Raw genomic sequence first — 72,089 nt, 5'->3', positions numbered from 1 at the left:
TGAATGACTGGTAATCTCTGAGTTTTTCATGTCCTGTGAAAGTGAGCTGCATGCTGCAGATGCATTTTTTTCTGCTAGGATCTTGCTAAAAAAGTGATCTAGCCATAGTAAAGGCTTCATTGCTGTTGTTTGTTTGACAAGGTATGAAATAATTAAAAAACATTACCTGCAGTATAGCAACTTGAAGCTTTTCAAATTTGGATGTAGGGTAGCCTGTTCTGTAACACAGGAAGCTAGTTTGTTATTTGTAGTATTGTGTAGTCATGTTCACTACAGGATGAGAAGGAACTGAATCAGTAGATTTTGTTCAGTGATATATATATATATATATATATATATATATATATATATATATATATATATATATATATATATATATATATATATATATATATATATATATATATATATATATAGGGTCTATATTACATGATCAAAGTTTTAACTTCGAATCAGTAAACATCGAACACTACTGATCGAAGTAGTAAAATATTGAATCATCATGAAAACATTTTTTAAAACAAAAAAAAATAAAACAAAAGGGTGTAGGCAGGGGGGCAAGCCCCCCTACACCCCCCGCTACTAAAATATACCAAATCCGAGACCGCACTTCGATGCAATACAGTGCGGAAATGGAAGATTTCCATTTTCTACACTGTAGCGCGATCTTGGAGTTGGTATATTTAAGTAACAGGGGATGTGGAGGGCTTGCCCCCCCTGACTACTCCCTTTTTTTTTTTTGTTTTAAAAAATGTTTTAATGATGATTCCATGTTTTACTACTTCGATCAGTAGTGTTTGATGTTTACTGATTCAAAGTAGTAAAACTTCGATTATCTAATATAGACCCAATATATATATATATATATATATATATATATACACACACACACACACACACACACACACACACACACACACACACACACATACGGTTTCACTTCATAAACACGAATTGCTGAAATATCGAATTTCAGAAACTCATGTCCATGAAGTCAAAACTTCAAAATAACGAAAGTGCATAAGTTTGAATAGGACTATGCCGAATTCGTGCTTTTGCATGTACATTATGTTGCGGAAGTGTTTGGCTGGGATGGTGTCTGCAGTTTAAGGTGAGTGAGTGTGCATGAGTGCTTTTCTAACTTGTAAGAGTGGGTTTGGGGTAGGGAGGTGGAAGTATGTTTGTGTGTGTTGGCTGTGTGTGATTATTTTTTTCTTTACTGTTTGTGCGATCTCGGAGTTAGTATATATAAGTAGGGGAATGTGGAGGGTGCAGGGGAACTTGCCCCCTTGCATTAGTGTAGTGTAGGTGTGTGTATGTGTGGTGTTTTGTTGTATTTAATTGTTTTGTGGTGTGGATGTTATGGTTTGTGTGTTGTGTGCTGTGTTGTGCATGTTTGATGTTTTGGTTTCGTGATTGGGAAGTGTCGGTGTTGTAATGGTTTCGGCTTTCTACTTTCGAAATCTGAAATTCGATATTTCAGCATTTTGGTAATATGAAGTAAAACTATGTATGTATATAGATATATATATATATATATATATATATATATATGTGTGTGTGTGTGTATGGGTCCACTTTGCAATCTCAAAATACTGAAATATTGAATTTCAGTATTTCGAGATGAACATAACAAAAGTTCAGTTATTTGAAACTGCAAATTCCCGAATGTTAGGTTTTTGAATTTGCTGTAGTAGTGGTGTGGTATGTAGCCACTAGTGTGCTGTCTCTTCAAGGGATAGTGTATTCTAGGGTTTAGACGTGGTGGCCATTGTGTGCTTATGTCCAGAAATAGGTAAGTATGTAATTTTTATGGGTTTTAGTGTTTCATTTCTGAACCTTTATGGAAGTGTTTGGAGTCAGTTGGTTTAGGCAGGTGAGAGTGTGTGTGTGTAAGTGTTGATGTTTGTACATGTGTAGAGTGTATTTTTCATGGGTGTACATGTGAAAGTGTGCAGTGGACTGTAGGGCACGCAGCAGTAGGTTTGCTATGTTGCTTGTGGTAGTGCAACCTTGAAGTTGGTATATATAAGTAGCCTGGGTGTGGGCAGCACAGGGGGGTTTGCCCCCCTGCTTATACGTTAATGTGTTGGGTTTTGTGGTGTGTGTGTTCTGTAGGTTGTTTTTGTTGTAGGGTGGATTGTCATGTGTCTGTTTTTGTTTGTGTGTTGGAGTGTGTGTTGAAAAATGGAACATTGCATACTGAAACTTCGGTATTATGAAGTTTCAGTATTTTCGCGTTCTTTTTTTACTTTTTCATTGTAGTCGGTTTTTGACTTTCTCATCTCAAAATATCGAAAGTCGATATTTCAGTATTTCAGGATTTGAAAGTGGACCTAGTTTTATAAGTATACATGATCTTTGTGTTTTGCCAGGTTCATATAGTCCTGCCTGCTCATTTAATTAAAATCTTTATTGTAAGGAAGCAGAAGTCTTCAGTGTTTTGCAGAAAAAAGGACTGTGTTATGAGTTGTCAGTAGTTTTTTTTAGAAAAATCTTACTTACAAAGGTCAAGCAAGGCATCACCAGTGTACTATAAGAGATGAGCTCCTTTCAACATGGAAAGTTGTTGTTGTTGTGTCTTTCGGCTTTTCCCGGTTAGGGGTCGCCACAGCGGAACTCCAGTCAGCTAATGATTGGCAGTAGATTTTTACGTGCCGAGTTGCCAGCTCTGACACACAACCTTCAACGACGGTACGCCCATTCATGCATGTCTCCACACAGAAAATGCTCTAGCTAAGAATTGAAACGGACAACGTCTTACTGTGAGGCGACAACGCTACCGCAGCACCACCACCGCAGTCTCCTTTCAACATGGAATACTCCTATGAAATCATGTTCTAATATCTTGGTTCTGTGCTTGAATTCTGTCACCTTTTTGTGTGAGGTCATGTCTATGATGCATGTTTTCACTCTGTCCTTACATTGTAATCCCCTTGCTATAGTTATGCAAAGTGCCAAATATTGTATCATTGTGAAATATCTGCTTATTTAAAAGTCTATTCATTGAGAGCAGAGATTTCTGTTGTGGCTAGAGTTTCTCTAAATAGAGTGTAATTCATAAGTTTATTTAAAATGTTTATATCAAATGTAAGCTAATAAATATAGCTATTATATTATTCTATTTTTAAAATAATATATACAATAGTCTAAATTCCTCATACCTCAAGTTCAGAAGGCTGGAGGGGGCCAGGGCAGAGAGGCCTGCCAAAATGGTTGAAACTGGACAGTGGAATTGCTAAAGCCAGTTCAGAAGGCTGGAGGGGACCAGGGCAAAAAGACCTGACAAAATGGTTGAAACTGGACACTGGAATCCTGCCTTGATGTTTTTGTTGATAAACAATGCATACTCCTAATTTTCTTCTATCCATCCATGCTTACAAGTTGAATCTGAGTCATACCACGTCCCATGAAAATCTGCCCCTATCAACAGAATTTACTATGCAAAGAGGACCAGAAGTAGATTGCCAAGTCTTTCTTCCATATAACACACACACACACACACACACACACACACACACACACACACACACACACACACACACACACACACACACACACACACATCTGCCTACTGCATATCTTTGGGATGAAAGCAGAAAAGCAGAATACCCAGAGAAACTCCATGAGTGGACATGTAGATTCTGTACAGAAGGGAACTCAGCCAAGACTTGAACCAGAGAACTTCTTGCTGTGAGATGACAGTGCTGCTCACTGCACCACTATACCACCCCTTAATCTCCTTACAGGTATAAACCTCACAGTGCTTTTATCATACTTCATACAAAAAGTGTTTTTTAAACGTGAAATAATATAAATCTCTTTCAAACTGTTTACTAGAAAGCTGAAACTGAAATTTCATAAGTCTATGATTCAAATTGTTCTTTTTTTATCACATAAAATGACTATTTATCAGGGTACTGGAATTTTACATTTGAAAGCACATAAGACCAGGACCAATAGTGATAACTGAAACGTTTCCTAGCTAACAGTGGGTACTATTAATCTATCTGTCTGTATCTATCGACAAATGTTAAGCAGAATACATAGACATAACTTATGCATTTTGGGAAACAACTTTCAACCCCCTAAAGTGACTCTTTAGTGCATCAGGAGTTCATTGTGAGCAGTGCTGCTTTTAGCACAGGATACAGTAATTGAAGAAACTGTTTGGTCTGAAAATCTATAGTCAAACATTTTCAACATATAAGGGTATAGTTTGACACATCTTTCCAAAATGCTATACTGAGTCAAAACAACATGTGCTGTAAATGGAACAAATAGCTTCAGTGTGAGATCATTCTTTTGTTGAAGTGCCAGAAAATTACCAGAATGGAGCATCAAAAGCAGAAATGCTCTTCACAAGTGGTCATCAATACAGACAGAACAAAGACGATGACTGCTGCTGAGAAAAACAGAAAAATGCTGTCATTTTTTTCTCAGTTTATTCAGTTGTGCCCTAAATCTCTATAGTTGGTGTGACATCACTGAACAAATAAGATAAAGCTGTAAAAGACATTCTGCACTGTTCATCAAAGTTGATTTGTGATAGTTATTTTTCTTGGAAACCAAATTTCTAGCCAAATGTTTGCTCATAATACTCATCTGTGTTCTGGCATTGTGCTTTGGGATACAAGTGAACTTAATTTTATTTATGTGGTTTTCCGTATTAATAAACATTTAGGACTGGAAAGCAAAATGCAGCCGCCTTCTTCACCCAGCACAGCAGGGGATGCTAAGAACTGATAGCACATGAATTGTATTTCTTAGTTTCTCTTATTACCTCTGGATTTAAAATTACTTGATAGCATGAATTAGTTATATTATTGCAGATAACAAGAAGAGATACTGAACTGAAAAGACCATTTTCCATGTATTGCACGGACATACAGATGTGCATTTTTAGCATTGGCAAAAAGTGAAATATATTAATTTGTTTTAATTTTAAATATTAATGAAGTATAAGCAACAATCTTTGTCTATGTAGTGCATGGAATGTGGTGATAATGCTCTGATATCTGTCTGGAAAAAGACAAATCAGTTAAGCACTACTATAGTGTGAGCCCCAGTCTTAACAAATGTGAAGCATCTCCTGCTTAATTTGTTAAGGCCATGTCTCATGCTAGACAGTCAAATCTGCTAGTACAGACCAGCAAACAACAGCAGTAGAATAAAAACTGATTTGTCTCTGCCTGCTGTCTGTGCTTGTAATGTGTCCCTGAAGTATAAACTTAAAAAGCTGATAGAATGGTTTATCTCTATAATATCAAAAGCACATCCTCGAATGTGTACATACATAAACCGTTTTCTCAAATACTGTCCTACCGACTTGTCTAAATGTCAAACAAAACAGCAAATGTTGACATTTCTGACCACTCCACACCTGAAACAAGTGCTACCATGCATCAAAAAGGGGGCGAGATTTTGTTATTCAGAATATCGGCATTCACGGTTTTGAGAAGTTGCAATTTGGAGTTCGCAGAAGCTGTTTTGTGGATGTGGTTATAGAAATTATGAAGATAAACTAATAGAATAACAGGATATGTGTTAAGCTGCATTTTCTGAAGGCTATGAAGTCTAAAACTCAAATGTATGTCATTATTTAGTGACATTAGTTTTCAGTTTTCAGTGATTTGTCAGAAAAGCACAGATTTTTATGATGAGTGGAACAAAAACGAGGCAAAAATTTGGACAGTTGAGAGGCATGGCAAAGTGAGTGTAAATAAGACATTTATTTAAAATGTCTTTCTGACAACACTCTCTAAGTGCTTTACAGCTTTGAAAGCTGGTAAAACACTTAGCATTTTTTCTCTCTTGAGGTAAATTTCTTGGTTTCCATATCTCAAACACATAATAAGCTGTTTGTAATCAGTGACCTGCTCATAATTCCCTGTATTGTAGCATACGCAAAAATAAATGTATTCTAAGAGAGGGGTTTAATACCCAGATAGAGAATGTACTAGCATGATGGTACTGGAATAAAAATGAAGTATAAAAAGGCAAAAATAAATATACATGCTTGTATGTACATTGTTATAAAAAGGAATTCCCAGTGCCTCACAGCTGACATTAATTATTCATGGAAGATCTGATGTCACATTCTGATAAACGTTTAAATAATACAAAGTGATCTGATAACTTAATGTCATGACAGTAACATTCTTTGACTTTAATCTGGTGGCCGTGCACTCTCTTGTGATCGTCATTTCTTTGAAGACTATCAATAAGTCTGTGAGTTGTCTTTCCAGTAGAACAACATTACTTGTTTCTGATTGGTGGAAATCACAAGCATGATCTGGCTATTGGCTAACTTTTGAATCAGGAGGCAGACTGCATGAGGTGTCCCTGTAGAATTATGCTTAAGTCTAACCATATAGCTTGTATCCCTCAGCTTGAAGTCAACTTTATGTTCCATGTAGGAAATTTCAAATAGGTTTAAAAGAAAATAGCATAAAGTTTGGCAGATGTCTTTTTTTCTTGCAGATACATGAGGCCAAGTTAATAAAATGGACTTCTCATGTTTGAAGCTACACTGGCTTAAGGCTGAACTGAAAAGTGCCTTTAATGTTTGCCCTTATTGGCTTTCCACAACTACCCGCATGTAAGGATTTTTTTTTTGGTAATCCCATGCATGAGAATATGAAAACTGATGATGGACAGACCTGACTTGTTCATTGCAAGGAAGTGTTTTAAGAGGGGACAATTTATTTATTTATTTATTTTTATTCCATTTTAAATAGCTACAGGTACATGTTTTCTCAAGCAAAAAGAAGACAAACTACAAAAGAGAACTTCAAGTGACTTAACACAATAAAAGTAAGTTACTTCTCAGAGCTTTTTCATAAGAGGCTTTCACAAAATGAGACTGCCCAGATAATAAGGCATAGAAAAGAGATAGTGAAGGCAGACTCAGAATAACTTTTGTAGAGAGACAGATGTCTGTGGAAGTCCCTAGCCTGTCAAAATTAGACAGAGAGAGATACTTATAGTCATTATATAAGTGTGTAATGTGCATTGTGACTTGGAATACTACCAGATGACTCTGACCTTCTCAATATGAGCTCACAGCAGAAGAAGTAAATAGCTACAATTAATAATTAAGTTATTGTCCTTAGTATTTCTTTCAATAACATATTAAAGCCATTGGTTTTAAGTCATTAGTAGAACAGGTGGATACTCGGACCAGATGAGAAGCACCAAAAAGAGGTATAACTATGGTGGGGTGAAGGGGGGACACTATCTTTGGGTACAAGGTATTGAGGGCATAATCTTCAAATGTTGAACGGGTGATATTTCAGTACCAGTATTCAGAAATGAATACTGATACTGTATTTGCAGTAATGGCTGATACACTTCAGTGCTTCATGTGTGGTGTTCAGCTATAGAAAGCCACTTGTTACATTTGTAGCAAGCAACTCACTACAGTTTTTAAAGAGGATATGAGGTGTTTTGGTTTTCAACTTGGCTAGGACATTTTTTGGTAATCAACTTGGAAAAGACCTTTTAGAGTTGAGAAGGGTGCTGATCAAGATACTGAACAGGGCAACAGACCTAACTATTGCTCTGGCAACAAGATATAATACACTAAATATTAATATGAATGCCAAGAGAAATAAAAATATGACATATGCAAATTCAGGAGTGATATGTAAAAAATGGAATTGTTTTAGACCAGACAAGGAAGCAAGAAGAGAGATGAGTAATTGTTAAAATAATGAAGGAAAAGAAGTAGAAAATAAAAAACGATGAAATGTGTCTAGCACTGGGAAAGATTGATTTATTTTATTTATTTACATTTGTTAACCGGGTAGTGTCCGACTGGGCCAGTAGCCCATTTTCAGCGAAGACCGGGGAGAAAAGCTCCAGTAACAGAAAAACAATTAGTGACAACCAATATATAAAGTAACAACTACAATATAAAGTAGACATGATAAACATATGCTAACAAAAGTAACTAACAAAATTATTTATATATCAAACATAGAGCATAGCATAACATAATACAGAGGTATTGATAATGGAGTACTAATCAAAACCTATCAGAGAGCAAACCAATCAGTTCAAAAAACATTGGAGATAAGCATTTTCTGTTTAAAGTTGTTAAAGACATTTGTGAAGTACTAGGAGAGATGAATTATCCTGGAGAATTACAGGGACAGAGACAGGTGTAGGCAAAATGCCACAAAACAAATAAATAAATCCGTCATTTTATTTTGTAAAAGTATTTAAAGCATAAAACAAATGACAATCCAGAGCACAATTAGACCATTGAGCCAAGCCAAAGAAGCAAAGCAGGAGATACTGTACATCATACAACTAGGTTAACAAAGCAGGCAGTGATGAAACTGAAAGAGCGAGGGACACACGATTCTGCACCTTAAATAATGAAGTAATTTTGAAAAACCCAGTGGTCAAAGTCAAAATACAAAAGCAAGAGATAAAAAGCTCGTAGAAGCATGGGCCTCAGTAATTACAGCATCAGAACATTGCAGTATGGAAAGGCAAAGCAAAGGATATCTGGCACTATATCCTCTGCATACAGATCCACCAACTCAACCCATATTAAAATGCTATTTTACAGAAGAAAGAGAAAGGAAAGATATTTATCATAAAAGTATTTCTGCTGTTTCATAATGCTGAAGAATTATTTCATTGAGGTACAGATATAGGGCAATTCCTTTGAAACTGAATAGAATGGGCAGAGGATACATAGTGTCACAAATAAATAAAAAATACTTTGTGATAGTGTAAAATTAATGATCAAGTTAAGATGCATATATGTTCGAAGGTGCCACCAGTAACACAGGCATATGCAGAAGGATAGAAGTACAACAGGAAAAGCTGAAAAAAATGAACATTACTGGAAATATGGCTTCACCCAATGGATTTTATCCAAAATAATGCCACTATAGCAGCCTAAAGGTCCATGTGAAGATAGAATATGTATGGATGTGAGGATAGATAATTAATTACAATGGTAGATGCGATATAAAAGAATTATATTTATGGTCAGCTGTGCTGTAGAAATGTTTTCGCTTGTATTGCAACAAGTAATACTAGGACCATGAGTACAGATATTAGTGAGAACATTGCAAACCATGACAGAAATGAAAAAGAACATAAAGAGAAATAGGTTAAATAGGTTAAGAGAAAAGGCATGGCTTTGAGAAAAGTGCTGAAAAGATTTCTACATTTATAAATTACAGGCCATCAAAGTCTGAAATGGTCAAAGCAATAGATGTTTTGACAACTCAGACTAATGAGAAGGTATCAGATGTTTTTTGGGTAAAGTAAATTATAGTTCCAGACTTGAAGACTATAAGCATAATTCTAGAGCCATTGCAGATGCTAATTTTATTTTTATTTTATTTTATTTTTATTTATTGATTACTAATGAAAAGATTATTCCATTTGTTGAGGCAGAAATGTACAGGAAGTTTTATAAATAGTGATAAAGAGATTGAACTAAGGCATAATGCTGTCTTATGATAGCAATAAACAGTCCTACATTATTAGAAATAGATGCAGGTGTTGTAGGACTTGATGCACCCTTATACCTAATGTAAGATGGAAATCATAGCATTATAAGCTATGTAAGCAGACCCCAATCTGATGTTGCAAAGGTCGGCCTGAAAAGAAGGCATTAGTCATTGTATGGGCATGCAAACATTTTTAAATATATGTTTCGAAAGGAGTTTACATTAATCACGAGACAAAATCAGAAACCATATTCAACAACCCAAGTAATAGCCTCCCTTCAAAAAGGAGTGATTGTCTTAATACTTCTGCATAGGATTGCAATAAAGAAAGTGAAGCAATACCATGGTAATTATTCATTAAGAGATCCTACAAATTTGACAGATATGTGAGAGAAATATTATACTTGATAATAATTAAGTGAATAAGATTTCTTAACAAACTGTTCTTACAACTTTGGAAAGCACAGTTGTTGTGTAATTAAATTTACCATAACAGTTGCTTTTCAAATGGTCACTTCCGAAGTAGCTTTATGTGTGGTTAAGGATATAACAGCTGGCCAGTTTCCATAGCTTAATGGTACCTCCCATGTGCCCAAAATGTTACTCAGCTTGATCTGAGTTGACTAAAAAGGCAAGTTTGGATGCCAAACCTTTCAGAGCTTTCATGCCAACAGAGAGAGGGAGGAAGGGAGGAAAGGAGGCTGAAGCTCTGACAAGAACAATGCTAGGAAAATAAAAATAAAAAAGGTCTTCAACCTCGCAACAGAAATAACAAATTAAGATGGATGGAGAGACAGAGCAGCTACTGCAGCAGTGATCATTCTGTCATCTACTGTTATGGTAAGTTTACTTACATAACTGCACTATGTTCAAACTAATTTTTATGTTACTCTTATTATTGCTTGAATTTTATTCTTTTGTCATTTTCTATAGCAACTATTTAGTATTGCAATGATTTTTTTTGTAAACATAACTTCCTTGTTGTTATTGTGCATTGGAGCTTTTCTCCCCCCGGGCCTCCACTGAAAATGGGCTCATTTTAGGCCAGTGGACTTTTCTGATAAACAAATGTCAATACATAAAATAAAATAAATGTTCATCATTTGATCAGTACAACAGCAGCCTTTGCTATATGGGTAGATTACCAAAGTTTAGGCTGACTGGGAGGAGGAAGGATGAGAGTCCAGGAACCTCAGGAGAATGGTCCTAATAAAGCCTGTCCTGGACCTGGAGAAGGAATCTAGTTTGTAGTTCTTTACAAGTGCATGCACAGAAGACCAAGTTGTTGGTTCTAGAATACTTGTAGAATTCATCCCTTTCTAAAAAGTCATGGATGAAGCCTGGGCCCTGGTAGAATGAGCTGTAACCCTGTCTGGAAATGTTTTATTGTGGTGGATGTAACAAAAGGTAATGGCATGGGACAACCACTTACAAACAGTCTAGTTTGACACAAATTTTCTTTTTTTACCATCATTTGAAATGAACAACTGATCAAAGTTCCTAAAAAATTTATTCTGTCAAGATAGTACATGAGTTGTCTCTGGACATCCAGGGTATAGAGTATCTTTCTTCTCTAATTTATAGGTTCTGGAAAGAAGACAGGAAGATTGATATCTTAGCTTATGCTAAACTCAGGTACTACTTTATGCATCAATAATTTGGTCTTAAAGAAACCCTGTCTTTGTGGAAGATGACATAAGGCTGACCAACCATAAGAGTTTTCTACTCAGATACTCTTCTTTTAGGCATCAAAGCAATTAGTAAGACTGTTTCAAATGGAGCAAGAGTTTGCTTACCAACACAAAAAGTAAGATCCAAAGGAGGAGCCACCTGTTTTCTCAGAGTTTTTGTATGCAATACAGTTAGAATCCAATTTCCTGGTATAACATCATAGTATTTAATGGTTTTGGACTTACACTCCCTGTAGTGCCCAGTAGTGCTTGATGATTGGCTTTATATGGAGAGCTTTGCTGGGTTTGTGATGTAATTTCTTCAGTGGTTTGCAGCTGGATGTAAGTTCAGCTGAAGAAATCGATACTGTTCCTTATGTACATGTGCAAGCATGTGTGTGTGTGTGTGTGTTTATAATGTAATACATAAATCAAGCTGACTGAAATTTAGGATAATTTTCCTGCATAATCAGTGATCATCTGAAGCTCAGCATTCCAAATTTAAGTCATCCACCTATCTAACCTTTCATCTCTCCTTTTGCTAAACCTCTTGTCCTGGTGATGATTATAGTGATGGGACATTAATCAGGGGAGATAATGCTTTCCTATTTCCAGTCACATTCCCCCCTCAAACTGTGACATATAATCTCTTCACATTCCTTACAACTGCTTTGAGTCACCCAAACAGTTGGTCCAGCATTGTATACTCCCATAAGATGTAACAAGATGTATCCACACTAATCACCTAAAGTACTTCAACTAACTCCTCTCAACACTGAGAAGTCATCCTACATGGTTATCAAACTCCATAATCTGTCATGAGACTGAGACCAGCACAATATTGATATCTCTTCTTCACAGTTTCTTTACTACCTAAGATCATGATCTGTTGGCATCCAAGGATATGTGGGAAGACACTAAACAAAAGATAATACAAAAAACGAGGAATTGGAAGCTCTGTTATATATCTAGGGATAGCAAGATACAATCAGTTAAAAAGCTTTTAGTCCCTTTAGTTTTATACACAGGTCAGGCAGATTTTTATCAACCAGAGAAAAAGTTCTGGATAACAATAAAGAGCTGAAGGATTTTATCTGAGAGGGGAAAATGGCAAAAGTCAAGTGGGATAAGCTGATTCTTCCAATTGAACAAGATAGTTTGGCATTACCAGATTTGAAGGGGTATTTCAGAGCTACACAGTTAAGGCTCCAATACATAGCACAAGCAGAAGCCTATAATTCAATGTGGAAAGGGATGACAATGAAATGGAGGGAAGTTTAAGAAACAAGGAGAGACTGGGATTTTGGGTGCATATCCTTAATGAGAATAACAATATATATATATATATTTTATTTAACATTTGTTAACTGGGAAAGTCTGACTTGGAATGAAGTCAATTTTCAGTTGAGGCCCAGGGAGAAATGCTCCAAACACTTGTCTTTGTAACATGGGAGAAAATTGGAGCACCCAGAGGAAACCCCCAAGAACACCGTGCGGACATGCAGACTCCACACAAAAAGCACCCCAGCTGAGAATCAAACCAGAGAACCTCTTGCTGTGAGGTGACAACACTACCACTGCACCACTGCGCCGTCTGTCCAATAACCATGCAGAATATTATATTTATAAAGTAGCAGAAAATATTCTAAGAACTAAGCCGGAGATTCTGCTGATAGGAGTGACTGCAACTAGGGATACAGACAATAGGCAAGAAGGGGATGGACTTCATTGGAGAAAACTGGTAAAAGAACCAAGGTATTGGGAGCAAATAATTAGAGAGGGAAAAGTAATAGAATGGGAATAGGCGAAGAATGTATTTGGACTGCAGGACAGAGATTGCCTTCCCTATCATGGATTCATATCACAGTATAGGCAAAGAGAAAGAAATAGGGGGATCCTAAGTGAAAGACCAGCACTGGTAGAGTTTTTAGTAGAGTCTAGAGCAGAATATGCTGTTAAAAAAGGAATAATTAGTAGACCATACAAAATATTGCATGGTAATTATAAGAATCAGTCAGAGGAAGTTAGAAAGGATTGGGAGGAGTGACTGGAAAAGCAATTCAGAAAGAAACAATGGAGGATATATGTATGTCTCCTTCAAATATGCAACAAAGTCTAGAATATTTAGGACCTTTGCTTGGAAGTATTTACATAGGTATTTTTATACCCCAAGTAGACTCCAAATATTTTTCTCAGGTAGACAGCAAATGTTAGAGGTGTGATGGGGAAGAAAGACGTAACTGGGGACATATTGTTTTTGAGTTTAATGAGCTGGCAGACTTTAAAGATTCCCTATAGACTGCTCTGTCAGAGATACTGAGTGAGCAAATTGGTGTAACTAAGAAAATAATTTTTTGAGCTATGACACAGGATTAGAATTGACTAGACTTAGCAAGGCTTTGCTGAGTCTAATTATGGTTGCTACCAGGAAAAGCATTTACTAGAAAATGGAAATCAAAGTCAAAATCAACTTTACCAGAAGTAGCGAGTATAGTAACAGCGATAAAACAACTGGAAATGGGATCTTTAGAAAAGGACAGGAGCAAATTACATTGGGAAAAATGGGAATTGATGGAACAATATATACAGAAGAAGAGCAAGGTTTAAAAGAAAGTAGAATTTGAATGAGCTATTTAAAGTTTGACTGACAATGACTGGATAGATTATAAGTGATGTATAATATTTGCAACTACAATTGTGACGTATAATGTTTGTTTGGCAGTATGGTTTGTTTTCATTTATATAAATGTATGATTGCCTATGTCATATGTGATAATTTACTAAAGATGTTTCTTGTTTAAAAAAAGATCATTATCTGTCCACTAAGAGAAATTTGCACATAACTATAGACATCAAACCTGCCAGACAATGCACTTATCAAAAACTGCAAGTGAAATACATTTAGAAAACATTTTGCAGATGGTTAAGCTTATCTGCAGCCTTATATATAGTGACTCCATGGTCAGTTAACCAAGAGAGAAAAGCCCTAAAAGGGGTGAAGAAAAGACTAAGCCGTTATTCTCCATAATGTAAAATAATTCTTGAAATTGCATTGTGGACTAAAGTTGAGGATGGAGAAATAGTTGTAACTGTAAACTGAAGCCTGTTGTTGTATGAATCAGCTTTTACTTCATTTCTGAAGTCCATTAAAATGCCCACAGTACTGCCATGACTGCACCAATTCACTGATCAAACTCATGATCACTTTAAACCTCACTTGTGACCAAGACCCTGAGAGACTTAGACTCCTTGACTTGGGTAACCACTCCCACCTGCAGATAGCAAGCCACTCCAGAAAGAGCCATGACTTCTGGTTTGGAGGCGCTTATTTTATCACATCTGCTTCACATTTAGTAGTAAGCCCTTCAAGTGCATACAGGATATCACTCTCAAACGATGCTAAGAAAATAGCATAATCAGTAAATAAATGGCAATGTGCACTGCTCACATCCTTAGACTGCATGCCCTTCAAACTCTGACAGAGCTTTAATATTTTCACCATAAAAACAATGAGCAGAAGAAAAGACAATGCAGCAATGTTAGATTCCAATACATTCGACTTAACACACATAATGCAGCATATATCTCATTCCTCATATACAAGATCTGAATGGTAATGTGGCAGCAAGCCAGCGACATCTATTGATAGCAAATCTCCCAATACATATTCTGGTGTATGTAGTCATATGTTTTCTCTAGATCACAAAGCATAAAGACCACATTGGCAACTGTACATGACCCCTCCAGTATCTAAAAAAACACAAAGAGGTGAGCCTTATTCCTTGAATATGAAAGCATCTGCATTGTCCTTACTAAATCAGAGGCACAGTTATTAGACTACGTGCCCTTTCCAATACACTGACATTGTCTTTCCCTTTGAGTCTGGTGTGCATGATACCCTACACTAAAGCATACCCTACTCTTTCCATATTTAAAATGGAATTACCAGCAGCAGCTTTTGTCAGTCCTATGTACAACAGTGAAAAGACATGCCCCAACAATATCAAATGCTTTCGCTTCACTGTTTTAGGCCAGATATAATCTTCTCCTGCAGTCTTGCCTCCTCACTGCTTAATTGTTAGTGACTATATTTACAGAACTGTGATCGGTGATACCACTTGCTCTGTGCATTACGTCCTCATCACAGGACATGTCTACTTTCTTTGAGTTCTTTGTATTGTTTCTTCCTTTCTGACAGTGTCCTCTGTTGGGTTTATATTTTTTTACACCTGCAAAGAGCAGCCTGGTCAATAGTCCTCCTTCTCTTCCTGGGGCACTGACCATTTAAAAAACATATTCTCAGTAACATCATCAAACTTCTCCTACCCCCAGCCTTTGCTTCACTAATTTTTACAGCTGCGTCCACCCTGGTCTGACAGTATATATCAGATTTGGAGACCTCCCATTTGTATTGCATGGAAGATCTCATTAAACTGACAGTTTCAGTGACTTCTGATGTGTACCTGCAGGTTCTAGGTTTATTACTATGAAAAATATTTACTACATTTGGCCACAACTTCTTTGTCTCACACTTGGATATTGAGATTGTGAAGGGGGTTCATTCAGACTACATCTATATAACATCTTCCATGAACAATTCCTGGGCATGACATTTAAACATATTCCATACAAAAATATAAACCAAGCATTCACAGAAAGCATGTGGTTTATAACTTACCTCATATGAGCAAAATAGCCTGCATGAAATGTTGAGGTTGATGGCCTGAATTACATTTATTTCTACTACAGATATGCAGTGGTGGATTATATTAGGGGTATTTTGGGTTGCTGTCCTGGGCCCATCAAGGGGTCCCATCAGGCTTGATAATAAATCGAGGGCAAACATTAAAAAAAAAACTGTCCCTCTTTGCTTGGATGCTAGATCCTCTCTCCTGTTTGTTCAGATTCTACTTGATTACCTGGGTCTGCTCATTTTTGCTATCATTGTCTCAAAATGCTTTCATTCAGATTTTTTTGTGACTCTTCATACTGCTGCTGATAATTAATTTTTACCTGACAAAGATGTATGTTTATTTGCAGAAGACCTGCTTTACATGGACTTTGTATGTTTGATTTATTTTTATTCAACAAGGATGATTTTTGTTTATAGAAGTAAAATCCAAGAACTTCACAGGGAATGAATGGAACCAGCAAGCAAAAAAAGTGCTAAGAAAAATCAAATAGGCTAACTCCAAACACAGGCAAGCAGAGCAGCAGCAACAATTGTACCGTTCCAAATAGGCAGTAAAGGAACAAGTAAACCAAAATCCAAACACAGAGAGCTGGGAACTGTATGGAGAATGAACTTAATGAATGAATGAATTAATTAAGTAATTCATTTATTCATGTATTTATTATATTAAAATTACTTTGTTTATAGAAGACCCACTTTTCATGAACTTTGTATGTCTGATTTATTTTTATTCAACTAGGGTATTGACTCTACAAGAATCTGTCTGTGTACAGAACAGAAGGTTTGCTTTTACAAGGAGCCAATGAATCTCTCAAGAAGCTCCTAAAATCCAGAGATTCCAATTCAGAAAATGCACTTTTTGTCAAACACACAAAGGGGCAATCTAGGAGCATTGTCTGGTTAATGATTTGCTCAAAGTCACACAGCAAGCAATGAAGACAGAAAAAAAAGTCAGACTCTGAGCTGCTGAATACATGAAACAGCTCATTCAGAGCGTACAACCTTAATGATCTGCACTAACTGCCAGGCGCTCATTTTTTGATAAATCACTGATAATTAAATTCAGTCAATAATCCCAGTCATTAGAGTTGCATAGTTTTATTGCTCAGAAAATACATACAATTGTAAAACCTGTCCTGTCATTTTGTAAAAGTCAATTAGACTATTCTGCCTCTTGTGTCTCCAGTTTTGCAAAAACATTTCTGATTTTGTCTCATTTTTATGTCCTGCCTCTCATTAACTGGTTTGGCAGTTTGCATATAGGGCTAATACTCTGAGCTGATTGAGTTGCTTTCTCTGAGCAGGGTACAAGGTTTGATTCCTTCCACCTTCATTTGCCTATTGTGTGTCTTTAAGCAAGTCCTATAACCACACAGTGCTCCCAAGGTTGGCCCTGTAAAGAGACACTTTGCTCAGTAGGTTTACCTGGTTAAAATAGTAAAATTAAACTTACACATACACACACACACACACACACACACACGCACACATTTTTTCTGGTAAAACTGTGGATTACAGTCAATAATGCCAGTCATTAGAGTTCCATAACTCTGAGAATTAGATAAGAACTCTCATCCATCATTGAATAACGATACTGTATACTTAAACTCTTAACCAGATTGTTTTTTTTTCTTCTGAAAAGAGGGCTTTATTTATTTTTGTTAAGTTTTGCTAAGTTAACAGTGCTAGGATCTGACATTTGAAGAGTTATCCTTATTCCTAATGTGTTAGTTCTTATTGCTCAGACAATGCATGTCCATGCAATACCTGTTGTTCTGTTAACTTTATAAGTGAATTTGAATTGTCTGGTACTTAAGGCCCTGAGTTGTTAACAAACTGCTTCCTGTTGTCAAAAGTGTGGGGCTTTAATCCTTCCACCTCCATTTGCCTACAGTGTGACTTTGAGCAAATCACTCAGATAGTGCTCTTGGGTCCTCCCTGAAAAGGAGCAATTTGCCCATTGGGTTTACCTAGTTAACAAATACATAAAAGAAAATATTCAAAATTTTTGTTCCTTTGGGGAACTTTCATTACTCCATTATTTATGGCTTTGTCCAGAATTTATGAACAAAGAAGATGAGATATATTTTGGCCTGTTCAATTTGTGGCTTTCAGGTAAATTGCTGTGGAGTGAAATCACAAAATAATGGCAGTCATGTGAGTTTAAGACTATGTATCCTACAGAAAATGCATGCTAAAGCAAAGTTTATTATTCTAGCAATTTTCTAATTTTACAAGACAGATATTAAAAATGTCTTCTTCCTGATTTTGGGTCTTGTCAAGAATTCTTGAGCTAAGAGGTTGGGTGGGCTTAAGGAGTGCAGTTGAATGCACTGTATGGTTGTCACAACAGTGAGCTTAAATGTACTTCTTGGTCGTTATTTATGTATTAGTTCATTCATTTGATCTCTAGCAGTCATCTGAGGAGCTGTGTGTGTGTGTGTGTGTGTGTGTGTGTGTGTGTGTGTGTGTGTGTGTGTGTGTGTGTGTGTGTGTGTGTGTGTTTATGCATCCCAGAGCAGTTAATAAGACATATTCTTTGGGTACAAGCCTTGGTTTCCTTGCTTTGTTGACTGTCACAGTGTATTTATTATTTAGCTATGAGTAACTTGAACAGCATAAAGTCTGTGAGCTTGATGTTATGTTAAATATAAATGCATTTTTAATGTAGCTTGTTTTTTTGTACTAAGTAGTCTGTGAAATGCATTATGTTGGCCTACCCTGTTTGTCTGGTTCTTAGTGATGCAGAGTAAGACTATGTGCTAATAATGAGCTGCCCCCTGTTGGACAGGCTTTGATTCTCTGGGCTTTAGTCTGTGTACTGAGTAACTTTGGCCAAACCATCTCACCAGACAAAGCTCTTGGACTGCCCAATAAAACAAACACTTGTGTCTAGTGAGCAGCCAAAGATGTTAGCAAATGCATTATACATTTGTTTTTTGAATTATTGCTTTTAGGCTTTTATTAGGCTGAGTGAGCATGGCCTGCCCTTGTGGAATCCAACTGAGATAGGTCCATTATTTGGAAGTTCCCTATGTCATAATTAAATAATTCTGTGATAAGTCTTTCCATGGCTTATCACAGAATTATTTAATTAATTATCAACTCATCCCTTAAATCACCAAATCTGCACATTTTAGCTCTATTTCTCAAGTGAGTTGTATATGCTGCAAATGTTTCACCAGGCTTTTGATCTCTTGTGTAAAATAAGTGCCTTTCCATTGAAATATTCATTTGGAGGTTACACGTTTCTCTAAATTTACGTTTTAAGCAGTTGGCTCAGCCAGTACCACCATATGAAGGTTTCACTCTCTCCTGCAAATACAGCAGCTGCATACAGAAATGGACACTCTCTTTCTATGGCTTCTGAACCAGCTAAATTAAGCAGAATAAATGCCTTTGTATGGTCATCTTTATCAGAAAATGCAGCTTGTATGAGACTATCATACTCTTGCTCAAGCACTCTCCATTTCCCTGCAATATTATTATCAAATACAAGTGGACCTGGTTTTTGAAATCCTTCAGCTATGCCAACAAAGTATGCCAACAAAGTATGCATAAACACACTGAAAGTATGGCCCTTGTAATTATATATGAACATGCTCAAACAGCCAGTACTTGTAATAACACTCAAATGCACAATAACCTCTTTGAAATACTGTACTTTGTGAAATATGCTTTGAAATGACTGTATTTTGTGAAAGAACTGTACTGTAATACTGTACAAATTTGCAAATGCTCTGTATAGATTGGATATCTCAAATAGCTTTAATTAATGCGAAAAAGTAGCTCATAGCAAAAAAATGTAGTTATTTCCTTACTTTATACATTTTATGTGATTCAGACTTTATTTCAAACATTTTCGTAGCGATTTTGAATATTTTTTATCAATATGCCGCAATTTTGGACATTAGTTCTTTGTTTTATATTCTTTGAGTAAGAAATTATTTTAGCAAGTTTTGGTACCTGAAATTTGTTTCTGACCTGTTTTGCGAGTTATCCATTGCTTTATATTCCTCCACCATTAACTGACTGCCTTCTGGTCCTGAATCTGGATCCCATTCTGACACCATGTCATTCATGTTGGTTTACAATTGAAGATGAACAGGTGGGGTAGTTTGTTTATATGCTTTATTACATAGAAACACATCAGGATGGATAGCAGCAGTACAGAATATAAACAAACTGATTGACAGACTACACAGATATACATGCTTACATCTCAAAAACTTACTACAAAATGTCAGTCAGGCTGACACGTGCTCATTATTTATGCACATGTGCAAGCCCATGGAAAGCTTCTTAAAGGTATACATACATATTGATCTACAGTGCAGCTCCAGGTTATTATCCTGCTTAACAGATCAAGAGGTGTAGTTTTGTTTTATGAACATAGAGGTGCTGCCACTTTTAGTGTGTAGTAGGCATTGACACTTTGCACTGATGGAGTACTCTAAATAATCTTTAATCCATTCTGAATGAGGAAACATATCAGAGCATTCTAAGGTGCCTGTAGGGAATGTATTTTTTTTATTTAGGCTCTTAGCACTGAACATTACTACCTTCATGTTTTCTAGATTTTGTTTTCTATGTTGGAAGCTTTTGTAGAGGCACTAAGAAGAGGATAAGGTTTTTGTCAGTATAAAAAAAGCCTTCAGGGGACAGGTGCAGGCAATCCCTGGCAAAGCAGTTTGGACTATCTACTATGTTTCCCCAGGCAGATATATATTGTACCTCCTTCAAATGTAGGGACTACAACTTCTGTAAGCATTTCTTGAGTGCCTTCAGCTGCTGTAAGCATTCCATGTACAGACTCCAGCTTCTTTAAGCATTCAAAGCAGTGATTTCAGATTCTGTAAGTATTCAGTATAGTGAAACCAGCTTCTGTAAGCTTTCCAAGCAGTGACTTCATTTTCTGCATGCATTCCAAGCAGTGACTTCATATTCTGTAAGCGTTCCATGGAGTGATAGCAGATTCCATAAGTATTCCATTTAATGACATCAACTTCTGCAAGCATTCCAAGCAGTGATTTCACATTCCAGAAATATTGTATGCTGTGACTTGAGCTTCCTTAAGTATTCAAAGTAGTGGCATTATTTTCTGTAAGCATTGCACATAGAGACATTAACTTCTGTATGCATTCCATATAGTGACTTCACATTCCATAAAGATTCCAAAGAATTGCATCAGCTTCTGTATGCATTCCATGTAGTGGCATCAGATTCCATAAGCATTCCATGTAGTGACATCAGCTTTTGTAAGGATTCTGTACTGTGACTTCAGCTTCTTTACCCATTCCATGCAGAAACATGAACTTCTGAAAGCATTCCATGTACAGATTCATAGTTTCACAGGTTCATAGGTGTATACTAGGCTAATGACTACTGGGGCCTTTATAAGCCTAGCCATAATACCCAAATGTATCCCACAGGTTATTGTGCCATAGAAGTTATTTAAAGGGGTGCAAGTTAGATAAAGCACCCTCTGTCCATCAGAGACATAGGTGTCTGATCAAGGGTGAATTTCTAATTTCCCATCCACTGGTCCAGGTTGCACTTGAATAGGGTTAGGGAAGGGCTCTGCTTCACCTATATGGAAAGCCTATTTCAGAGGATAGGGATTCCCTGAAATACATACATGTCCCTCCAATATGTCCTGTTTAAGTAGCAAGCAAAGTTTAAGTCCTTAGATCTAGTATTTCTGGTATTGTCTGTTGTGCAGACATGCAAAAGGCCCATCAGACTGGGATCCAAGGATGTCGTATATGCCATAAATTGCATCTCAGCAGTCTTTAAGAAACAGAATACAGAGATAGGGCTTTGAAGTGATCTGCATAGGACATTATGTTTATGTCCGTCATTGTTTTTGTGAGGAAAGATTATGGATGTTCCACTTTCCATAACTTTTCATAACTTCCCATCAGCATTCTATGTGGTGACATCAGCTTCCGTAAACCTGCCATCTAATGAAAAGTGTAGCTGGCTCAACCAGCACCCTGTGCCAGTACCATGAACCAGTGCCCTGCCCCCTTAGTTCTTTAAGTGAAGAACAAAAAAAAATGTATATAATATATTAATCTGATTACTACATTGTAATGACTGGCTTATTACAGACCCCCCCCACAAACAGTTTATACTGTGCCTGCATGGAAGAACTAGGCATGCATGTTTTATTAAAAAAAATCTTATGGACTGTAGCAAGCTGTTTGCTACAGTTTATACCCTGCCTGCACACGGCACTAGGCACTCATGTTTTACTTAAAAAAAAAAATTCTGTTTATAAACTGTAGTAAACTGTCTGCTACAAATGTAGCAAACAGTTGCTACAGTTTATACCCTGTCTGCATGGAGAGCTACAAAGCTCAGATTTTAGTTTAAAAAAAAGTGATTTTTTTTTTTTTACTTTTAAACTGTAGCAAACTGCTTGCTGCAATGTAGCAATCAGTTGCTATAGTTTATACCACAGACAGAGTCCTACAAGTGCTCAGATTTGAATGAAAAGACAGCATTTCATTAGAGATCTGGATTGGCTAATCGCTCCCTCCCCCAACACTTTGTGTGCTAGGCAAGTGCCACTCTCAACCCACCCGAGCTATGCTACTGCATTTAGTGACTTCAAATTCCACAAGCATTCCAAGCAGTGCCATAAAAGCTAAAATTCCAGGGTGCCATGAATTTCTGAGTGGCCCCTTTAATTTATTATTTCCAGAGTTCAGTTCAACATTCACTGCACCAATGTTATCAGCATGATGATGATGTTACAGCCATGACTTGCCATGTGCAACTGTTTAACTTACCTTTGGCATCATGTGGTTAGGAAATGTTAAACTCCACTTCATTTATAGCATAAAAGCTGCACAATTGACTGATTTATGGTATTAATAGTTTGGCAATAAGGTAATAGGAAAAATGTGCATGGAAATGAAATGCTGCCAGAGTATTTTTCTCTATTGTATGTACAGTAGCATACCTCTCAACCTCTTAGCAAAAGAATTCTGAACAAAGTAAAACATAATCAGGAGAACAAAGGTGCAAAATGAAGGACAGACAAAGGTGTAAAATGAAGGTCAGATATTAAGTACTGCTTCTATAGATTATAAAATTGCTAGAATAACAGGTCTGCATTAGCATGTGTTTTCTGAATGATATGATGTCGGAAACATAAATGACTGTCATTATTTACTGACTGCAGTCCTCAATGTTTTTCCAGAAAACCACAACATTTTTGATGAGCAGAGTAAGTTGTTGCTGTTGTTTATCTTTCGGCTTTTCCTGGTTAGGGGTTGCCACAGTGGAAATCCGGTCCGCTAATGATTGGCAGTGGGTTTTTTTTTATGGTGTCAAGTTGCCAGCCCAATGCCCAACCTTCAACAAAGGCCTACCCATTCAACGCATGTCTTTCAAATGCCCACTCGACCGTGGGGAGGACATGCAGACTCCACACAGAAGGCTCTCCCAACCCAAGCCGAGAATCGAATGGGAGAACCTTTTGCTGTGAGGCAACAATGCTACCACTGCACCACCATGGAAGATATGATGAGCAGAGCAAGTATGAGGCAAAAATGTGGGTATTCTGTAAAATACTGGGATTTGAGAGGTATGTTAATCATAATATAATATGGCTCAGTTAGTGGCTTGAGGAGCAGCAGAAAAAATAATATGCCTAAAAGCAAAGGAATTCTGAAAAATGTATTTCTTTGTGTGTGTTTATGTATGTATGTGTGTGTGTGTGTGTGTGTGTGTGTGTGTGTGTGTGTGTGTGTGTGTGTGTGTGTGTGTGTTAACTGCTCAGAGTCATACAGTAGGCAAACTGAGACTTCAGAATCAAACCTAAAAGTACATGAAGGCAAGTAAATAATTTTCATAAGAAAAGCTCATGGTTTAATTTTCTTTACCACAACTGTACTTCTCAGCAGTCCTTGATCTGGCAGAATGTCTAGCATTTTACTTTACTTTTTGCTCCATTTCTCATAAAAGTTTAAAATGTGTGTCTTTGTAGCATCATTGCAGATTACAGTCATTTAAAATGACTGACATGTTCATTTTCTTTTGTGTTTGTATGTGTGTGTATGTGTAGTCTCCTGAAAATCAGTTGAGGGTAGGGGTCAGAAGTTGAGGAGCAGAGGGCAGGGGCCCATGGGGTGAAAACAGCCCAGGGCTCAATGTGTATTTAATCAGCCCATGCATGTAGGGACTATGGATTTTATAAGCATTTCATGAAGTGGCTTTAGATTCCATAAGCATTTCAAATGCTGATATCAGCTTCTGCATGCATTCCATGTAGTAAGTTTAACTTCTGTAAGCATTCTAAGCATTGACCTCAGATTCCTTAAGCATTCTATGTGTGCCTTCAGCTTCTGTAACCATTCCATGTAGTGACTTTAGATTCTGTGGGCAATCCATGCTGTGACATCAGTTTCTGTGATCACTCCATGTAATGACTTCAGCTGTGAGGTAGTAACATCAGCTTCTGTAAGCATTCCACATAGTGATTTCATGTCCCATAAGCACTCTAAGGAGTGACATGAACTTCTGCAAGCCTTACATATAGTGATGTCATATTTTATATAAGCATTCCAATTTCCACATAGTGATATCAGTTTCTGTAAGCATTCCATGCAAGTGATTTCAGATTCCATAAGTATTCCATGTGACATCAGCTTCTGTAAGCATTCTGTGTAGTGATGTCAGCTTTCTAAGCATTCCATGTAGTGACTTCAGCTTCTGAAAGCATTCTATGAAGTGATTTTGGATTCCATAAGCATTTCATGTAGTGACATTAGTGTCTGTAAACATTACATGCAGCGACTTTAAGTTCCTTAAGCACTCCATGGAGTGATATCAGCTTCTGTAAGCCTTAGAAAGTAGTGGCTTCAAATTCAGTAAGAATTCTATGCAGTGACTTTATTTTTCTTAAGGTTTCCAAACAGTGATTTCAGATTTTTTGTGCATTCCATGTCATGACATCAGCTTTTATAGTATTCTGTTTAGTAACTTCAGGTCATGTAAACATTCCATGTAGCTTTTGTAAGTATTCTTTAAAGTGACTTTAGCTTCAATAATCATTCCATGAAGTGACTTTGGAAGCAATATGCATTTCATGTAGTGACATCAGCTTTTGTAAGCATTTCATGTAGTGATTTCAGGTTCCATAAGCACTCCATGGAATGACATCAGCATCTGTAAGCCTTCCATGTAGTGACTTCAAATTCCATAAGCATTCCATATAGTGACTTTATTTTCTTTAAGGATTCCAGACAGTGACTTCAGGTTTTTTGTGATTTCTCTGTAGTGACATTAGCTTTTGTAAGTATTCTATTTAGTGACTTCAGCTTCTGTAAATATTCCATGTAGTGACATAAGGGCCTGTTGACAGGCAAAGGTCAGCATGAAGCAAAAGAAAGAAGGATTTTGATACATTTACTTGTGTTTTATCTGCTACATAACACTGGCTGAGGAGGTCAGGTGGTCCATTACCTTGTCTAGGTTTATAATGATTCGACTTTGACTCTGCCAAGTTACTTCATCAGTCAGTACTCCTGGGCTGCTCCTGAAAAGGGATGCTCTTGTCCAATGGGGTCTCCCAGGCTGTTAAAAAATGCATTACATATTTGCCTTTTGAATTCCTGAACCTTTCGCATACATGCTAATTAGAACTTCACTATATACTATTTAAGTAAGAATTATAGCACATATCTTGTAGTTTAATGGGCTTTCAGATACATTTTCACTTAATGTGAATTTCAAGGGAAGAGAATTTTATTGTTTCTCCTGCTGTCTGTTTTCAATGTGAGAGTCTTTTGTTTTCTTTTAAAAAATAGCTGTCAGTGTTCCTTCTGTAAAATATGAAATACAAGTTTTAAATGAATCCAAATCTCTGTGATAATTGTAAAAGTAAAGAAGAATGGTTGTTATGGTTGTAGAACAGAGAGTATGTGCTGTATCCTTAAAAAGCGTTTCAAGGACTAAACATGCATATAAATACTGAGCACGTGCAAATTTCAGTGCCATTTTAAGAGTGCAGCCAGAGAATGAGCATGTATGACTGTAATAGCTAGTTTGTATACAATAAAAACGAAACCACCAGTCTGACCGAATAATGAAGGAAACCACCAGCAACTAGTGAAAAACATAGTTTAATATCACTTTCGTCTCAAAAGACTTCTTCAGAATGAAATAAAATACACACAGCAGCATCCCCTTATATATCAAATCAAAATAATTACCTAATAAAACAATCAATTACTTAAAGTGCACTAACAAAAGGAATACAGCCATTTAAAGGCACACATCTAATAACATAACATAGACAGTTCATTTTAAAGTCTTCAGTCTTCTATTCTTCAGAAAATATTAAATATTCACTGAGTCATTAATACCATTTTTTGTCAGCTCCTAACCTGAGCTGCCACATAGTTTCTCTTTGTTCCAGTTGGTACTTATAGGACCCCCCCTTATATTTCTAACTACATGTTCCAAAACAACAAACAGAAACTTTTAAAACCACTACATGTGATTTAATGTTTAAATAGAACATTATTGATATTCTTAGTTCTAATACAATAATAGTGCTCTTTAATTCTTTTACTAAGTGGTCGTGTGGCCATACCTGCATAAAATTCATTGCACACAGAACAAACAGCAAGATAGTCCATGCCTCTAGTATTGCAATTGTATACACCATCAATGGAAAGTGTCCTGTTCAAACAGGGTAGATCAATATACGGTCCCTCTAAAATAAAACTACATGAAGAACAAAAACCACCTTTATACAAAATTAGGTACTTTTCCGTTAAAGCCCTACCACTTTGCGCTGCTGTGAAGTGAAGCCGTACCTCGCACTGTTACATTTCCAAGGATTCATACACTGTTGAATAATTGAATAGAAATTGAATGTTGGTGAGTGTAAGCATTTTGGTAATGTCTACTCTGTCATATATGTCAGCCACTTAGTGTATTAAAGCCCTACCACTTCGCTCTGCTGTGATACATCTTCTACACATTGCTTAGTATTTATTTTGCTGGTAGCAACACCTACAAGTTTGCAATGCTGGTATTTCATTTTGTATGTCACTAATACATCTGTAACACTGTCATCTAAGTTTCTGTTGTCCTGTTAGGTGTACAGTAAGGTGTTGTCATACCACAAATAGCTGAATCCACCGTTAAACTCCTACCACTTGCGGACCAGCTACATTCACTTTGTTTTTTTTTTTTTTTTGCGTACAGGTTATTTCCCAGCTATTTCTCCTTAGAAGGGGTTCTGACCTCTGATCTCATCTTACTGTTTGCAGACAGCAGGGCCCATTGATTGGGTAAAGTACACATACAAAAATAGTCACACTGAACCTGCTGGCCAATGAGCGTGGTAGACACATCGGGTTACAGCTACCCCACCTATAAAATGCTGCCTATTATTTCACTCTCGCATGAAGTAGCTAATTCAAGTCTATGCAACGTGATGAACTGGTAGGTGTTTAACAGAAAAATACTAAAAATTAGGTCTATCACCTACAACTTGTATTAATTTGCTATTTCCACATAAGATGCTCCAGTTTCTAGTAATAACAGACCTGATGTTAAATGCATCAACAGACATATCCAAAATACAAGAAGTACCAAAGGTATTTGTGTTAGTGTTGTTAGAACTTAAATTGTTAACACCCTTGACTCCATGTGGCTTATGTATAATAGTAGTAAAACCATTTTTCAAAATCAGTGGAAAAATCAATAGCCCTTCTTGTTCTAATTTCATTAGCTAGTTTGCCAAGTAAATCTGAGGGGTAACATATAACCAAAAACATAATCTGTATAAAGCTGATTCAAAATCAGCTTTTTCAGAAATCATTTGCGAAGCACGAATAAACTGACCCTTCGATATGTTATTTTTCATAAAAACAGGATGAATGTTCAAATAATGCAAATAACTGTTAAGAATACCAGGAATTAAAAGCACTATTATTGTATTAGAACTGAGAATATCAATAATGCTCTATTTAAACATTCCATTACAGGTAGTGGTTTTAAAAAGTTTCTGTTTGTTGTTTTGGAACATGTAGTTAGAAATATGGGAGGGGGGTCCTATAAGGACCAATTGGAACAAAGAAAAACTGTGGCAGCTCAGGTTAAGGGCTGACAGAAAACCTGGTATTAATGACTCAGGGAATATTAAATGTTTTCTGAAGAATAGAAGACTGAATATTTTAAAATGAACTGTCTATGATTTGTTATTAGATGTGTGCCTTTAAATGACTGTATTCCTTTTGCTAGTGCACTTTTTTTTTTTTTTTTTTATTAGGTAATTATTTTGATTTGATATATAAGTGGATGCTGCTGTGTATATTTATTTAATTCTGAAGAAGTTGTTTGAGACGAAAGCGATATTAATTTGTGTTTTTCACTAGTTGCTGTTGGTTTCCTTCATTGTTCGGTCAGACTGGTGGTTTGGGTTTTATTAGTTTTTGCTGCTGCTTCATCCTTGAGACTGTTGTTTTCCTAGTTTGTATATAAGTTTACCTAAGTTAAAGTTAATAAGCCTTAATCCTGATGTGTTTTTACATAATAAAGCTGCTTGAACAGAACCCATGAAGTCTCATCTATTGTATCCTGACTAGTTGAGCGACATGGTGTCAGAACCAGGATTCCAAAGACATCTTGCCAGAGCTATGAGATGCAGGGTTAACAGTGAAGGTAAACTAAGATAAATGAGCATGAAAAAGAGTCAGAAAAGAACCAAAGGTAATGAAAACATGCACAAACAGTTTATTTTATGAAAAAGATAAGACAGAGCATTGCAAGGGCACAAACTGCGTTATTAAACAAGTGAGGAGCTCAAAATGTTTGTTGATTAAACACAATGTTTAAATTAAGAGATTTGATAAAATGAGCATCAGAAAAGTATATAAGGGGTTTGGAATTAACTCAGAAGTGCAAAACAGGCATGCTTAGAGTAACACAAGCACAAGAAAAGTATAATGGTCATGGAAAGAGACTAAACGAGCAAAACAAATATAATAAGGGCAAAAACGGCATATTAAGCATAAATATAGCAAGGTGACTGCATGTTTTTTGGCAAAGTGCTGTGTTTTGGCATAACTACCACTTTGTATTGCATTCATGGTATAACTAGAGTTATTTGAAGTATCTCAAAGTATGTAAAAGTGCTTTCAGTATGTGCTTATTACTGTGCATATATTCCGAAGAGTTTGTGTGCAAAGTGCAGTTATTTCATGAAGTGCAGTCAAAGTACAGCCATTTTGAAAATTTTCTTGTGCTGGGTGTGTCTATTCGCAAAGTGCCACCATTACAGAGTGGTTCTTGCACTGTAAAAAATTATTTAACAAAGTACCACCATTTTGGAGAAGTTTCAGTGTGCTATGTACTGGTTATTTGCAGTTGCAGTTACTTTGAAATGTTTCATACTCTGAACTTCTTCTGCCCAGTTTATTCACACAGTGCAGTTATTTTGAAATGTTAACAGATAAAAATAACTCGAGGGTAAGATTGGGAGCAGAAGAGAAAAATTGAAAAAAACAAAATGCTCCCAATGTACACAGGACTTAGCTTTAATAAGACATACACTGTCGCTTCATCAGATTAAAACTTTAAAATGCATCAAATGTTTAAATAGGAATGACTAGAACCAATTTGTTCCAATTAATTAATCAATTAAGTAATAAAATTAGTAGATGCAATTCAAGTAAAACACATATACTTAATTTCAGAGTATATACAACTTACAAAAATATATATAAAAAAAATAAATATAGATATATATATATATATATATATATATATCTATATATAAAACATATATATATGTAGATAGATGCTTCTATCTAAAACTAATGTTTAAGCCTTTTTAGAAACAAAAGTTGAAGCAATGGAACAGAAATGGATTTTATTGTTGGATGCTGAAAAATTTCCAGGACTAAATGGTGCTTTTTCTGTGAAACCCTTTTTGAAACTAAAAAGGCTTAAGCATTAGTTTTAGATAGAAGCATCTATCTACATATATATATATATATATATATGTGTGTGTGTGTGTTTTTTATATATATTTTTGTAAGTTGCATATATATTTTTGTAAGTTGTATATACTCTGAAATTAAGTATGTGTGTTTTACTTGAATTGCATCTACTAATGTTATTACTTGATTGATTATTTAATTGGAACAAATTGGTTCTATTCATTCCTATTTAAACATTTGATGCATTTTAAAGTTTTAGTCTGATGAAGCGACAGTGTATGTCTGCAAAAGTGCTTACTTTTACTTTTTCTTTTATTTCTTATTAAAGCTAAGTCCTGTGTACATTGGGAGTATTTTGTTTTTTCTATTTTAAAATGTTTCTTACTCTGATAAGAGGTGATTTCTTGCAGTACACTAATTTCAAGAGAATTACAGTGCCTAAGAGATTTACTTCACAAAGTTCAGTTATTCAGAGGCTTGTTGTGCTGTTGGGCATAGTTACAAATACTGGCATAAATTTCTGGCATATGTATATGTGTGTGTGTTCATGCATATTTGCAAAATCCTTCACTGGTATGTGTTAATATGGCAGATGGATTTCGAAAGCCCTCACCACTTGCATTTATCAGAATATTGCAGAGAACTGGAGAATATTTGAGCAAGAGAACGATATTTTTATACAAGCAGCTTATTTTGACAAAGATGGATGCACCAGGGCATTCATTTTGCTAAACCTAGTTGGGTCAGAGGCCATTGAAAGAGAGCATTCATTTTGTGTATGCACTAGCAGTATATGAGGGGGAAGGTGAAAACCACCATGTTGTTGTACAGGCTGAATCAAGTTAAGACCCTGAGGTTTTTGAAGTGCAAATTCAGAGAAATGTGTAACCCCCAGACAAGTATTACATTAGAGAGGCATTTGTTTTACACAAGAGATCAGAAACCAGGGGAGACTTTTGCAGCTTATATTACTGACCTGAGGAATAAAGCTAAACTGTGTCAGTTTGGTGACTTAAAAGATGAATTGATAAAGGACAGGCTTGTGTGTGGTATTAATAGTGCTGCTGTGAGAAAGAGTTTGCTTTGTGACAGTGATTTAATGCTAAGCAAAACTATTGAGATTTGTCAAATCCATGAAGTTACTGAAAGACACATGAGTATGCTTGCAAGTGACAAGAGCATGGTTTCAGGAGGGTCCAGAGCAAATGTGGACAGCATGCAACACATGGCAAACAGAAACAGGCCTAAGCATGTGGCACCCACAGCCCTTGTGGGTTTCCAGACAAAACCATGTAGTTTTCTAGCACATTCTAAGACTAGTTTAGTTAAAGGAGCATGCTCAGTGCAGTATCAGCATGAATCAGCAAAACTAAATCTAGATTTATAGTTAACTGTTGCAATTGTGGTGCCAATCATGTGTATAAAAGAGAGAAATGCTTGGTATTTGGTTAGCAATGCCACAAGTGTAAAAAATGGACCATTTTCAAAAGTTGTGCAAATCAAGTAAACCTCATACAGTTATAAAGAACGCTCATTCAAAAAAGCAAGTTGATCATATAGAGAGCTGCAATTCTACTTTCTGTGTAGGGGTGTATCAGTAATTGGTGAAACGGTTGATGCAGTGAATTTGTTGGCAAAGAACAAAGTATTTTGTACTGTCTAGATCAATGATAAATCCACCAAGCTCAAAGTATATACTGGTTCAAAGTGTAATGTTATGTCAGCAGACACATTTGCCAAAGTGAGAGCTGGTGAACAACACAGTGTGGCTAGTAGTGCGAAACTTGTTACTTATCGAGGTGAAGAAATTCAAACCGAAGGTTCAGTATTGCTTTCATGTTATTTGGCTAGCAACTGTTACAGCTTGCTATTCTATGTAATCCGAAGACCTGTGCAGTCATTATTGGGTTTCATAGACAGTTTAAGAATGAATCTGATTTCTTTTACCAAACAAGTTCATCATAAAAGCACATATCCTGGTTCCAATTTTTTTGATGCTATTTTTTCAGAGTATGCTGATGTTTTTGATGACAAGTTGGGTAAACTTCCAGTTGTGTATTCTATGACGTTAGACCCAGAGGTCAGTCCAGTGGTCAGACCAGCAATAAAAGTTCAGATAGCTATGCAGGATCAAGTTAAAGCAGTTGGATAAAATGGTGTAGGAAGGTATCATTTGTCCAGTCACAGAACCAACTGAATGGGTGTCATCCATGGTAGCAGCCCACAGAAAAGGCTCAGATGAAATCATAATATGTATTGACCCAAGAGATTTGAGCAAAGTATTAAAGAGACAGCATCATCCAATGTGTACAGTCAAAGAAGTCACAGCCCTAATGCCAAATGCCACTGTTTTTTCTGTCTTAGATGCATAAAGTTCATTTTGGCAAGTGATGCTTGATTGCAAATCCTCATTAGTGACTACTTTCAGTACCCCATTTGGGAGATACAGATTCCTAAGGATGCCTTTTGGAATAAACTCTACAAGTGAAGTTTTTTAGCATGCAATGGAGCAATTTTTTTTTTTAATTTTGTCCTAGTGCCATAATAATAGATGATTTATTGGTTGGAGGCAATGGTGAAGCAGAGCATGACAGAAATCTAGTTCTAGAAAGAGCACATGAAGTGAACTTAAAGCTCAATCCTCTAAAGTGCAAATTCAGACTACCATACATCACATATGTAGGACATTTATTTACCAGCACTGGCTTGAGATCAGACCCATCCAAGCAAGCAACTATTCTTGAGATGCCAGCACCTGATAATGTTCAAGCTCTACAGCATTTTCTTTACATGGTCAACTATTTAGGCAGGTTTATACCAGACTTCAATGAGTTAATAGCACCTTTGAGAGAACTGAAGTGGCACAAAAATGTTACACAGTCTTGGTTGGAACAACACCAGAGAGCATTTGAAGACATTAAGTGAAAAGTTGCCACCCCACCTACATTAAGATACTATGATGTCAATAAACTAGTAATTATTTCTTGTAATGCTTCAAAATTTGGTCTTGGCACAGTAATTCTTCAAAACGGCAGACCAGTAACCTATGCATCTAGAACCCTTACCAAAACTAAAATGTAATATGCTCAGATTGAGAAAGAACTTTTGGCAATAGTATTTGCATGTTCAAAGTTTCATGATTATATCTATGGTTGAGCTATTCAGATTGAAATTGATCAACAACCTCTAGTTACTATTCTAAAGAAGCCTATGCATTCAGCTCCAGCAAGATTACAAAGAATGATGCTCAGATTGCATAAGTACAACTTCAAATTGATCTATATGAAAGGCAAACTTCTTTATCTGGCTGATACCTCATCCAATTTGCCCACAAATACAACAGAACAGCTTGATGCCGAGACTTTTGACGTTGACATAATGGAAGTGTGTAATTTTTCTACCACAAGATTTGATGAGCTGAGAAATCATACAAAGACTGATTCAGTTTTGCAAAAGCTCAACCACTGCATTAATGCTGGATGGCAGTCAACGCAATCTGGTGTACCACCAGAAGTGCAAACTTATTTTCCTTGCAGAGAGATGAGATGTTGATGGAAGACTGCATTATTTTCAAAGGTCCTAGGGTTGTTGCTTCCACTTCCTTATAACATGAATACATCTGTATTTTGCATTGTGGTCACCCAGGTTCTGAATCTACCAAAAGAAGAGTGAGAGAGCTAGTATTTTGGCCTTTTCTAGCAAAAGACATTGATAAAGTACTTTCTTCTTGTTCAGCATGCAATATTGCTAAACCGCATTTGCAAAGAGAACCACTTCAGCTAAGTCAAGTTCCTGAACTACCTTGGTCAACAGTAGCCACTGACATATTTAAGCGGAATAATCAACATTATTTATATTGGTAGACTCTTATTCGAACTGGCTTGAAATCAGTTTACTACCTAACCTAACGTCCACTGCTGTAATCATTAAGTTGAAAAGTTATTTCTCAGTTCATGGTAGTCCACACAAAGTTATTTCTGACAATGCTACTCAATTTACTAGTCAGTTCTTTCAGAAATTTGCAAGAGAATGGGACTCCATACATGTTACTAGTAGTCCAGAATATCCACAATCAAATGGACTAGCTGAATGTGCAGTACGCAGTACAAACCAATTACTTGAAAGGTCAAAGCGTGACAATACTGATTTCTTTTGAATTTACTTAGTCTCAGAAATATACCCCATGACGATATACTTGGCTTGCCTGCTCAGAGACTTCTATCCAGGTAAACCAGAACAACATTGCCTATTAGTTCCAGTTTGTTGAGTCCTAAAGCTAAGAACAACAGAACCATTAGATCCCAATTATTCAGGAAGTGTTCTTTCCAGAAGTCCAGCTATGACAAATTGAGCAGATTTCTTTGGCCATTGAAAGAAGGAGAGACACTGAGGACACAAATTATAAAAGGTTTTGATCGGATTGGTTAAGTAACAGGTATATGTACTGAGCCGAGATCCTACTTCGTAGAATCTGAGGGTGTGGAGTACAGGAGATATAGCAGACATATTCTTCCTGTACCAGAATCAATATCGCAGTATTGTTCCTGTAATAGAGACTCTAGATCTCAGAGCAATCCAGACAATCTTCCTGTTCCAGAACGTGTCTTGACTGCTACTTCCATTCCTGATGATGTTCCTGATATTCCTAAGGTTGCACATTCAGCAGAGACATTTCTAGTTGCTAAATCTGATTCTAAATTTTATGTCACACATTTTGGTCGTATTTTCAGACCCAGTGTGAAATACACAGCGACCTGAACTTGATTGTATACATGTGTATTTAGTTCTGTATAACTGCATGACAGAGAATAATTTGCAATGATTGCATGTCAACTGATATTGTCAGCATTGTATAACCTGTTTCTCAAAGAGGAAGGCTGTAGAACAGAGCGTGTATGCTGTATCGTTAAGAAGCATTTCAAGGACTGAACGTGCATATAACTACTGAGCACGTGCTAACCTCAGTGCCATTTTAAGAGTGCAGCTAGAGAATGAGGAAGTATGAGCATAATAACTAGTTTGTATATAGGTTTACCTAAGTTAAAGTTAATCCTGATGTGTTTGTACGTAATAAAGCTGCTTGAACAGAACCCACAAAGTCTTGTCTATTGTATCCTGACTAGATGAGAGACAACGGCAATTGTGGAGAGACAACCAATTAAATGGATATTTTTATGGCTGACAGGGGCCTGATCCATTACCTGTACAGAAGGTCTCATTTTCCACAGTCTGCCTCTGTTGAATCTGGCTGCGTATAACGTGACAATAGAGCATTACTAGCTATTCTTCATGCAGGTTAGACCTGTATTGAGTGATGTCAGATGTAATAGATCTTCTTGATAACAGAGAAGACATAGTGAGGCTGGAAGTGAAATGTAGGTGCCCTGCAAGTATGTAAACCCCTCCAAAAATAATCTGTTGTATGCAGTAATATTTCTGATTTTGCTATGACCTGTGAGTTGCTGAACAAAAGCTGCTACAGCACTTATATTGTCTTTAATTGTTTTGCGTAATTCATTCTACTAAATAATGAATTAATTAATTAATAGCTCTGAATTGTGTAATATAATCTAAGCATGTTGCATTTTAGTAGCCTAAGCATGTTGCATTTTAGCAATATATTTTTTGCAATACCTTCCTTGCAGCCTCCAGCCACTGCAAAGTGTTCGACTTTTGTCGTATCACATAGTCTGCATTATTTGAAGTGATGAACAGAACAGTCTGATCTTTAGCATTTATTATTTAGTCATTGTTGCAGATTACAGTAATAAAATGTTCTCTTACAAGACTGGATTGTAAAGGATTTCAGCATTTAGGCAAAAACTGTTATGCTGACAGCACAGAGGACTAAAGCTCTGATTTGTTAATGAGCTGCTTCCTGTAGCAAGGGATCAGGGTTTGAATATTTCCACCTTCATTTATCTACTGTGTGGCACCGAACAAGTCACTTAACTCATTATGGACTAGTGATGTTTCTGGCCGTTTCTGCAGTTACATAGTACTGATGCCTCTAGGTGTCAATTCTTGTTTCTTAATATTTGCATTAACAATTCCAAAACCATGCTATGTATAAGGTATTAGTAGATTTCATTTTAATGCTTACACAATGACAAGCACAACTGTATTGATATCTGACCTTTGTCTAGTTGTGCTAAAATATATTCAAAATTATTTACATACTGTTTATTTGCATTGTTGGGAGGGTGGCCTAATGGTTAAAGTGTTTGCCTTACAAACACAAGGTTCAGGGTTTGAGTCTCACAAGGGATAATTGGCTAGGCTCGCAAGGGCAGTTAGCCTAGTACTAACCTATGGAATAATTTTCATGTTTCTCTAAATGTCTCAACAATTAAGTGACACAGCCAAAATTATTTAGCCTCATATGAAAACTCACAACTGTCTGAATAAAATGCTGCAGGCAATATGTTGCTTGAATGGCTACTGAGATATTATAAGCTGTTTATACAGCTTTGCATTTTACTGTTGTTATTATAGCTTACAAAATACAGCTTAAGACCTAGAATTGAATGTGTGCAGCCATTGTAAATGTTATTTTATGTTGAATATTTTGCCATTTGCAGTTTTCTAGTAACACTTATGGTTCTAGAGATACAAACATTTGCTTGGACTGTGAGGCAATAACTTCATTTTTTTAAAAGGCTCAGGCCATACCCACTGAGAGGTTGAGTGCAAACTCAAAAGAGCTCCATTAGAGGGAATGTGATAACCAAACTGTGCTTTGGAACAATTGGAAATTTTAGGCTAGTATCCTTAATGGTGTCCAGGACTGCATGTTGTCCTTAATGGTCTCTATGACTGCATGCCTAGTGCCTACGAACCTGTTGCTGTGTACTATTCCTTATTGCATACCTGGTTTAGTTCAGGAAATGCTATGGCAATATCACCTAAACACCATTTTTTAATGTAACTTAGGTAATTTATTCTTCAAGGACAGCAGGTACTGTCTGTAGATGAAGTACTGAAATACAAAGTTGTTTTTTCCTCAGCAGCCTCTGCACTGGTAATAGTTCTCTTAAATGTGGAATTATTCAGATGACTCTTTTTCTGTAGAGATTGAGCATGTGTGTGTGTGTGTGTGTGTGTGTGTGTGTGTGTGTGAATTAAGTTGGAATAATTTGTCTACTGTGTATTTATATGAAACACTTGAACTATGTGACTTCAGTGATTATTATTGTTATTAATTTTTTGACACAGATATCTGAGAAGGTTGCTGCCAACAATGTAGCTATAATTGTGGGGTTTGGTGGATGCCTGTGGATATAAATGTATACATAGTCTGCCACTGGCCAGATGCATTTTCAAGGACCATGAGTTTTAATGCCTTTTCAATGAATGTGATTTCAAGGAAGAGAAGTTTGGTATTACTCAAGCTATGTCTGTTTTTAATGTGAGACTGTTTATTTAGCAAATAGCCATTGATGGTTTTTCTATAAAATTTGAATAAAGATTTTTAAATCAAATCTCTTTAAATGTTGCAAAAGTAAAGAAAAAAATAGTATGCACGCTGATAGGGTTGAACAGGTTTTGTCGTAACTGAGGAGAGAGAGAGTCACGTACTGGGACACTGGAATGGTTGTTGGGGGAGATGGCCCATTATGATCCGGATCTGGTTGGGAGCAGGATAATATGGGAAGGATAAAGAAGGAGCAGCGCCATTATACACAAAAGGGAAGTCATGTAGGGCGCAATGGATAAAACAGAAGAGGAGGGTGTGAAGCTTTTAATTGATGAAGATGAAAATGCTTTGCATGTGACAGTTAAATATTAGCAAAATAATGACAGATCAGGAGGTAAGGAGAAAGGAAGTGCAGAGAGCTTTGAAGAAAGAAAGAAAGATGTGGAACTGGACTAGCGAGTTAAGTAAACATTATGTTATATAAGACAGGATGGGAAATAACGAAAGAAAAGCATGACAGGTGAGGATTCAGGAGGAAGAGTGAATTATAAATCTTGGTTATGAGATAGTTTCAGGAAAAAGCTAAAGTAAAGGAGAGGGATGTGAAGTGAAGAAATAGGTGATACAATAGAGATGAATGAAAGTACTGATGATAGTTCCCAGAAAGGTAATGTATTGTTTACAATTTTATTTTATTTATTTATTTTACATTTGTTGACCGGGCTAGTCCAACTGGATATATGTCCATTTTCAGTAGAAGCCTGGGGAAAAAAGCTCCATTACAGATCTAGTAACATCAGATACATTACACATTTAAGGCTAGAGTACAAATTTTATATAGCCCGTTAGTAATCATATAATTTCCATTATTTAGAAGAAATAATAACAAGTATTTATGAGGTAGAGACATGTTTATACAGTTGAAAGCTAGATAAACAATCTAGTGGTCTATAGTAGTTACTAAGAAAGGTTAGGTTAATACCGACTTATATTAGCTTACAGCTCATACTCTGAGGTTTTGAGAAAGGTATACATTCAGCAGCAGTAATGAGATTGGAATATCGAGAATATAGCAGTAAGGAGATTATTAGTCTGGGTTAGTGCATGGGCATAGCCAGTGCATTTTACGGTGTTCTTACAGTTGCTTTTTGAAAAGTAGTGTAGAAGAAAGACATGAGAGTTCCCTGGGAAGCAGGTTCCAGGTATAGTTGGAGAACAGTGAGTCTCCAGCCTTATTGATGGATTTATGTATGACTACAAGTAATTTATTTGCTGAACGTAGGGATGCAAGATTTTATAGGGGGTGATAAGACTAGTAAGTACTGGAGTATTACTAGGATGATAAAGGGTCTTGTGGGCGATAATAAGTTGGTGGAAAAGAAGTTGATTATGTAGTACCACCCATCCTAGCTGTTTTAGATTGTGACAATGGTGGGTTCTAAATGGGGAGCCAGTGGCAAATCTGACAATGTTATTATAGGAGGTTGCAAGTTTGGTAAGGTTGTGTTTAGATAGATTGGTATAAATGGAAGAGGCATAGAGGAGGGTGGAGATAAGATGGGTGTGGGCAATGGTAGTTTGAGCTGTTGTGTGAGGAAGGGTTTAATCCAGTAAATGGAGCCTAGCTTTTTGTTAACTGATTTTATAGTATTGCTGATGTATGTATCAAAGTTAAGGTTGTGGTCTATTGTTACTCCTAAGAGTTTGGTGGTTGGGTCGGGACATATGACAGTGCCATTATTAGATATGACTGTGAAGTTGATGTGGGAGGACTTTTGCGTGGGAGTGAAGAGCAGCAGTTTTGTTTTTTTGGGGTGCAGAAGGAGGCAGCGCTGTAGGAACCAGTTTTTGACTATGTTAAAGACTTTTTGGGTGAGGAGCTGGAGTTCAGATAAGGAAGTAGCAGAGCATATTAATGTTGAATCATCAGCATATTGTATGCAGGTAGCTGAGGAATTTTGATATTTAAGTCATTGATAAAAAGTGAGAATAGGAGAGGGCCCAAAACAGAGCCTTAAGGGACAACAAGGGTAACAGGAAGGTATGTGGATAGATTATTGTCTCAAAGCACAGCCTGCTGCCTGTTTTCTAAGTAGGGTTACCACCTGTCCCACTTTGCAAGGGACACTCCCTCTTTAGTCAGTTGTGTCCTGAGAAAAAAATAAAAAAATAGCAAATGTCCTGAGATTTCAGGACAAAAAATATTTCCTAAGTTTTCTTTAATAGTTGCATAAAACAGTTATTTTATATATGAAACTTTTATATGTTATGTGAAGTAACGTAAGTAATTCAAATGTTACTAGAATAAGCTTTTATTTGTGCAAAAAAGTAAAGATCTGTACTATGCACGGCTTTAGGTATGTTTTGTTCAGGAAAATCTGACATTTCTACAGAACATATGCCACTTTGGACATTTGAAAAGGTGGCAACCCTATTTCTAAGTAAGACTTGAACCATTGTAATGCCTGTATGTCAAGTGAGAGGGATTTAAATATATCCATAAGTAGCTGATGGTTAACCATGCCGAAGGCTTTTGAGAAGTCAATAAAGAGTGCAAAGGCTAGAGTATTGTTATTATGATTTTTGTTGATGCAGTCAGTAAAGGATAAGAGGGCATTGGTGGTGCTGTGAAATGGTCTAAAGCCATGCTGACAGGTAGCTAGTGCATTATTTTGGAGAAGGTGATCTAGTAGTTGTCAGTGGATACATTTTTCCATGATTTTTGCTAAAGGAGAGAGTAAGGCTATAGGGCAAAAGTTTGAGAGTTCAGTAGAGTTACCACCCTTATGTAATGGGATGATATGTGAGATTTTCTAGATAGAAGGGATGGTTCCTTTAGTAATGGTTCTATTTATTAGGGTGGAGATTGGCTAGGCTATAACTTTTGCTACAGTTTACAGATATTCAGCTAGTAGAAGGTCAGCTGGGGGGGTACATGGTTTGAGTTTTAGAAGAAGGGTGCAAATGAGGGATGCTGGTACTGGTTGAAGATGAAATGAGGGAAGTATGCTAGTTAGAGTGGATGACAAGCTTGCGCTAAGAGAAGGTAGTGAATTGGCTAGAGATTGTATGGCCTCAGTAAAGAAGGTATTAAAGGCATCAGCAATATGCTTTGGATTGTCATGGGAGGTACCTGATGGGGTTGGTGTTTTGGAGTGACCTGGATGTAAGAGTTTATTAATACCTGACCAGAACTTTTGTGGTTTGTGCTGGTGGGTTTGTTGGAGGTGAAAGTAATTTTTTTTTTTGTCAAGAAGTATGGATTTTTTAGTAGCATTTCTCATATGTTTAAATTTTAGATGATCTGTGGGGATTTTAGCAGTATTCTATTTTGCCCAAATTTTATATCTAAGCAGGATTTTCTGTCTAGTATCATTTTTAAGCCAGGAAGCATTTTTTGTCCTATTTCTAATAGTGTGAGTAGGTGCATGGTAGTCCAGGATTTGCAGGAATTTGCTGTTAATGTATAACCAAAAAACGGAATGGAGTCCACTGGCAAGTATATACCAATGCAGAATGTTAAAAACAGTCCTTTATTAGAATAAAAACGATTATCAGTATTCAGCAATGTAAAATAATAAACAATTTTGTCTCCAATTATACAATTCAGGAGACTTTATCAAACCCAAATCAAGGTTTGATAAAGTCTCCTGAATTGTATAATTGGAGATGAAAGCGCTTATTATTTTACATTGCTGAATACTGATAACCATTTTTATTCTAATAAACAACTGTTTTTACCATTCTGCATTGGTATATACTTGCCAGTGGACTCCGTTCCATTTTTTGGATTTACTTGGTTTCTTTTCTATCACATGTTAAAGTATAACACTGCTTCTTCTAGTTGGAGTTGTTTTAGGGGTGAGCAGTCACATGCCTTGAGTTCAGTCAGGAAGCTTTCTGGGTTAAAGTGTATGTTGGTCCGAGTAGTTCTATATGTGGTTGGATTGGGAATGTTGATCCTTTGTTTAATTATATAGGTGAGTAAGTGGTCACAAATGTCATCAGGAAGGGTACCTGCTTTATATGTGAAGGGTGACTATTAACAAGAATCCAGTCTAAGGTGCTTTTTTATTGTTAGGTTTATGGATTCTGGTAGGGGCAGTAATTGTTTGGGAAAAAACAAATAAGTTTATATGGGTAGTAGTGTTGGGTGAATTACAGGTAGTCCAGTCTATATTAAAGTCGCCCAGCACTATGGTTCCTTGTGGTCAGTGAACAGAGAGCCAGCTAAGGATATTTTCCAGGGTATTAATGTTATAACCAGGAGGAAGGTAGGTGCATATTAGATAAATGGATTTGCAAGTACTGATCTGAAGTTTAGCAGTAAGGATTTTAGCATTACTATCAGTAGGTAGTTGTGCATCAAATGAGGTAACTTGTAGCCCTGATTTGAACAGAATTGCTACACCCCCATCCTTTGTAGTTTTGTGGTCTATTCTCAAAATATTATATCCAGGTGGGGTAATTGCAGTGTCCAGGGTAGCAGGTTTTAGCCATGTTTCTGTGAGACACAGGATGTTGAAAGAATGCACATCTAAGAGGGCATGAAGATGGGTTACTTTATTGTTTAAGCTACAAATATTGAGATGTGCTATAGAGAGAGAGTTAGTAGATTTTGCTGGGGTGTAAGAGGTGGAAGGAATTTGACTATAGGGGTCATTGGTGTCTATATTGTTACGGCCAGGGTTGGGATGAATGGTGCCACCCAATAGGGGGTGTTGTTTAAGTCTGTATGTGGGCTTTGGGTATTTAGAGAATATTTTTAATGATGTCCTGGTTTGGGGATAAGTAATGTGGGCTAGTCTGTGATACTTTGGAAGTAGATAGATGGATGTGGATGTTGTATTTATGTGGTTATGGGAGGCTAATTGAGTTGCTAGTAAAGTTTGCTGAAAGGGATGGTGAAATTTAGTGTAGGTCAGATGTTCGTAGGCGGTTAGGGCATAGGGTATAGTGAGAAAAGGTAGGATAGTATATAAGAGTTGTGGTTTTATATGTCTAAACGTAGGTGTTTTTGCCATTGTATTGAGAGAGGTAAGGTTAGTGAAGAGGTGGAAGGGAAAGGGAATTATAGAAAAATAGATGAAGTGGAAAGTTTTATAAGGTAAGCAAGGTGTAGCTATAACATTGGATTAAAAAATGTGGAACAGTAACATCAGCAGACATTGTGCCAGAAAATCAAGAAAGATATGAGGAAACATAAGATTTTTATCCTTTCTTATTTAATAAAGTCATTGCAGCAGATATTAGTCTACCTTAGGTTTAGGTACTCTAATATTGCTTGCAGCTGGTGATATAGTTTTACAGCACTGTATCTCTGCAAACTTAAGGAAATGCAGAACAGATTTAATAACTTTCAAATATTTTTTTGTAAAGTTCTGGTACTAAGCAGGGGACAGTAAGACATCTCAGCTGTTAAATGTATTTGGATATAAAAAATAGGATACTCTTGATATAAGAGTATGTGAGGAGCAGCAAAGCTGGTGATCAGCCATCAGTGGGGTATATCTCAATAGGTGCATTGTTTTCGTAAATTCCTATTTATCTCAGAATAAGGAAAGGAAACATTACTTGCTGAATGAGGTAAATTTCTTTTCTAAATCATTTTTTGTAGTGGGAGGGAATATTATTGATTCATTGAAAGAAGCAGAAATGAAAGAGGTCTTAGGTAATGTGTTAAAGGATATGCTAAGATTGCAAGCATTACTAGTGATGGAGGAATTTTTCATCAGTGATTAAATCTGTGTGTGTGTGTGCGTGTATGTGCATGTGTGTGTGTGATATTTTAGTACACTCAGAGAGAAAGAGAGGGAGAGTCTGTGTGTGTGTGCACATGCATGTAGAATATTTCTCATTTATTATTGCTCTTGACCTATCAAGAAGCAGAGCTGACATTCTGCATTGTATTTATGTACATTAAATGGCTTTGATATTTGTATCTGGCAGTGTACCTTACATTACTTTTAAGGAAAAGCCAGTGTATTACATGCATTTTGTTTCAGATGTGTCTAAAAAGTTCTCAGTGCCACCCTACTAACCTGATTAACATTTATTCATCCCTTCCTTCCTCCCTCCCTTCCTTCATTCATTCATTCATTCTCTAATTACCTGATAAATCAAATTCAATGTCACAGGGGGAAAAAAAAGTTTATCTCAGCATTCACTGGATACAAGGCAAAGGAACTGATCCTGAAAGTGAACCAAGCACACTCTCTCATTCATTCATTCTCCCAAACACACATGCACTTACAAACAGTCTGTAAGGAATGCCAGTTCATTTATTTTATGTCTTTGAAGTGTTGGCAGAAACTAGAACTGCCTGCTAAAGCCCACAGAGACATAGGGAGGATGTGTTGACTGTTCCCAGAAGGAATCTCGTTCAGTAACTGAACTGTAAAACTAAGTACTGTGAGACAGCAACCCTAACCTCTGTGTCACAGTGCTGCTCAGTTATATGAAACATAAATACATGCATACATACATCAACCGACAAACAAAGAAATAAAAACTGAATATACGTAATAATTCCATTTCAGGAGACCATTGCAGAATGGATGAATTTGCAGATGCCAAGGTAGTTTTTACTTACAAAACAAATGAATGCAAGTAATGACTGCAAGTTTAGAGCCTACTTTGTCTTTTGAACTCGGATTGCACTGTACAAACTTCAGTAAGGTTTGAAAAGGGAGGTGAGCGGTTAACATTTGGCAGATTCAGGAAGGAGCTGTTTTGTAAATATTAATAGTTCTAACACATAGTTTTTGACAACAGCCACATTGAATGCACTTTTTGCTATTAGGTTTCTCTTGATTTTGTTACAGTTTAACATGAGACTATATGCATCAGTTGCTTTCTAATGTGAAAGATTAAGGAATACCAGAACATGTTTAATTTATGTTTTAAGTTTATAAAAGTGCTACTAATATCAAACCTATAACCAATGTGCACCCAGTGAAGTTTAAGATAATATGGGGACTAATGCAGTGATGTCATCTTAGCCCCTTGTTTTTCATTGTAGGTACTGGCCATGTACTTACAGCAGTGAAATAAATGTCCAGAGAGAGGGTTATGCAATGAGTAGTGTGTAAAGATATTAGATGTAACTATATGTATAATGACAATTGCAGAGGGTTTTGTGGGTACTAAAAGCCTCCAGAAAAACAAAGGAAACAATAATATCATCCTTCATGCCTTTTGGCTATTTTCAAGCTATTAGCTCAAGACAAATCATGATGTAATGTGCTTTTCAGAAACGTTTAGCATTGTTTCTTAAAAATCTATCAATCAGAAGCAGATTTAAATAAAAGAAGTAGGCACAGTGTTTTTCCTAACCAGTTTTAGATGTCATGGTAGTTTTGTACAAAATATATCACCTGCACTGGTGGCAATACACTTTTTCAATAAGTGTATTAAATGTTATTATGGTAGGCGAGCCTAGTGTTGATACATAGTGAACATAGGGTTGTTTTATCACACTTAAACCAACACTGAACTGGCTTGGTAGGAACTGTGTCGCACAATGTATTCTATTTGCTAAACTCAGTGTAAAATAGTCATTGGTACAGCTTTTGTATATGTGTGTGCATGGGTAATGGTGCAGGGTATCTAAGGCTAATAATTTAGTCATAATTTCTTCCTCTTTTCATCATAGTCAGACATTAGTATTGTACATAATAAGTGGCTTTCCTTGATAGTCTGGGTAGGTTGTATGAAGAAGCAACTTATTATTGTTACTGCATTTAGTTCTTTTCTTGAATTCTTGGTCTGTGGTTCCTCCTCATCTGTGAAATCCGCATGCTGTTCCTGTCTCCATTTGTTTTGTTTTTTTGTTTGTTTGTTTTGTTTTTTTCCAGCTACTCTAGTTTCCTACACAACCCAAAGACAAACCATAGGTGATCTGGTGTGTCTCCATTTGTACTGTAGATCAGCTTGCAGTGTCCATACATGTGTGCGTGCAAGTGCACACGTGTGCGCACACATGTATGTGTGTGTGTGTGTGTGTGTGTGTGTGTGTGTGTGTGTGTGTGTGTGTGTGTGTGTGTGTGTGTGTGTGTTTGTGTGTGTGTGTGAGTGTGTGTGTCTTGTGATAGACCTTGCATGTCAGGCAAAATGTCAGTATGTAGAGAATATGAGCAGTCCAACAATCCAACCACCACACGAAGGGATGCAAAAAATAAAATCTTAGTATGTGTGCGCACGTGTGAGGAAGAATCTCAACAACTTTTATCTGTGGTCATACTCAGTACATATTCCTATCCCCCCAAAAAAGACCCCTTCCTTAATTCAACTGGTTCTGCTCACAGGTGTGAACAATAAATTGGTATAGCCAGAATATTCTATCAGTGGAAAAAAAAAACAAGCTGGGCTGCATTACCCTGCTCATTATTTATTCAATGTTAGACATCAGATATGAATACAAGTGGCTATCTTTCCTAGGAAGAGGTAAGCAGGCATGCAGTTATATATGTCTGAGACCAATAAATTGAAACATATTACTGTGGCCACTTGTTCTTTCAATGTTATCACAGTCTGACATTAGAGGTGTACAAAGAATGTGGCTGTCTTTTGGAAGTATGGATGAGGTGATATCCTGTGCAAATGTTTGACAACATTTACATGAAAGGTGTGACCATGGCCAGTTATTTTTTCACTTCATCCCAGTGTAAGAAGGGAACACAGAAAGTGACTTTCTTTTTGGGAAGAGCAGTAAGGAAGGCATTATTCCCAATAATGATTGTCACAAAATGTTGGGAAAAAGTTCTAAAATGTACCTCAGAACATCTAGAACACCATGGCTTCTGGGGACAACCTCCAGGCCCACGGGTTTATATCTAATATTCGAAAGGCCCACAGGTCTATATCATATATTTGAAATTCCAAAATGTTAACACCATATGTTCGAACTTGGAATTTCGAATATTGAAAACATCGAATGCTCAGAATAGCAAAGTTTTTCCCAGGAAAAAAAAATGCTGTTCCGAGAAACATACACACAACACAGCACACCAAAATAAATAAACCACACACATACAGTTAACAAAACCCAACCCCACACTAAACCACACATACATTAATAACTATCCATTTACCTTAACCTGCACCCTAACCCTGAGGTCCATAACTCTTGCACCACGGTGGATGAAATAGTGAAGCCACAGACTGGCCCACTGAAATCTTGCCCTAGGTAAGATTTCGATGTTCCGGGGCTTCGCTATTTTCATCATTCGATGTTGTGGGTTTGATGTTTCAATGTTCGGCGTTTTACTTCGAAGTTTTGATATAGACTCCAGGCCCACTACTTTAGATGTTTCTTTCATTGATATTACAGTGCAGGTTTGGCCAGTTAGGGTGTTTTAATTATTATTTTATTTTTATTTATTTAACATTTGTTAACCGGGAAAGTCTGACTTGGAACAAAGCCAATTTTCAGCAGAGGCATGGGGAGAAATGCTCCAGACGCATGTCTTCGTAATGTGGGAGAAAACCAGTGCACCCAGAGGAAACCCACACAAACACAGGGAGGACATGCCGACTCTGCACAGAAGGCACCCCAGCCAAGAATCGAACCAGAGAACCTCTTGCTGTGAAGTGACAACACTTCTGCTGCACCACTGCACAGTCCAAAAAAAAAAAGATTATTATTTAAAATTAATTAATAATTATTATATTATATTATATATTATATTATATTATATTATATTATATTATATTATATTATTAATGATTATTACATCTAGGACTTAGTAGTTATGTGATATATACAGAACTCTATTTTACATGGATAGAGTTAGACATCTGAATATTTAGCTGAGTTCCTATGCCTTATGGGATGTGAGTGCCCCTGTTTACTGGAGCTTTATGTACTTTTAGTGTGTACAACACACCAGCGTAGGGGGGATTTTTTAGGAGTGCAACACCCTTAATCTATTCTTCCCAATGCATTGTTGGGACTTTTTGAGGGATGGTATATCTAGATAGTTTGCAATGTTATGTCAAAGGTGGAGGGTGGAACAGAAAGAGCTAGCGGTTTTTGCTCCACCATTGCGCCTAACCATTCATTTGACTTATCTTGTTTTTGTACTAGAACTGTAAGTTTTGTTTTTAGTACACGTCTATAATGTTATATGTCTAAGGGATTATCCCCTTTTTTTGATTCTCACTCATTGGTCTGACTGTCGTTTGATGTCGCCTTTATGCATGGTGTGGTTTTTGCAATAATAAGATTTGTGACTAGGCCACTGTTAGTTATAATGAATTTGTTTTGTTTGCATGTCGCCTGTGGTTGTAATGTGAGCTCACCTTTTTTAAGATGCTACGGCTGCGCCTTATGTGTAACCGATACTGATTTAGCTGTTGACAGTCACAACAGTATGTAAGAGTTGCATTATTGGGTTTCGTTACACTAAATGATAGTAAATACATACAAATAGTAGTGTAATATGTTTTTGAATTAAGACTATATGATTTGATGGTCTAAGGAAATGATACTGACATGTTTTATACTATTTACTAACTAATACTACAGCATTATAACCGCTAGGTAAAAGATGAATTTTATATATATATATGAATTTGAATAGAGAGGATCGCCACATTGATTTACATCGCGACCATTTTTAATGAGTGTGTTTGTTTTGTGTGTGTTGTGGTTATCTTTATGTAAGTTGAATATCAGAGCGAGCGTGTACATGATCTGATACATTTTTTTATTTTTGAGATTGTCACCACACAGCATTTTTTTTCGTGATAATTGCAGGTTGATTGGCTTTTATAGACCATATTTTTTTTTTTGAGAACTTTTTTTTAATGATACTTAGATTAATATTTCTAAAAGCGATTTCTGTATTCTTTTTAAGACTTTTTATCCAATTTTATGTTAGGGCAATGTAATGATGTACTGTTTTAGATTGTATCAGCTAGAACTTGATGTGGCATTTTGTGTTTCTGAAGTGCCGTTTTGAGTCTGCATGATCAGTTTTGTGTATTTTACTTTAAATTTTTAGGCGCAATTTTGATAATCATGTAACCAATCAGATACTAAGATGGCTGTTTTAAAGAGTTTGATCCTATGTAATTTTATCAAAGACTATGTTTTAGCTGAATAAAATCTTTTTATTCTACAAATTTGGTACAACCAGTGTCTTTTATCACGTTTTATAGCCAGTTGGACTATTAATGATTATTAGTTTATAAAAGATGAAAGACAATGATGAAGTTTAAGACAATGTACAAAATTAATTTTTTTCTCTACTCAGCTTTTTTCAGGCCATCGTTGAATCTAAGATATTTGCAAGTCATTAATAACCATGCAGTCCAAGACACTACTGAAGAGCCTAACCAGGTCACAGCACTGACTGGTTAAGTGGCTTATTCAGTCTTATAGTAAGCAAATGAGGGCTGATGAAGGAATCAAACCCTAGTCTACAGGAAGCTGCTTGTTAACAGCTGAAAAACTTAATCATCTAAACCAGCTAAGCCTGGAAAAAACTCTAAATTTTACTAGATCCTGTGGCTTTCAAGAGCCTAGTGGCCTCAAGACTCCCTGCTTAATGATTTTATTTCCTCCACAGATATTACACTGCAGTTTTGACCAGCCAGGGTATATTGGAATGATAGAGGTAAAAGCCGAAGTGTGAGATACAATGTAAAAATTAATAAATCAAGAAAGAAGTAATCTTGATGGCATGCCAAGATGATAGGAAAATGGGTAGACACTTCAGGGTGTAGGGCGAACTGATGGGAAGTAATAGAGTACTTTGCCTAGGACTTTATTTCATCTAGGGCTGGTCCTGTAGGTGTGTGTGTGTGTGTGTGTGTGTGTGTGTGTGTGTGTGTGTGTGAATTTATGTATTTTTTCATATTCAACTCAATGGTTGCATAATATCAGAGAAATTAGCAAATACACTGTAAGGTTGAAAAATGGCTTATACAAGTGCAGTCTTGCCATATAGCTTATAAATATAAAATTATTCCAATACTTGAACTTTCATTGAGTTAAGAGCAGAAAGATTGCCTTCGAGAAGTTACTTTTATGTTTAATTTAATTATGTTTAATTTAAAAGTACAGATTTTACTTGATAAGCAACAGATTGCATCTTATTAAATTCTTCCTTTAGCATAAATTAGCATAAATATACATTAGCAGCAATTTAATAAATATGCGCTGCCTTGGTAGATGGAAAATAGCTATTACACTAGTTATGTGTTTCAGACATAACAGACAAGACTAGGGTAATTCCATACACTTAGTTCAACATGACTATATTTAAAGCAATGCAGCTGGTCATAGCTAGTAAAATAAATGAGTGGGTTAAGAATGTATTGAAAACTGTCAATACACAGCACGGCTTTCTAAAACAAAAGTCCTATATAACTTATTCAACAGATTTTTAAACTCTTTCTTGTGCACTGAACATTGTTTTGTCTTGCTGATGTAGCATATCTGGCCATGTCAAAGTCATTTGATACATTACAATATAGGTGTGTAACTCCTGCATAAAATGTATTCATAATTAACAACTATATTGAAAAAGGGATAAATGAAGGATTAGCTAATGTTACTATAGTTGTAAACTATATAACCACACACTTACATTTAGGTATGCAGAGGAGTGCCCCATGGAGCCAGTAACCTGTAATAATGTGTATATTTGCAGCCGACATATCTTAGCACATGGATTTATGAATTTAGAGTCAGCAGCAAAAGAGGTATTAGGTTGCCACTAATCATCAGACCAACTTCACATGATCATTTAATACTGATAAATTAATGAACTAATAAGTTGTTATAAGTTTACAAATTAATAAGACCTATTTAAATTTTAATTTAACAAAAATAATTCACTTTGGAGGGGAAACCCCAAACAGCCTATTATAAAACATTTTATATTATCTTTCACGGTAGAATAAAATATGTTGGAGTTGCAAATGATTTTGAATTCATATTATCACTGCATTTTAATTCATTTACTAAAAAGGGATATACATTGTTTTCTAAATTAAAAAAATATATATCTTCATCTAAGAAGAAGATGGAGATAGTTCCATTATATCTGTCATTAGTGGCAAGGCTGACCATAGGCCATTTAGACCTATTTGGCCCAATAGGGCCCCATTCCCCTGAGGGGAAACACTAGGCTATGGTAGAGTCATGATGCCTTCTGTGCCCAAAAAAACTACAGCAACGTACAATGCATTCTTATACTGTAGTCTTGATCCCATCATAGTTACAAGCCTTATTAGGAGTCGATAACATTTTCTAGCATGTACTGCACTAGTGGTTAGCCCAATATTACTGGTAAATGCAACTTTACAAATTATTAGCTACTATCACTCCCAAAAGATGTCAGTTGCTATTGCGGAGTGCTCAACAGGGTTTCCGACCTGAAACTGATCATATTAACCATCTAGTTTTGTATACTGCTCAATTTACTGTCTCAGAAGGTAAGACCAGGCTTAATTTGAAGACGGATAGACTGATACTGAGTGTTTCTTTTAATTCTTTTGCTGACATGGGGTTTATTATAGGTTGCTAATGAATACAATTGCAATAAATAACTGTGGAATAGTCAGTTTTGACAGTATGAGAGTAGACACTAATAAGCATAAAAAATAATAGCTACTATGAATGTAAAGTAACTGTTAATAACTAACACCTGGATTAGAATGTTACCAGTACAACAGTATAACAATGAAATGCTCGCTGCAGAAGCAAAGTAATCCCAGAGAAGTAAAACATGAGGTGTGTATGCTGAATGTGGGAGGCAGAGATGAAGAGATGCAGGATTAACTTGTCTGAAAGTGAGAAAACAGAAACCATCTGATTTAGATGTATTGCACTCGTATCTTCAGTGGTGTAGTTAGCTTTTCTGGAGTCCTGAGCTATCCTCGAATCTGGTGCCCCTCTCAAATTTAAGTTGAGGAGCAAAGTATAAATAAACAAATAAAAGGAGCAAGAGAGGTAGGTTCTGCCCCTTCCATGCTCCTCAAGGAACAAAAAACGAAATAAAAAATAAAAAATAAACTCTTCTGTACATTTAAAATGCAAAATGCTTGCTACATTTGTAGCAAACAGATGCTACAGTTTATGCCACAGACAGAGGCTAAAGCACCACAGTCTGACAACAATTGCAATTCTGGCATTCATTTCTGAATGCCAATATTGCACATAAGATGGAATTGGGATCTTTTGATCATATCCTCCAACATTTTGTGCCTGGGGTGGCTACCTCCTTAGCCCCACCCTACTATGTCACCGGGTATGAGAGTTTCTGAATCACATAAAAAATAGGTGGTGAGCAGAAGCCAGAAGCTAGAAAATGTTTGGATTGTACATGATGAGCAGTTCTGAGGGAAGCGTATAATAGAAATCTGAATAAACTGAGGGTTTTGCATGTTCTGCCTACATCTATTTGGATATCCCTAAGGCATTCTGATTTCCTTTCACCTACTAAAACATGATACTTAGTGACTGCTCTCAGTTATTTCTGCATGTAAACCTTACTGTTGCCTTTGTTTACTGGGATATGGCAGGAAAGGTTTGGTATGTATTAGTCCACATACACAGTTTAACAAACAATTAAATACATAAGAATGGACTTTCAGAAATAATTATACGTGGAGTGGTGTAAGCAATATCATTTCTAGAGAGAGGCATGAGATTATTCCTATGATTATCATTATTGTTATTGTTATTATTATTATTTTTATTATTGCTGTCGTTGAGCATTCTGAGAAAGTTCAACAGATTATATAGTTTTGTGGAAAATATTGATTGTTAGAAGGAATGAGATCATACCTCTCAACCTCATACAGCAAGAAATCTGGACAAAGCCATAAATAAGGACAATTTTTAAATATTGCTCATACAAACTTATAATGCTGATAGTATAACATGCTTTGTATTAGCATGAATTTTCTGAAGGATATGAAGTCTGAAACTGAAAATGTCTGTCGTTATTTTCTGACTTCGATCTTTAATAATTAGCCAATGCTTTGCCAGAAAACCCTATTTTTATTAAAAATTGACCAAAAGTATGAGGCAAAAAATCTGGATATTCTACGAAAATCTGTACAGTTGATAGGTGTGAATGAGATTTGACTGGATCAGGAACTCCAACCATTCACAGGTGTTGCAGGGAGTGATTGGAAGCCCATGAAGAAAAAGGGCATAATGTTTGATGAGAATGCACAATGGTGGTTAGAAACATTTCATGCTTTTTTGCTCCCCAAGTCTTCCCACAACTATTAAGCACATCCTATTGATTAAGCTTAATGGCGGGTAGGTTTGGCATAATGGTTAAGTTCTTTACCTCTTAGGTACAGGGGCCAGAGTTTGATTCTGACCTGTTATCAGCCAAGCTTAAATTAGTCCTTCAGGATAGTTAACCTAGCATTCACCTATTTGTTTCATATTTCCTCACATCCAAAGAGCTTGGGCATGGCAGGTGAGAGGTGGAAACAGATTTTACCAGTTTTCATGTTTCAAAATGAGCCAGCTTCTTAGTAGGGTGGTCTGCTTGGCTGTGTGCACAGCACCTCTCAAAGTTGGTGGAGTGCATATAGTACTTAAATTACAAAGGTATTTGTTTACTCATTGTATTTATTTAAAATTCGTTAACCAAGATAAAGCACTAATCCACCTAGACCATTTTTAGCCTCAGCAAGCTGGAAATACAACCAAAGAAACAATAACATTTAATCAATAATGCAAAAATGGTGGTTTAAGAAAAAGTATACAGAGAGGTATATGTCAGCACAATAACTAGCATAAATGAGCATAGTCATAACCAGATGTAATACACTAAATGTGTTAGGCAAGAGATGTGTAGAGCAGTAAGGCATGAGTCAAATAATAGGGGTGGGGGGCAAGAAAAAAGATGAAATACCAGTAGGAGACAAAGGCTTTGTGCAGCTTAGTATGCCAGTACTATAGGAGTTTGGGAACATGTTTACTAGTAAACCTAGGTGTACCCACCTGATGAAACATCATGTATGCACAGGGCCTCAGTGGCCCATCTCACAGACCCCTTGTACTGTGCCCAAGTGAGTTAAAGAGATCCTTAAAGAGAAACTACTGGAAATATTGAATCTGGGTGTAATCCAGGAGTCTGATGCTTTACTTCTGTTTTAACATGTCTTATGACAAAATATAAACTAATAAGTAAAAAATTGTTTAATCTTTAGTACACAGTACAGTAAACTCTCAGTTAACCGGCACCCATGGGGATTGGTAGATGCTAGATAACTGTAGTCTCTGGTTGCTTGAGAGTTACTATTAAAAATAGGCCTAACTAATATGTACCCTATAGTATTTATTTACTGCGGTGGTGGTGCTGCGGTAACGTTGTCACCTCACGGTAAGACGTTGCCCTGTTCGATTCTCAGCTAGAGCGTCTTCTGTGTAGAGACATGCGTGAATGGGTGTACCTTCGTTGAAGGTTGTGCATCAGAGCTGGCAACTCGGCACGTAAAAATCTACTGCCAATCATTAGCAGACCAGAGTTCTGCTGTGGCGACCCTTAACCAGGAAAAGCTGAAAGACACAAGTATTTATTTAGTTTGACTTGCTCTCAGGTTGGGGAGAGAGGGAATTTATTTGTATCTTCCTTTTTGAAACTCTAAAATCCTAAAAACATAAGGTATGTTTCTGTGGGGGGGGGGGGACAGAAAGTGTAATACATTATTGTATTGTATTTCTTCAATTTTTTTTGCTGGTTGCTTGATTTCCGATTAACTACTGTAATAGCATATATTCCTGATACCTAATATCAAATGTTATTTCTGGAAAACCAACATGTAGGGTGGAATGATGGCCGGGATGGTAAGTGGAGGAGGTCAGAAGTAGGGCCTCACCAAAATGATCGAAACTGGGCTCTGCAATTCCTAAGGCAGGCTCTGATTGGTGGGATTTGTACTAGATTCTAATATCCCAATCCTGTGTACAAGTAACTAAAACTATAAAAAATGAACACAATGTGAAATAAACGTTCTATAAACTGCAAAACCAACAACCAAAGAACGCTTATTACCTCCATGTCTTGAGACGCTGAATTCCGTTAAAATACTAACAACAAAATAGATGAAAAATCACTGCAACGGTCAACAGTGAATGAAACTGATTTATTATAACAAAACCAACAGTTAAAACCAATGGTTAAGCACTTTCACTTGCTCCACAGCAAGCTTCATCAGAACATCAGAGCATTCACATGCATTATCAGACATGTATGTACTGTTAAATTATTTGTCAGTGATGGCCTAATAAACTACAGTTTTCTGGTTTTTCTGTATGTATTATATATAAAGCAGAGTCAGTATGGATAATTTATTACATAACTCTTAGTGTCTCGACATATGAGTGAAACACACAACTATGTCATTTAAGATATTTTAGGTGAGTGTTTATGAAATACTTACCTTGTAAAGATCCAAAGACTCTTAGATTCATAGTCTATTAGAAAGTAATTCTTAGGACTCAAGATGGTTCTAGAGATCTCACCAGGAATAAATGAGTTAAAGACAATAAAGTGCTTTCAGATTGTATGCAATAAGTAAATAAATAACCAGAGACATAAAAAGTAAAAATAAAATAAAAGTCCTTCTACCAGAAATTAGAATACTTCTCACTATTTGTTCCATAATAAGGGGTGGCATACCAGAACTTTAAGAATCAAGAATGAAAGTCTTGAAACTAAGAAAATTTTAACCGTGGTTCAGTAGATATAACTAAACTGCTAAAGTTACTGTTATACATTAGAAGGTGCTTTTGTAGTATTAAGGCCCTTTATATTTATTAACTCTGAGATTGCTGTAGAAATCTTAAATGTTTTGCAAATGCTGATATAAAGTTGATATAATAACATATATAAATGTATAATTTACTGGACATTTGAAGTACCTTTTACCTTAATGTTTCCTTTTATCAAGCCAAGAAGTAATTAGAGAGTTTTTGGAATAGACCCATATACAGAATCTTCTTTGCCAAATTTTCCATACCATATTGCTAACCCTAAACCTTAAACTAATGTTAACTGAACATAATATTCAAAGTAATCAAATCCAAATCCTTACTCCTAAACTCAGCCCAAATCTCAGCTCTGACCTTAAAGTCACTGACTTATTAAATGCTGTACAGCAATCATATTCATTCAAATGATGTAACACTTATGCAAATGTATTTTTTATTCAATTCCAAGTTTGGGCAGAAAAAATTCTTCTAAGAGGACTCAGCCAAATTGCTCTTATCCAAACTGTACAAGATCAAGTAACCCACTTCCAAGATTTGGCACTTGTACTTAATCAATATCACTCAGAGAGAGACAATGGCAGAGCAAAAACATTTTCATTCATATTAGCCAGTTTCAAATGATCTGGAGTAGAATGTTTTTGATATATAGACATACTTATACTAGCAGATCATATGCTATGAGATTGTAATATTGCTGATGCAGTTAACTGCTGTAAAACAATTGTATCTCCTGCTAAACATTTTGTACATATTCCAGAAAGCAAATTCATTGTAGACCTGAATAAAGGCTTGCAGACCAAAATTTATAGAATATATCAAAAACAAACAAGCGGAATGCAAGTTCAACCAATGGCTTCCACAAAAACACTTTTTATTCGACAGAGAATAGGAATAAAATGTAAGCGCTTTCACAGTGTGTCCCACTGCTTCCTCAGACATATACATATTTGAAATAGTGCTTCCGCTTATATACTATTATCTTCGATCACTAATTTAAAACACCTGCTCCATGCTCTCTCTTCTTAAAGTCATATAATGCATGATCAAAAAACAACATGTTGAATCACGTGTATTCTAACAAAAGATACATCTAATATAATAAAAGCACTTCGATAATATAAGAGTATTATTTAAAAACATGACACAAAACAATACATATATCCACATAAAATATACATGAAAAATGTATATATATATATTACAACTCTAAAAATCTATAGTACATGTAAAGAGAAATATATCTCACCCCCCCCCTTTCTTTATACATGTGTTGAAAACAACAATACCAAATAGTATACTAATATATGTTAGTGCTTAAGGGGTCTACTCTTTAATATTGGCTTAATAGGGACCTTGTCATTCAGACCCTTCCCAGAATCAGCCCTAAGCCTAACTATCCATTTTGTTTCATTAGTTTCTGTTCTATTCCTCATGTCACATTGTCTACTATCCATCTTAGTGTTTTCAATCATGAAAAACTTAAAACTGTGCTGTTCTGTGGTGTTCTTCACATGCTTGGCTAACGCATTCGTCATGACCTGTCATACAAGTGCTCCCTGATTCTATACTTACATTTTCTATCAGTTTTGCCTACATAGAAGACTTGACAAATTTAACAGGAGGCAAGATACACTATATGCTCTGTGTCACATGTCCCATTTACTTTGAATGAAAAGGTTCTATTTAAATCTGGCTGCTGGTATTGTTTTGATGTACCAATATATTGGCAAAATTTGCATTTTCCACATACTTTAACCTCTCCATCTCAGTTCATGTTATTATATCTGGGGTAGCATAACTGCCTTTTAATATTAGTCATATTCCTATACACAAAATTGTTCCTAGTACCTACCACTGCTTCAATCTCTGGGTCCGCTGTTAAAATAGACCAATACCTCTTGAATATATCAGTGGCTATTCGTACATTGCTGGCATATTTCAAAGACATCCTATGGTTCTTATTACCCTTTCTCTTAGTCAACCCTTCTACCACTCTTTCAGAAAAATAAGGGTTCCCTTGTTCACCACTATTATCTTTGACTTTTTCTAATATGTTCTTCACTTTACTCTGTTGTTATTCTCTCCATACAAACTTATTTTGTAGACTAGAAATTTCATCTTTGAAGTCTTCAGGTTTCGCACACAGCCTAGACAGCCTCATCCCTTGCCCCCTTACAATGTTGTCAAACACGTGTTGTGGGTGCATGCTTGTTCTATGGAGATATGCATTTCTATAGCACTCTTTCTTGTATATACCTGTGGTGAGTTTACCTTCTTCACTAACATTGATTTTAATATCAAGAAACTCTAAAAGCATGGTAGAACTTTTCATGGTGAATTTTAAAAAACTAGACGTGCTGTTCAAAAAACTAAAGCATTCAGCTAATTCGTCCTCAGTACCTTCCCATATAAAGAAAAGATCATCCACAAACCTTCTATAGAACTTAATATGACTGTGGAATCTACCTCTTATTATATGTTTATCTCCCCATACAGCCATAACAATGTTGGTGTAACTGTTGACACAGGGTGTGCCCATAGCTACACCATCCAATTGAAGGTATATATGGTCATCAAATATGAAGGCATTATTTTCAAGGACAAGCTCTTACCAACTCTTTCTGTGTCGTATTCCCATCCCAATAGTTGTTAAAATTCTGCCTTAACATGCATATGCCTTGCTGATTGGGGATCACTGTATTTTGTACATATTATTGAGATTTATGTATCATGTTAAAAATATTTTGTTTTATTTTTTAACATAAAGTGTATCATCAATGACATTAATTTAGACAATATTCTCACTCATTACTCTGACCTGCTGGCACAGAGGAGTGAAGCCCTGACTGCCACACCGATGGTCTATGCTAGATCAGTGACACAAATACTGGAAGAGACAGATCTTTGGGGATGGGAGTGTAGAGAAAAAGGTGGTTGTGGCTTGCTAGTTGTCTGACACCCAGTGGGAACTCTGGGTTTTGAACACATGCTGCCATACAACGTACAAATCTATGCAAACATCAGGCCACTGAAACATGTGAGTGTGTGGAGATACAGATACTTCCATGAGAATATGGGCAACATTGTGAAGCTTGAGTGAAGGGAAGTATTTCCAGGGAGTAGGCCACACATGATATCAAAGAACCCACTAGCTAGCCCACTCCCCACTACCTGACCCTCACTGCTGTTGAATGAATGGCCTGATGAGGCTCTTTGGGCAGGAATGAATGGACTGCATTGTTTCTATCTAGGCAAGGGATGCCTGAATGGGCTGAATGAGGGAAGGGGGGAAGGTTGAGAAGGGATAAAGAGAATAAAAATATATTGCCACTCATTGAACATTAAGCTCAGGGGATATAGAAAGTAATCTAGGTCCAAGGTTTTCCACAAAAAAGTTCAGTAATGACTCACTCACTAGGTTAGCTGAGGTCAAAAGTTAAATCATCTAAATGCTAGATGCCTCTGCAATTAAATTTTGGACATTCGGACTTTTCTGTCTTCAAACCTAACTTGCATGCAGTATCAGAAACCTTTTTAAAGCCATTCATACTGGATTCTGTACTCAGTGTTACAGGCTACATTACATGAAGTCAAGACTATAAAAATGCAGACCTGGTGGTGTTACACTGTTCATGACTCCGTTAAATGAATATGAATACAATCACTCTCACCATCTTTTCAGGGAGAGCAACATTGTCTGTGACCATCCAAGTGGGGTAGGCAGCAACAATGGAAAGTAGGTTTCATTATGCAAAATAAGACAAAGCCTGAATATCTGTGCCCATCAGATTAAGCTGGTATGATAAGAATAGGTGAATTAATTGGAGACTTGAATGTAGCATACCAGGAACATAATAATGAAGAAACTGTCAATGATTTTTGGTCAGATGTAAGGAGCATCCTGTATTGATTAGATGACACCTCTGACTCATCCATGTTAAGCTTACATATGAGTTACCGCTTATCAAGACTTGCTATCCATTAACACAACCAGAGTCAGAATATGTAAATTACCATATTTTACCTGATATAAAGGAAGATCAGTTCAATAAACTAGGCTTGTCTGCCCTTATAATCATGCATAATTGCTGCCTTAGACCTCAATATTATACTAATTAGCACGCTGGATAACCCTGCATCAGCCTGAATGATTAGGATTTGTTTATATATTTTTGTATATTATATTAGTTTGCATTTTGTTTTGTGGTTGGTTTTAGTGTTTCAGGGTGTTGTAAGGCTGAGTTACATTTTGGAGGTATTTTATGTTTTTCATTGTATTTTTCCATTATAATCTATGTGGTACTAGCTCTGACATGGTATATTAATGTTTGGCTAGGATTATGTAGTCAGACAATAGATATTTTGGATAATGTAATGAAACTATAGATATTTTGATCATATTTACAAGTATACTGCATAGGTTTCATGATTACTATGAGTGAGTACTCTCACAGCATGGATTTCTTTTATAGTTCGTTATCATCCAGTCCAGCATAGATTCCCTTCTTGATTTTTATTACTTCTGATCGAATGAATCCATCTATGGTGTTATACAGAGTCATGTGACTTTTTTGGAAAGGTCCAGTTGAGGTTCACATTTCTTAGATGCCAAGTTTCTGAACTGGTATTATCACATTAAGGAGAGTTTATTGCAGGTGCTGTAAGCATTTATATGAAGAAACTCCATTTGATGATCCCTTAGTGGTTCCCTCAAATATTATTTTTTGCAATGATGAACTAGTTGATACAGATTGATTTTTTTTTTTCAGTTGGTACTAATGTTTCCTTAACTCTTCACCATTGTATTGGGAAGTAATCACAGGATCCATTAAAACTCACACTGGTGACCACAGTGGATGTATGAATGACAGTGACACATTTTATTAAACCATATTTACATGTAAATGGTAGGGATGACTAATAACAAAAGATGATTTAGAATCTTGAGACAGATTACTGTAAAAAAATAGCCTTTTTTAAAAGTATGGTCTTTTAACAATTTTTCTTAAGTATCATCCATGATGGTTTTGATGGGACAGAGGTGACCTCCTTTTTTTTTAATAATTCTTTTCTTTCCATGGGTGCATGGTGTGTGACAATTTGATAAGTTTAGGAGTTGCAAAGGGATTGACCTTCCCTCACATATTGTGGAAGTGCTTTAAAAAAATGTCTAGTCAAGTTTATGCTTCAGCCATTTTTTATGCAGCTGAACATTCATCAAGTTGCAGTTTGAAAAGATATAGGTAAACCAATGCATACCCCCCCCCCAAAAAAAAAAAAAAAAAAAAAAAAAGTAGAACTTGATGACTTACACACATATCTTCCTTTCTGGTATACATGCATTTGAGTGAATAGCCGATGTCCGAATGTGAACATCTCGAAAGCAGAATCCGAAGATCGCAAAATGTCGACTCTGCAGATGCTGAACCAGGAATTACCAAATGCCGGCCAGGCTACTATTCCCCCCTCTCGACCCATGGTAGCACTTATTGTGGCGGTTGTGTGATCGGGAATTTCAAATTTGATGTTCCGCGTGACATTATGAGCATTCGTGTCTACGAGTTTTGACATTACGGTTTGGAATTACGACGGATCGACATTCGGTTGCGTGACCAAGTGCATATATTCCTCCTTTTTCTATGAAAGTAGCTAATGACTGTCTGTCACTGAAGCGCTATATATATATATAGATATATATATATATATATATATATATATATATATATATATATATATATATATATATATATATATAGATATACATACACAAACACACACACACGCACGCGCGCACACATATATTTACTCCCAACTCACTATTTAGTCAGGAATACAGTGAAGCAGTCATGTGGCTCTAGGCTGAGGACAGCCATGTAAATGCCCCACACCTACATGACAGCAAGTTGATGCAGCTCTGGAATACTGGCTACATGCTAAGAACTAGGCCTACTCCAAGCAGTGCACTTCTGCCTCTTATTCCCATGGTTTCACTGTTACCTAACATTCCTTCTGCCCCACTGCTTTAGCAATGTCTTTCTTCTATTACAACAACACCTAGCTAGCTGACCTGCCCCTGTGTCTGGAGGGATGTAACGTGTATAGCCCCAGACTGGTTGCTGCGTGGTCTGTGGGTGGGAGCTGTTTGAGATCTATATTTCTACTCTTTGTTTTATTTTGTTGGTTTAACTGATTGTGTACATGGCTGGTCTGTGTCAGTTGATCTGGTCGTGGTAAAACAACAGCTGGTAGCATCCCTGTTTTCCATTACTCAATGTCTTATTGCAGAAATGAGCAGAGGACTATACTAAATGCCATGTCCTGAAAATATATATACATATATGTCCTGGGTCCTCTCCTGTTTGGTATCTACTTCTCTGAAGTACAGATAAAACACAGAAGGTCTTTGGCTAATGAAGTTCACAGATGACTGCAAACTAGGAGCCATAATCAAAACTCCTAACAATATGGACATCCTACAAGAAGGCCTCACTGAGACAGATGCCTGATGTCAAAGCCATGGCCTCAAGCTCAATGCCAAAAAGTGCATTGTCATCCCTTTTGGTAAAAACTCTGTACCTATGAACTACCACATAGGCGATAGTCTACTTAGCACCGAAAGTGTGATAAGAGATCTTGGGACACAGGTGGAAAGTAATCTCTCCTTTGATAATCACATCGCCATAGTAGTCAGTAAATCTTTCTATGTGGCACACCTCATCACAAAAGGTTTATCATCCAGGAAAAAAGAGATCATTGTTCCCCTCTACTCGTCACTCATTAGACCCATTATAGAATACAGCACCCCTTTTGGTATGTACCTCACAAGACATCTACAACAACTGGAAAGGCCACAGAAATACCTCACAAAGAGGATTATCTGCCTCAAACAGATGCCTTACGCAAACCGTCTCAAAAAACTCCAGCTTTACTCCGCCACATATTGCCTACTCAGAGGTGATCTTTGCCTAACATACAAAGCTATTTCAAACCACATCAGCGAACCAAACACATAAATACACAAAAACATACTCGGAGGCTCTAAATAAAAATCTACCTAAGCAACAGAGACCTCCAAAGCAGACATTCAAGCAAACGCTACCTCAAAACACGCACAACACATAGCCCACAAAGTCAGTGTGCCAAGCAGCCACAGCCCTTAAGGCTGAATAACACACCTGATACTCTTGTAATAGGTGACTCTATTTCAAGACACACTGACGTCCCGCTCACCAGGCTGAATAAAGAGAAGGTCATGGTGAGCTGCCTGTCAGGTGCTAGGATCTGCCACATAATGCAAGCACTCAGATTACTCCAAAGCAAATACAAATATGACTCAGTCATTGTACATGCTGGTGTGAATGACCTGAGACGTACCTCCCTGGACTACATGAAAAGAGACATAGAGGAGCTCTCTTATCATGCAGCCCAGGCTGGTATGACCCTGACCTTGAGCAGTATCTTACCCTCACCTAGAATGATGCCACAGTACAAAGACAAAATGATCGATTTTAACAATTGGCTAAAATGTTGGTGTCATTCAAAGGGGATCCAGTGTCTATCAGCCTGGGATGACATGCTCGACAAGCCACGTTGCTTCGCTAGGGACGGCTTGCACCTGTCACCACTGGGCTTTCAGATATTGGCAAAGGCTCTTGCCACCCCCATAGTGCCTTTTTTTAGGCAAGGCTCAAAAGTCAAACCCACCCCCATAGACAGCACAAGGAACAAGAAACTAAGGGTAATGCTGCTTAACGCCAGAAGTCTAAACCTCAAGATGCATGCACTCAAAGCTCTCCTCAGTATGGAGAACATCGATATCTGTGCAGTGACAGAAACCTGGTTCAAGGCTCCAGAGAGCACCCAGCACTACCAGGCTATACCTCATATCATTCTTTTCCACCCCAAAACCCGGACCGAACCACAAAAGAAGGGGGAGTGTCCATATTTATCAAGGATATCCACACCTCCAGGTTAGTGGCATTGCACGAAGTATCGGAGACTATCCATGTGCAACTAACAGTGGGCAAGACTGCTTTTCAGTTTATAGCATCCTACAGACCACCCTCTCAAAGTCAGGAATCCCACTCGGCTTTCCTGAAAACATTGGAGAACATGAAGATCTCTCCGAACACCATTATATTGGGCGATTTCAACTACCCAAACATTGACTGGGAGCACTACTCAAGCCCCAGCACCTTAGCCCAAAGGTTCCTGGAAATTATAAACTCAAATGCTATGGAACAACTAGTCACCATTCCCACAAGAGGGGACAACATACTAGACCTGATCATTACCAACATGGGGACTCTATGCTCCACACCAGAAGTATATCCCTCATTGGTAAGATCAGACCATAAATTAATTTCACTGGATGTCCACATCCCGACCCCACCCCAGCCCAGAAAACCACAGTGAAAACTTCTCAAAAGCAACTTCTCACTTCTCAAAACCAAAGTGGAATCCTTCAAGGCCCCAGGGCCAGTGGAAACTATGGCCCAAACTGCAGAATCCTATATAAATGCATTCTACGGACATCTCCAGGAATGCATGGATCATGCTATCCCAAACAAAACCAAGACCCAATCATCCAAAGGCAGGCATCCAGTCTGGTGGACCCCTGCCATAAATAAACTGTACAACAGAAGGAGGAAGCTACTACATGATAGAGCAAAATCCCTAATAGGGAAGGCATCTCTGATCAGTACTAGCAAAAAATTACGATCCTCATAAAATCCTCCAAGGCCAGCTTCGAGAGAAAAATTGCACAGGACACCAAAGACAATCATAAGGCTTTTTTCAGTTATGTTAGGAACCTGGGATGCAACTCCAAGACTTGTTCTGAGTTGATTCTAAACGACAAAAAATACACTGAACCCACAGACATCGCCAATATCCTGGCAGACAGGTTCAGTGCAAACTCCCCCAAAAGAGCAAGTATCTATCCCGGCAGAGGGCTGCCTCCCAAACATCTCTGATGCTCAGGTGAAGGCTGCCCTCTCCAAAGCAAAAAACACTACTTCCATGGGACCAGATGGCATCCCAGGTTGCATCCTACATGAACTCCAAGAGGAACTAATCCCTCAAATAAAACAGCTATACAATCTCAGCCTCACTACAGGATATGTGCCCACAGAATGGCATACAGCAACAGTGATCCCACTCCACAAAGGTGGAGCCTCTACGGACCCTGGAAACTATCACCCCATAAGCCTGACTATCTTAGTCTGCAAGGCTATGGAGAGGATCATCATGGAGCTCATAAATAAAGACATTGGGAACCTACAGACACTAGATCCTACCCAGTTCAGCTTTGTCAAGGGCAGATCCTGCCTTTTGAACCTGGTTGACTTCTTCAAAACGGTCACCAAAGCCATAGATGAAGGGAAGGTAGTCCACACAGCCTATCTGGACCTTGCAAAGGCATTTGACACAATACCCCACTCGGGCATCATAGATAAGCTATCCAGCTTAAATATAAACCCCTATGTCACAAGATGGGTCGCAAACTGGCTCAAAGACAGAACCCACAGAGTGAGAGTTGCTGGAGCCATGTCAGACTCAAAACCGGTCACAAGTGGCATCCCACAGGGTTCTGTCCTGGGACCACTCTTGTTCGGTATATACTTTTCCGAGGTACAGGCAAACGTGGGAGGACTATGGCTCACCAAGTTCGCAGACGACTGCAAACTGGGCGCCATAATCGACTCTCCAGCTGACACAAACATCCTTCAAAAAGGTCTCACAGAGACAGATAACTGGTGCCAGCGCCATGGTTTAAAGCTAAATGCCAAAAAATGTATAGTCATGCCCTTTGGCAGAAACAATGTGCCCACAAATTACCACATAGGTGGAAACCCATTAAGTACAGAGAAAGTTATTAGGGACCTGGGGACCCAAGTTGATAGCAATCTCTCCTTTGAAAACCGCATTGCCAAAGTGGTTAGAAAGACCTTCTACATAGCCCACCTCATCACGAAGGGTTTCACATCTAGATCAAGAGAGGTAATCGTGCCCCTTTATTCATCCCTCATCAGGCCCATCATAGAATACAATGCCCCTTTTGGGATGTACCTTACCCGACACCTGCAGCAATTAGAAAGACCCCAAAAGTATCTCACCAAGAGGATCAAGGCTCTCAAACAGATGCCATATGCTGCTCGGTTAAAAAAACTCTAGCTCTACTCAGTTGCAATCCGCCTACTTCGAGGCGATCTATGCCTGACATACAAAGCTATGTCAAATCCAGAATTAATGGACATGTTCCACCTCAGTAAATCTAAATCCCTTAGAACCACATGCTCGAGGGACTTGAACCTCAGCACAGAAATAAATAGAACTTGCTGGAGGGACAGGTTCATAACCCAGAGGCTCCCTTCGCTCTGGAATAGAATTCCAGTTCATGTGAGACAGAGCACCTCACTGAATCTCTTCAAGAAGAATCTCGATAGGTGGATAGGGGATCGTAGGTTTGTCCCAGGGATTACTCCCGTGTCACTATTAGACAGAGGCACAGTAAACTAAACCTTAAAAAGGGCACAGTATACTCAAATCAAGGGGTGGTGTAAGCCATACAGAATCGGGCTAGGCTTATAATTGCCCCAGGGCAGATAGCCTAGTATGAACCTATGAACCTATGAACCTATAAACCCAGAGCTGTTGGACATGCTCCACTTAAACAAATCCCAATCCCTCAGATCTAAACGCTCTAGGGACCTAAACCTTGTCACCACAATAAACTGAACATGCTGGGATAGATTCCTGTCCCAGAGACTTCCTATACTTTGGAACAAACTACCTACCTATATAAAACAAAGCTCTGCATTAGCACTCTTCATGAAAAATCGTGATGATTGAATGGGAGATAAGAAATTCACCCTGGGGATCACTTCTGTACCTCTGCTCGATAGGTGCACAGGACAATAATTTTCTTGGGTGGCAAAAGCCAGGGTACCTTTTTGGCTAGGCTTATATAGGGCCTAGGGCCTAGGGCCAATAGCCTCGTACCTACCTATGAACCTATGAACCTATATATGCACTAAGTGTGAGGGACTGACTCATAGAAAAATCAAGTGGAATGGATAAACTACTATGCTACCAGGAAAGGTTGTTTTTTCATGCAATTAACTTTCAGTAGTCAAAAAGGACAAGAACACTGGACCACTAAGGAAAGTTTAAATATATTTCAGATATGAATATTGAATGGCACAGATAGTGAGTGTTAGATAGCATACAGTGAAGGCATACACATGTTTACTAGACCTAAGAAGGGCTATTACTCCGATAACTATGGAAAGACTGAATCTTGACATTTCTGGGCATGCTTAATACTGCATGTAAGACTGAACAGTTTAGAAAATGGAGCATAAGAAGAATGCAAGCATACATGATTTTTTTGCATGTGGTCCTTGTTAATCAAAGAACCATAAAAAAGATCACCTTTGCCTGTGATACCAGTTTCTACATCAGCTGTATTTAGATAGCCGCATGGATGCACTGTGCTAAATATATCAGTTCTTTCTTTCAAAGGGGTTCAAGGGAGTATTCATTAGATCAGAGATGGGTAGTCTGTTAAGTTTAGATGACATAGCCTTTTGCATGACCCTTTTTGTTTATGTAATGGACCAGAATTTTATATCTACACTTCTTGGACTTTCAACGATTGTCTTATAAGCACACCTTCATAAGATATATACACAAATTTACTTGTTGGCATTCTCCAAAGTCTGACCTAACAGAGAATGTGCTGGTGTGGGATTTTCATATATAACGCTATTGAGAAATAATCGTATCATACACATTTAGCAGGAGCAGGAGAATACCTAACATCTCATATATTCTGTTTGAAAAGATAGTTAGGAGTCTTACTGTTAGTACATGAAGATTTACTGTCATTCAAAGGACGCAATTTTATCCTATTTAGTTTTGTTTTTTTCAATAAATGTAGTTAACTATATAATAATAGATTTTTTTTTAATAGGAAAGCGTATCCAAATTACACATTTTGTCAATTTTATAAAGATTTGTTTCACTTAAATAATTCATATTCTCTTAAACAAAATGATTATTACTAAGCTAAATGCAGGTTTTGACCTTATTGACATATAGACGTATTCAAAGATATCTATGAAGATAAGATTGTATTAAATTCAAAATTGGCTAATGCTTTGTTTTTTTTTTCAATTTCCAGTGCATTTGTACTATATTAATTGTAGTTTGCAATAAACTTTTTTTGCATGTATAAAAACTTTCTTATAAGCACTCTATGTAAAAATATAACTATGCCTGTAAATATATATGGCCACGTCATATATTTAAACAAAGTTAAATATTTCTCATTTGTCATTATTCATATAAGTGTTGTTTTTAATCTTCCTAGATATTTTGCCAGCCTAAAAAAAAATGACTCCTGCATTCATCTAACCCAGGGTGCAGACTCCAAGTCCTTATAACCAACTGAGACTGCATCTAGCCATGGTAATGTTTTAGTAATGGAACTGTATTGTCAGGCATACAGACACAACCTTCATCAACCTAGATAAGAATAGGGTGACAGTTAGTTGCCTTTCTTAAGCCAGGATCAGGGATATAACAAGGGCTCCTAGATCCCTCCATCCTGACAAATATGATTATGACCTGATAGTAGTCCAGGTGTGAGTGAACAACATTACATGCTCTGCCAAGAGGGACCTGCAAACAAATATGACTGAGCTTGCTATGCAGGTATCTGATGTGGGAAACCAACGACCCTTGAGTGGTATTTTGTCATCACCCAGAATAGTGCTAAGACTGAAACACAAGATAGTTGACTTTAATAATTGTCTATGTACCTTGTGTCATTCTAGGGGTTCCAGTATTGTCAGCCTGAGATGAGATGGCTGGCAAGTCTTTCTGCTTTGTCATGGAAGGTGTACACCTCTCTTACCAAGGCTTTCCATTCCAGTTAAAGCATTTGCTGCCTCATAGTATCTTTTTTTAAGCAGAACCCATCTGCTGGACATTCCAACCAAGTGAATTCTAACTTGGAGCACATTAATGAGGCTCTACTTAATGTCAGGAGCCCTAAGAAAAACATATCCAACCTTCAGGTTCTCCTGCAGCTTTATCATATTCATCTATGTCTACTTACAAAGATATGGTTTTAGAACAATGAAAGAACTCCCTGGATTCCTGGGTACAGTGTCTATTTGTCTTCTAATCTTCTGATGTTTGTAGCAGTGCAGAAAGCCTTCTATTTGGTTTATCTAATTTAGAAATACCTCTCACTTAAATCTAAATAATTATGAGTTCCTCTTTACCCATATCTTATCAGACACATTACGGAGCATATTCTAAACATATCACTCCATTTGAGAGAATTCAGAGATTCATAACTAAAAAGAACAGTGGCCTCAAAAATCTTAGTTATCAGTACAGATTTGAACCTGTCTCTCCATGTCTCAACATATCTCTCACCTCTGGAACAAACTTCTACTGCAAGTCAAGTACAGTAGCATGTTGGCCACCTTTAAGATAAACTAGTTAATAGAATGGGCAGTCTAAAACTCTTGCCTGCTTTATCTTGTCTTGCCCCACCCAGGGAACTTTTGAATAGGGGGTTTTGGCTAGCCTTATAATGGTTTGCAGACCGACTGCCTAGTACTTACCTGTGAACCTAAGAACTGCACACCATCTGCAATGCTGGAGTTACAAATCCATCCAGCTCTTACTTTCCTTACTTTGTGTTTAAGATAAGCATGATAAAATGATAAAATCGCCTTTTTTAAGATCAGTCATACAAGTATTACACCATAACAGTGTTATGACTCACTGCTATATAAGTATTGGTCTGTAATGTTGATAGTTCTCAACATTCTAACAGTAAATATTCAGAACAATGATGTCCGTAGTCTGATGGCACAGAAGCAGACTGTCTTTGTATACACCACGGACCTAATTTCAGGGATGGACTTAGATCACTGGTTGAGTCAGCTGAGAGGGATAGGGTGAAGTGTTTGATGGTCAGCTCTCCCATCCTGGGTAGGGGGCAAAGGAAATCACTTCCTGAGAGACCTCTAGTGGAGACCAGAAGTTTTGCAGGCAACTTACTTAAAAGGTTTGGCAAGAAACTGTGTCATCATTGCACAAACATAACTATCTCAAGCTAGGGATTTTGATTGATTCTGCACACATGAAGGCTCTTAACAGAATCCTGTATCCCCCCTTCACTGTCCAGGGTTGACATTCTGAGTATTCAGAGGCACCCATCCTGTGCTAGATTTACACTGGGGGATAGCCTGGTAAGGAGCTAATGGGGCCTCCAGGGTGTGTAGATGTGATAATCAGTGGAATAACCAGACAATGGAGTGAGGTGTGCGGGGTGATGCATAAAAATTTTATTCAGCCTATAACAATCTCAAGTGAAAAAAAGAAAAGCAATTTTGTTAAGTGACTCAGTGATTTGACTATTGTTATTTCGGAAACCTGAAGACAAAGTGCCTTGGATGATAAAAAAAATAAAAAATAATTTACTATCAATACACAGAAGGGAACATGGCTAAATTTGTATACTGTGCATGTCTTTATTAAGCAGTAAATCAATTAATTATTGAGAAATGGAAGCAAGAAGTATTGTTCTTACCATAATTCCGCAGCCAAAGGTTACCAAGGTGTATAATATGATATCAGTCTGGAGATAATTTAATATATTTTTGCATGCAATGTTCCTTCTGTCTGTTGATCATCAGCCCCCTCCTAATCAAGTGAACCATTCCTTTCCCTGTCATAAGGCTGACAGTCAATCAAGAGGGGCCAAGATTCATACACCCATCTGGAGTGGTTTGAGGATTTTTCAGATTCTCCTGTGTTCAAACTGCATACAGTTGGACAAGACATGCAATGGGCTGTCCATTCTGCAGGGTCCTTCCCACCCAATAGCCCTTCCTCTTCCCTGATCAGTGGTTTTGCTCAGCCTCTTCCAGGCAAATTACACCATCCAGCATGTTTGTAAGTGTTCAAACGCTCTCCTCACCCCTCCTCTGCAAAGAGGAGAGGAGAGTGGGCCACGCCACTTCACTCATCTGTCTCTCCCTGTTTGGCTCTTCTAGTGCTATAAGACTGCTAATCAAACCAGTTACTTGAGTTATAGTCATGGCTGCATCTCCCTCTGCCTCAGAGATGGGTATGGAGATAATTTAGTATTATTGCTGTAAGGCCATACAATCTTCTGCAACTGTAAATGGGGAAGACTGTTTCCATTTTATAGCTGAGTATTGTTATAACCAGGATTCTCCATCCACACATACATCACACACTGTATACATGGTACCACATGGTAAAACTCATGTAACTACTACTGGCATCTCCCCATAGATAAAGTGCTACACTTCTAAATTTACTCCAGAATATTTGCATGTGCTAGTGTTCCTAAAACATGAAAATTCACAGCTTACAGGCTGGATAAGCACAGTCAACAATTCTTCCAAGGATGCCAACTCAGTGTGAGAAAAGCCCATCTTTGTATTTTCGTCAAGGAAATCAAAATATTTGAGAACACAGTTAATGCAGTTAAAAATCTGAGGGTGTTTCTTCTGGCTGTCTACTTTGCTGGCTGATGTCCACTTACTGCAATATAATCCTCTCTGGGTTCACATTCTCATTAAACATCACAGAACTTGCCTTTAAGTATGTTTGTGTTCTGACAGACAGCCTTCGGCATTTGTTTTGACAGGAAGGCATAAACAGTGTGAAAACAGTCATGCAAGGGCTGGGACACTAAAGATGCAATCACCATGTGGATTTGGGATCAAAGCCTGGAAACAATGAAGATTCTGAAGAAGTCAGACATATTAATACATAACTAAATAAGATTAGCTGATGCATTAGTGGAAAACATATTAACCTCGCAGTTCCTGTTAGGTCAGCCAAGGTGAAGTATCATTACTCATGACATGCAGAGACATGATAAGGATATTCAGCAAAATGTTTTCCTTTTTTTCTATTGTACAATAAGAAGAAAACTTGTATATTAGTACTATACCTGACAATAAAAAAAAAAAAAACATGAACTGGAGTACTTAATGGTTTTAGTAGTACAGCACTTATATGGAGTGTAGTTAAAACGGCAATGACCATAAGTGGAAAAGCTTTAAAATAGCATTACTGGTGCAACATACCATATATTTTATTCTGGAAGAAAGAAAGTGTGGTGTATACTGCTGTACAGGTGTTCACATTTTTAGATTACATCATGTAGCTTGCATCTTTAGGTACAAAAAATACGTTTGAATGAAAGGTTTCAATAATGCAGTTTCAGATTCTTCCAGGTACTGAAACCTTACAAAAAGCAAAGTCTTAATCAATTTTGAGAAATGCAAATTCTGTGTTTAATACCAGTGATCAATTAATTCATGTTAAGCTGTATCCTGCCAATGATGGCATATACAAAGTTGCTCATCTTTATGTATTTAACTTTAGGGAAGCTTGTCTTTAATCTGCAGTCTTTCATAGCACTTTCACTGATATAATATTTCAAAGAGAAGTTTTCAGTCTTATTTTCTGTGATTTTGTATTCAAAAAGCACATTGCAAGTTCTGGTCTTAAGGCATAGTGTTGAACGTTTTTGATGACTGGGACAAATGAGGTAACAGGAGGCAGCCCTTACTGGTGCATTTGTGGAAAGATCCAGTAAAAGCTGTCATAGTGGCATTTTAAAGATATTGTGATCTTACTCCACAAGTAACTTGAATCAGAAATGGAGGGGAAGTCAAATGCAAAGAGTGTTTGAAACAGGCAGAATTCCAAATCATGTCCATATTCATCCTTTTCATCTCACTGTGTAATTTTATTGGACTCATCAAAAACTGCCATCGGGATAGTCTGCATTTAATGAAAAGAGTTGACATGGCTTACTAAGGGATGATGTCAGCCTATTATGTGGACAGCCCATATGGGCCTAAATATATTTTGGTACTTAGGCAGACAGATAGGGCAATAATAGGGCAATATGGCAGGCAGTAAAGAAGTTTATTACTTTGCCTGTATAATATAGTGATCAATAAATGTTTTAACATCAACAGGGGTACAGATGTAGAGGATCATGATCAGTTCTCCAGTCCTAACCAACTTATTAT

The sequence above is a fragment of the Protopterus annectens genome, chromosome 5.part0, assembly GCF_019279795.1.
Source record: "Protopterus annectens isolate FY-2018-M chromosome 5.part0, PAN1.0, whole genome shotgun sequence".
In the NCBI taxonomy this organism is placed as follows: Eukaryota; Metazoa; Chordata; order Ceratodontiformes; family Protopteridae; genus Protopterus; species Protopterus annectens.
The sequence above is the reverse complement of the archived record's forward strand: the minus strand, read 5'-3'. Positions refer to the sequence as shown.